This window comes from Mchenga conophoros, linkage group LG16, assembly GCF_057382185.1.
Source record: "Mchenga conophoros isolate Kocher_MC1m ecotype Shallow Benthic linkage group LG16, M_conophoros_male_GT1.1, whole genome shotgun sequence".
Taxonomy (NCBI): domain Eukaryota; kingdom Metazoa; phylum Chordata; class Actinopteri; order Cichliformes; family Cichlidae; genus Mchenga; species Mchenga conophoros.
This window is the reverse complement of record NC_140541.1, coordinates 6,399,283-6,470,470: the sequence shown is the minus strand read 5'-3', so window position 1 is coordinate 6,470,470 and position 71,188 is coordinate 6,399,283. Positions and strand designations below refer to the sequence as shown.

At 41.2% G+C, this 71,188-nt stretch overlaps 5 protein-coding genes and 1 long non-coding RNA gene across 7 annotated transcripts in view; 2 read left to right on the top strand and 4 right to left on the bottom strand.

The window, feature by feature from the left end:
* Positions 1-4,307, top strand: part of LOC146556165 (C-type lectin domain family 4 member E-like) — a 13,766-nt gene extending 9,459 nt beyond the window's left edge. The window contains exons 5-6 of the mRNA XM_085249656.1: positions 3,125-3,228; positions 3,647-4,307. Of these exons, the coding sequence (XP_085105782.1) occupies positions 3,125-3,228; positions 3,647-3,806 (264 nt within the window). The 3' untranslated portion in view covers positions 3,807-4,307. The remainder of the gene's footprint in view (positions 1-3,124; positions 3,229-3,646) is intronic.
* A 170-nt stretch (positions 4,308-4,477) lies between these two features.
* LOC146556164 (uncharacterized) lies at positions 4,478-9,784 on the bottom strand. Of its 2 annotated transcripts, XM_085249311.1 has the most exons (4): positions 9,649-9,784; positions 8,918-8,999; positions 8,550-8,724; positions 4,478-8,057 (listed from the first exon to the last, which is right to left on the bottom strand). In XM_085249311.1, the coding sequence occupies exons 1-4, from the start codon at positions 9,776-9,778 to the stop codon at positions 7,986-7,988; spliced, it is 459 nt and encodes a 152-aa protein (XP_085105437.1). In that variant the 5' UTR covers positions 9,779-9,784; the 3' UTR covers positions 4,478-7,985. The 2 variants fall into 2 exon arrangements, with proteins under 2 accessions (XP_085105437.1, XP_085105436.1); XM_085249310.1 differs by lacking the exon at positions 8,918-8,999.
* Positions 9,785-19,135: 9,351 nt separating this feature from the next.
* On the bottom strand, positions 19,136-20,564 carry LOC146556163 (uncharacterized). Its single transcript, XM_085249655.1, has 2 exons — positions 20,302-20,564; positions 19,136-19,994 (listed from the first exon to the last, which is right to left on the bottom strand). The coding sequence occupies exons 1-2, from the start codon at positions 20,562-20,564 to the stop codon at positions 19,136-19,138; spliced, it is 1,122 nt and encodes a 373-aa protein (XP_085105781.1).
* Positions 20,565-20,867: 303 nt separating this feature from the next.
* On the bottom strand, positions 20,868-21,350 carry LOC146556162 (uncharacterized). The gene is made up of 3 exons (XR_014889032.1): positions 21,299-21,350; positions 21,049-21,182; positions 20,868-20,942 (listed from the first exon to the last, which is right to left on the bottom strand). It is a non-coding gene; the product is annotated as an uncharacterized LOC146556162 (long non-coding RNA).
* Positions 21,351-24,853: 3,503 nt separating this feature from the next.
* LOC146556161 (uncharacterized) lies at positions 24,854-38,822 on the top strand. The gene is made up of 11 exons (XM_085249994.1): positions 24,854-24,975; positions 25,430-25,566; positions 25,796-26,010; positions 33,814-33,872; positions 33,955-34,020; positions 35,223-35,310; positions 35,396-35,610; positions 35,731-35,998; positions 36,141-36,295; positions 36,535-36,767; positions 38,022-38,822. Exons 1-11 carry the CDS (start codon positions 24,854-24,856, stop codon positions 38,270-38,272), a joined length of 1,809 nt encoding a protein of 602 aa, XP_085106120.1. The 3' UTR covers positions 38,273-38,822.
* A 2,500-nt stretch (positions 38,823-41,322) lies between these two features.
* Positions 41,323-65,924, bottom strand: ubxn4 (UBX domain protein 4). Its single transcript, XM_085249126.1, has 13 exons — positions 65,723-65,924; positions 64,645-64,747; positions 63,630-63,658; positions 61,128-61,246; positions 60,131-60,278; positions 59,714-59,792; positions 58,885-58,939; positions 54,812-54,976; positions 52,239-52,366; positions 46,299-46,401; positions 44,568-44,699; positions 42,899-43,116; positions 41,323-42,101 (listed from the first exon to the last, which is right to left on the bottom strand). The coding sequence occupies exons 1-13, from the start codon at positions 65,805-65,807 to the stop codon at positions 41,963-41,965; spliced, it is 1,503 nt and encodes a 500-aa protein (XP_085105252.1). The 5' UTR covers positions 65,808-65,924; the 3' UTR covers positions 41,323-41,962.
* Positions 65,925-71,188: the final 5,264 nt, after the last annotated feature.

Below are 71,188 nucleotides of genomic sequence, written 5' to 3'. Positions count from 1 at the left end.
GACGGCAGCTACTTAGTTTTAATATTACTCTCATTGTTAGGTCTGCACTCGCAGGCCCCCGCTGGTTCAGAGACATATCCACGGTGAACAAAGCAAGACAGAGCTGGATCCATTTTAACTTGCAAGGGGAGCCCGGTCGGAATCTCAGAGCAGCAAGCTCTGCAACCGCACTCAGTTGACTCCAAAAAAACAGTGTCCCCTTGCCACCTTTTATTCAGTGACAAACAGTTACCCAAACACCCATTGTACAACCTTGTGGTGTGTCATGAAAGTTAAATGCACTGTGTGTGTGTGTTCCTTCTTTTTTTTTTGGACCCTACACCACCGGGCAGAACGTGTTCCCTCTAAGCCTGAAGGGAAAAAGAAGGAACACACACATGTAAAGGAAGCACTCAGAACGTGCGGCTATCCTAAATGGGCGTTCTTAAAGTCAGCAAAGAGGCACAGAAAAGAAGACCAGACACCAGCGAGGGAGGATAAGAAGGACAGACGCAACAACATTGTCATCCCCTATGTAGCTGGTGTATCAGAAAAACTCAGGAGAGTTTTCTCCAAGCATGACATCCCAGTGCATTTCAGACCCAGCAACACGCTCAGACAAAAACTGGTTCACCCGAAAGACAAAACTCCAAAACACAAACTTAACAATGTGATGTATGCTGTACAGTGCAGCGAGGAATGCCCAGACCTCTACATTGGAGAGACCAAACAGCCACTTCACAAGTGCATGGCACAACACAGAAGAGCCACCTCCACAGGACAAGACTCAGCTGTCCATCTGCATCTTAAGGATAAAGCACACTCTTTCGAGGATGCCAATGTTCACATTTTGGACAGAGAGATGGTTTGAAAGAGGAGTGAAAGAAGCATCTATGTCCACTGTGAGCGACCATCTTTGAACAGAGGCGGTGGTTTACGACACCAACTGTCTGCCATCTATAATCCAGTTTTGAGATCCCTCCCCAGGCCCCTTAACGCCCACTCACATCCTGGGCCATCTGACCTCAGGAATTCGCATGATAAGGTGGGGCCAGGTTTCACAATGAACACACCCGAAACTCTGGCTGATTGGGACCCACACACAGTTTCACACCTTGGCTCAGGCGATTAGAGGATCATCAGGGGGTCCTTTGGTCCCTCTGTGGGGGGATACTCCCACTAGGTTTAAATCTGGGACTCCCCACCATTTGACCTTAGAACTGAAGAAGCTTCTCGGATGAGAGTTGAAACGTCTTCAAGTAACTTAAAGAAGTCCAGACGCTTTTCTTTGCAAGCTCCTTTGACTAAAGGGCAGGAAGTAAACATTCCTTACCAAATAAGGAAACCCAGGACCTTACACGCAGTGTGCCTGCAGTTAAACACTATAGCAAATAGCATCCCTCACCATCCTAGATGTGTAGGGGAACATGCAGTTCAAGACAATGTTTACAAATTTAAGTACAACAATGACAACTTTTTATAAAACTCCTCCTAACACTCATTACTTTTTCTAGGTCATAAAATAAACTTTTAAGACTCCCGGCACATCGTTTTTAAACTCCCCGTGGTCTTTTGCTACTCAGGTTGAACAAGATATATAAGTCACTTAGATAACTTGAAAATGTTATTGTTTGGCTTCTTCAGTGTTTTATTTGTTCAATAGTTGACCTTAATTTTACAGAGAATGTGATGATTTCATGGATATTTAAAGTAAGCACTGAGAGAAATTTAGTAATTCCAACATATTAAAAGAACAATATTTGTCTCTTACATATAATACATTTATATATACAGTGTCAAAAGAACCTGTCTTTGAGGGAAGATTTAAGGTGACAGGAAATATAAATAAATGCAGCTTGAATCTTTACTGAAGCTCAGTATTTGAAACAGAGTTCATTCACTGCTGTGATAACTAATAATGATTGAAATAATAACTTTAATATTGGCCATATTATATTTACATTACCAAAGTAAGATGACTTTAGTCTCATGAACAACATTAGGTGATTGTTATTTACTAGAGCACATTTCATTTATAATGATGTAAATCCAAGCCCATTATGTATTCATGATCTGAATCCTGGGTTGTGTGAAATCCCAGAAATACACCTTAGACAAAGTGAATCTCTGAACTAAGGTGTCGGTCTATTAGGTTATGTTGTGGTGATCCTCGAGTTGGGGGATTTGTGTTCATACTGGAGTGCAAAATTAAAACCAGTGGAAGATGGACAAGAAAAATTCAAAGCCATCAGGTCCTCAGTTTAGAAAAAAGAGAAAAGAAGAGGAAGAGAAATGAGCAGATGTGTCACTGGATAATGGCAGGTCATCCTGAAACAATCAGAATCAGAATACTTTATTAATCCCTAAGGAAATAATGTGGATTACAGTTGCTCCAAAAAGAAATGGTAAAAATAGTAACAGTAACAGACTAAACTCCAAACAATACATTATGTTACAGATTTTAATATTAATTAGTCATTGTCAATTGTTGATTTGTCCTGTTCTATGACGAATTATGATGGCTGTTTGGTAGCTGTTTGCATACTATGTATACTCTCTCTCTCTCTTCATATGTGTGTGTGTGTGTGTGTGTGTGTTTCTCTGGTGAAATTCAGTATGGTTCCGACAACAGTTTTATGTTAATGTACAATCCTTAATATGTTTTATGTGTGTGTGTGTTCCTCAGAACAGAGGAACTGAAACACTGGAACATGACAAATACACAGCAAGTAGAAAGTACGACAGCAGCAAAGAAAAACACAGGGCGTATACACAGGGGAGTAATCAGGGAATGGGAAACAGGAGGGAGACACAGCTGGGAGAGATTAGGGCTAACGAGACATGAGGAGGTAAAACTGAATACACTGACATAGGACTGGGACTATCAAAATAAAATCGGAAACAAGAAACAAATCACAAAGACGCAAACTTGTCATTGAACTAAACCTACAATATTAATAAAAACAGCACAACTAAAGAATCGGAACATAAATCATAATATAGAAAAATACCAAAACACAAGAAACTGAAAATGCTGGGTCAAAAAGACCCAGAACTGTGACATTTATAAAAGTGGGATAAACTGCATAGACTAAAATTGTCATTTTAAACTATAATAAAATAGGTTTTTTTGTGTGTTAAACAGACTGCCGTCTCAAATATTGCCACAGCAGCAGCTTGGATTGGTTTGAATGATAAAGAACAGGAGGGAACATGGAAATGGGTAGATGGAACTCCACTGACTCTGATGTAAGTTTTCAGCTTGGTTCATTTTTTACTTAACTTTCCAAAAGATATTTGTTAAATCTATAGATCATGCAGCTGTATCCACAGTGGTTAGCTTACATGCCAGTGGGTTAAGCCAAACTGCAAGGCCAAAAGCTTAAAGATGTGTGATGTAAGATGACTTGTTTTGGCCACATTGGGGGAAAACAAGATACTCAAGACATGATATCCATGCAGGTTTGACTGTGTTTGACTAACTGTATACGTTGTGTAGGCTTCTTTAACAACCACCATGCCATGACTATCTAAAATATTCCAATCATAATTTACAGTGTGCTTATAAAAGCTGCTGATGGAAAAGTTAGCTTACTTAGGAGCTTTGACACACCCACAACAAATGTCAAAACGTTTTCTTACTAATAATAGTATAATGTCATCACAGACCTGCTGGGAACTGGGCAGAAGATCAACCTGATAATGGTGGCGGAAGTTCATATTGGGGTGAAGAGGACTGTGTTCATGTCAGAACTGATACGAAGAAGACTTGGAATGATCGCTCGTGTTCAACTTCTTATAAGTGGATCTGTGAAAAAAACCCGTAAAACCTCTGTGCAGTTTCTTAAAGATGATCTAATTATAATTGCTTTGCAGTTTTAGCTTTAAATTGTAACATGGTAGTTTGTTCTATCAGGATGAGGTAATTTTTTTATGTCCATGAAGACTGAGGAAAAGTATTATCAAATGCCTGGAAAGCAAAAAATATGAGTGCTTAAAGTGGTTATTATTATTTTAATGTTTAAGTCATAACTTAGGAAAAGAGAAGTGTGGTGGTCAGAGAATCTGATTACACTTACAGTGTGATGTCTGCCATATTGAAGCAACAGTTTCCAGAAGATAAACTCCTACTGCAGGTCATGTAAATGAGAACCATCAATGATTAACGTAACTTCAATACTATAGTTGAAGGGTTGTTTAGAATTTATGTAAGCAAAGCAAAATTCCATAAAATTCCAAAAATCCATAACTTATAGATGACCCAAAGTAAAAGTTAACTTGTGATAACTCTAAAAGATGGTAATACAACAACAGACTTAATAAAACAAACTGAGCTACTGTAAACCTTGAAGACACTTTGATCTATTAATATAGCTTATAAGCTTAGCTAAGAGAGCGTTCAAGATTTTCTTGTTCTCAAGAAAATGTAACCTATGACAGGTGTCACGGCGAGTGAGAAGAGCCGTGCGGAAAAGGTAAAGGAGGATCCAAACGCAGGCAGTCGTGAAGGTGTGAAGGTGATTTATTGAACACGAAATATAGATAGGCAAACGGCAAAACGGAGAACTAAACTATACTGGGACAACTAAACTACTGAGCATGAACAAGAACACAAACCTGGACATAAAGGAAGGAAGATGATGGTACATGATGATGACGGCAGGGGACACACGAATGAAACATGGTGGATACACAGACGGACCAGCAACTACAATGACAGAAGACACAACTTAAATACACACAGAGAAACACAGGGGGATTACACACAGGTGGTGGACACAGCTGGGAGTAATTAACGAGACAAGACAACAAACAAAAAAAAAAAGAAGCACAAGAGTCCAGAACACAGGAAAAGAGATTAACAAAAAAACCAAACTAGAGCTCAACAAGAGTCCATGAAAAGTTCAGGGGGTCAACCCGGAGGTCGACAGCACAGTGCAAAAAACAGTTCAGGGGGCCGGCTGTGCGGACAGCAACGGCGGCGACGGGCAAACAGTTCTGGGGGCCAACCGTGCACACAGCAACGGCGCAGACAAAACCTATCAGGAGGCCGGCCACTTGGAAGGCAGTGGTGGCCACTGAGCAGGTGCGGAGGCCGGCAGCGAAGCCAGCGGTGGCGACGAACTCTCTCCGGAGGCCGGCCTTGATGGCCATAATGCCCAACTAGAGGCCTGGAAAGCGGCTGGCAGAGGCGAAGTGGAACAGGACGACCTGGGTCCAATGACGGTGTGGCAACCGCAGGAGCAGATGAGGCAGGACCAGACAAGGCAGGGCCAGACGAGGCATAAGCAGACGAGGCTGAAGCAGACGAAGCTGAAGCAGACGAGGCTGAAGCAGACGAGGCAGGACCAGACGAGGCTGAAGCAACCGAGGCAGGACCAGGCGTGGATAAAGACACAGAGGCTGGGCCAGGCGTGGATGAAGCTGACAAGGCAGGACCAGGTGTGGATGAGGCTGACGCTGCAGGCATAGATGAAGACACTGCTGCGAAACCTGACGGCAGCGTGGCGGCTGCGGAACCTGACAGTGGCCATGCTGCAGGCGATGATGCTGCAGGCGACGATGTGGATGCTGCAGGCAATGATGCTGCAGGCAACGATGTGGATGCAGCAGGCGGTGAGGCTGCAGGCGGTGATGTGAATGCTGCAGGTGACGGTGTAGAAGTCGCGGGGGATTATTCAGCAGGTGACGGCTGAACAGACTTCCCCGGACCGTCAGTTGACATGAGGATGTGCTGGCTGGGTCCTCCAGGACCCCCAGCAGATGAGGCGTGGTGCTGGGTGGGCTCCTCGGACCCACCAGCTAACTTGGCTTGAAGCTGGACGGGCGACTCTTAAGTGTGATTTCTCGCCACACATTCTTTCTCTCTCTCCTTCTCTTTATTTATGAACAAGTGATGTATTTTCTCCACCTGTCTAAGCGACGCACACAGCATACACCCCTAGTTATACACAGACATCTATGGGTGCACTAAGGTTCGTTACATGGAATATAAATGGAGCTGGCTCCAGAGAAAAGAGGTTAAAAATATTTTACCAACTCAAAAAACTACAGGCAGATGTTGTCCTTTTACAAGAGACCCACAGACCTCTTACGGTGTGTTCACACCGAACGCGATAGACGCGAGCGAAAACGCCCCAAACGCCCCTAATTTGACGCGTGCATATTCGCACCTCGACGCGTGTCCAAGAAAAATCCATCGCGCCTCAAAATTGCATATTTTGACGCGCGTGAACCGGAAATGTGGAGGGATGTGGGAGGAAGTTGTGCCAGACCGGTATCTTTGCTAGATGGCAGCTGTCGAGCTAGCGTTTGAAGAGAGAGTCTCCCTGCTCTATTTACTGTGGAGAGCAGAGCAGCGGCGTTAAGGACGTCCTCGCCATACCTGGATCCATCAGGTCCTCCTGAAGTGTGAGCAGTTTGGTGAGTTTCACCATGTCAAAGTATTTTTTTTTATATAATTTGATCAGCTTCATGAAATGTGCTTTTTCTGTTTACTAAGTAATCTACATATCTATGTGACTTTTCACCAAATAACTTTTGTGATGAACTTATTCAGCTACTAAACCACTTCCTGTTTTCAGAGAACAGTTAGCTGTAGAGAAGAAAGTGAGTGACGTTGTTATTTTTGTACACACACACACACAGACATACAGACATGTATAAATAAAGTACACAGGCAGACGCAGACACAGATCGCAGAGTGTGCGTCACTGCCCACGCGTGTAAAGACGACTGCAGTGTTTGTGTTTTCTAACTCAGGTGTCTTAGCTGAAGAATTACAGGGTGATTTTAAGAAATCCCTTGTCACACCACTTGCTCCAGGAGCTGCGCCTGGATGACGTTCATTTCAGCGATATTGCCGTCTTTCCCTCGCCCAGTTTGAGGACCTGCTGTCCCGCGTTGATCCAAGCATCGCCCGCTAGACACCAACTACAGGCGCTCAATCCCACCTGCAGAGCGCCTGTCCATCTGCCTGAGGTTAGTAAAAGTGTTTAATACGGTAGTCCTTTATTGATACCTGTGCTAATATATGCTAAACTATCGTTTATAGACTGCTAACATGGATGTGGTATGCTATCAATGAATGCCGTTGGTGTTTACTGATAGCAAACTGTGGTATGGAGACGACTGTTTATAATATTTCTAGTGATACTCGAAAGGTCTCATCAAGTCCCAATTTAATTCAATTTATGCTGTTATCAGTGTTTGCAATGATAGCATGGCTGTGGTGTCATATCAATATATGCTCTCAGTGTTTGCTGATATCAAACTGGTACGAGGACCACTGTGGGTTAATCTTTGTAGTGATACTCACTCCTTTTTATTTAGACCTGATTTAATTCTGGTATAGTTGAATATTTGTATATAATCCCTGCAGCTGTCAGACTCTATAACAGGGGTCACCAGCCTTTCTTTAAACTGAGAGTTTGATAAAACTGTGAACAGTTTGGTTCTATCTAGCATATTCTATCTTGATATGCTGTCTTATCACAGGTTAATTTTTCAAAAATATTAACAATGATATAAGCAAGGAAAGGGCTACATGTCAACATACAACTCTTTATTTCTATTAATGTCTTACTTCATCCCTACCTGATTGACATGTTTAGGAATTATGAGTGATTGGCTCACTGTAGGGGTGAAAGTCAAATCACATTATGATATGTTAAAGTTAAAACAAAACACAACTGACTGTTTTATATCTAATATATATTATGTAATTATCCTTATAATTGCAAAATGTTTTTTTTTTATAAATTTGATGATTTGTAATTTAAATCTGACATCACAAAAGTATTTTGGAATTTGAATAATGTATTTTGTAACTGCAGTACACATAATACTAATTTTAAACAATTTTGTCCAGGTTCCTTGCCACCAGGGACTCCTTCAGGACCATCGCGTTCAGTTTCAGAGTCGGTGTGTCCACGGTGAGCCAGATCACCCCACAGGTAGCGGCGGCCATCTGGGACTGTCTAGTGGACGACTTCATGGCTGTGCCTTCACCTGGAGACTGGCGGTCCATCACAGAGGGATTCCAGGAGCGCTGGAACTTTCCTCTGTGCTGTGCAGCTCTGGATGGGAAGCACGTCCAGACAAAGGCACCCCATATATCATATAGGAGACACACACATTGATATACACTAAATGTTTATTTCAATTCTTTTTTTGTGGTGCCCAAATTTATGCACCTGCTTGATTTTGTTTAAAAAATTATTGCACACTTTTTGTAAATCCAGTAAACTTCTTTTCACTTCTCAAATATCACTGTGTGTGTCTCCTGTATGATATTTAACTGACATTTTTTATTGTAACAACCAACAATAATAGCCATTATAAAGGAAAATAATGGCTATTAACAAGGTTGCCCAAACTTTTGCATCCCACTGTATTAGTGTATTTTGTCATTAGTATAATAAGAAATAAATTGTACATGTGTCAAGTCGTGTGCCAACATTTGCTGTGTAGTAGAACTGAGACATTAGTCATTATAAAAATTTGAAATAATATTAAAATTCTCAAACAGAAAAACATTAAACATAAATATATAAAATATAAGTATTTACAGAGAGACAGGAATAAAAAGGACCCAGCTGCTCTCCAGAGCAGGAACAAGGCTGAGGAGGAAATGCTCCATTGGAGACTGGTGTGGCCTCTTCACCAGGATGGCCAGCTCCACCGCCGATGGACCGTCCTGGGACCCGTCCCTCATCTGTCTCAGAGCCGTCCTCCTCTGTGGGCCTGTAAAACACAGCACAAAACACAAAGAAATGAGAAGGCTGCTACTAGATTTTAATTTCAACATCAAAAAACCAAAAAAAAACAGGATATAATCAGTTTTGTTGTGGATATTTAGTAAAGGTGATCACAAGGGAATCCCACCGAGTACAAAGCTATCAGTGCGTGCTGTACATCTGATGCTACAATTGACTACCTGTGGGTGCAGCAGCAGGAGCTCAGGGACTGGGGAGCCATGAGAAACAACAGGGGATGCTCTGCTGCAGAATCAGTCGGTTCTATCAATACAGTATTAAATGTTAACAGGTTGAATATAATTAGAGAAAGTATATACAGTGGTCCCTCATTTACTGCATCAGGGGTTCTCAGAATAACTAGCCCCTCGCCACACACTTCACTTTATACACTTTTTTCCACACACACACGAACATTAGTCACAGTTCTCACAACTGATTCTCAAAGTGCAAACCTTTGTAGATTGCAAAACGTAAAAGTATTATTATGCCGCGTTTTGTCTTCATCTGCCTGCCACTTTCGTGCGCCGGTGCAGGTGTCTATTTCCGAATGAGGGTCATAGTTATGGGTGTTTTTGTGCTGTTTTTTCTATTGGACATGATGGTTATTAAAACCAAACATGATAAATTGGGCAAGCGCAGGAGACACGACACGGAGGAGATTTGTCAATTAGGCTGCAGAATGCAATGCTGTACGGTGCAATAAAAAATCAGCAAAACAGCGAAGCAGTGGCGGATGAGCGGGACTACTGTGCGCTGTTTATTAATGAACAAAATATATTCCTATATGACAACATGCATAAAAGCAGAACGGTATTTGTACGTCAGTGGGAAAATAGTGGTGGCTTGCTAGCTTTTGTGCGGCTTCCCCGGGTCAGTCAAAAATGTAAAAAAGACAAATGAATGAACTTACCAGGTTGCCCGATCTCTTCACATATCTTCCTCCAAGCTCGGTCCTTTATATTCCTGTCTCGGTACAGAAAGCAGCTGGTGTCGTACAGCTCCGGGTTGTTTGCTACAGCTTTGATTAGCCTTCCCTCCATTGAAGAATGAAGGGCTTTGGCTGGATCTGCCTCTTTGACCTAGGTCACAACCACGTCACCAGGCTGCTGATTGGTTGTCGCGGCGCGATTTGACGCTGGAGTTCAGATTTTTCCAACTCGAGTGGTACTTGCGAAACGCGTTTCACGCGTTTTGACGATGCAAACTATGGCAAGCCATTAGTGCCAAAAATCGCCACTTTTCTAACCCGTTTGGTTAAGAAATGGCGTAAAAAACGCCGTTCAATCATTCAAAACGCCGAAAAAACCGGCGTTCAGTTCCAACAAACGCCGCTTTTTCCGCCACTCGGATGGTGCGTTCAGGGTGCCATCCGAGTGGCGGAAAGGTGACTGGAAAGGAAAAACTCAATGCATCATGGGAATCCCCCGGCAGCCTACGTCTATTGCAGCATAACTAAGGGAGGATTCAGGGTCACCTGGTCCAGCCCTAACTATATGCTTTAGCAAAAAGGAAAGTTTTAAGCCTAATCTTAAAAGTAGAGATAGTGTCTGTCTCCTGAATCCAAACTGGAAGCTGGTTCCACAGAAGAGAGGCCTGAAAACTGAAGGCTCTCCCTCCCATTCTACTTTTAAATACTCTAGAACAACAAGTAGGCCTGCAGAGCGAGAGCGAAGTGCTCTAATAGGGTGATATGGTACTACAAGGTCATTAAGATAAGATGGGGCCTGATTATTTAAGACCTTGTATGTGAGGAGCAGGATTTTGAATTCAATTCTGGATTTAACAGGAAGCCAATGAAGGGAAGCCAAAACAGGAGAAATATGCTCTCTCTTTCTAGTCCCTGTCAGTACTCTTGCTGCAGCATTTTGGATTAGCTGAAGGCTTTTCAGTGAGTTTTTTGGACATCCTGATAATAATGAATTACAGTCGTCCAGCCTGGAAGTAATAAATTCATGAACTAGTTTTTCAGCGTCACTCTGAGACAGGATATTTCTAATTTTAGAGATGTTGCGCAAATGGAAGAACGCAGTCTTACATATTTGTTTAATATGTGCATTGAAGGACATGTCCTGGTCAAAAATGACTCCAAGGTTCCTCACAGCGTTACTGGAGGCCAAGGTAATGCCATCCAGAGTAAGAATCTGGTTAGATACCATTATTCTGCCCCTCGGTTGTTACTTTGTTGGGTTTCTTTGGCTGGCGCATTTCTCAGGTTTCCCAATAGTGGGCAGTATTACCCCTTCATTTTGTGGCTTCTTCTTTGGTTGTTTGGTGTGCGCTACACTGCCCCCTTTGGTGATGTGTTGTAAGCAGCAGGCAAAGTTCACGCGGGCAGTGTGAGAAAATGCATGGAGCAGAAAACAAGCTGCACAACTTTAAGCCCAGTTTACATCGTTGGGGAGTTTGTTGAGCCATAATCTGTAAGTAAGCAATGTCTAACTTCATTTTCTGTAAGATTGTTACTTTCATGTTACTTAAAAGGTTATTTGAACGTATAAGGAAAGATGTTAATGGTGAATGTAAAGCATAAGGAAAGCTATGTTGCTAACTTCTGTCTTGTTTACAAAATATGTTGATACTGATGCTACGTATTATTTTACTGTATGTTCACAGTCTTACAAATTAAAAGAGGAAAAAACGGTCTTCAGTTAAAGACACAAAGACAAAGCGATGTGTCCTGTCGTTCCTGGAACCATCTCCTCTTATGTTAAGCTCGCTGCATAGGGTGAATAGTCATACATTCACCTGAGGGCAGCAGAGTAAGAAGATTATCTACCTATCAAGCACCCAAGATGTCTCAGCCTGAGGCGTCACCGCCTCTCTCCCAGATGGTGGTCCGGTCAGAGTGCCACTCACGCTCTTCACGCTCTTCACGTCGTTCATCCACCAGTCAAGCTGCAGCCCGAGCCAGAGCAGAAGCAGAAGCCGCCCGCACTAGAGCACAGTACGCCAAACGCCAGATCAACATGGAGGTTGAGAAGGCACGCATCGAGGCAACACTAAACGCTCTAAAGAAGGAGGGTGAGGCTGAAGCAGCGCTCGCCGCAGCTCATGTCCTGGAAGCGGCAGCCGATGAGGAGCATGACGCCGTTGACCTCACAGAACAAGGAGTCTCCTCTAAAACACCTCCTTCCATCAGACGCGCTCAAGATTATGTGAACGCTCACTTCGCTAACCGCAGCTTGGTAGTTAATGAAGACGGAAAGCCTGATACAGGACAACTGGTTGGTAATAACGACGCTCAGCATCTACGACAGAGTCAACCACCAGTTGCCTCCTCTCCAGGTGAACGTCTCACTGACTTTGTAAATCAGAAGCAACCAAAGTCCCCTCCTATAAACAGAAAAACTGACATTTCAACCGAGCCTAAATCTTCATTGCCTCCAAAGACTGAACTCTCAGATCTCACAGCCTATCTAGCACGCCGTGATCTGCTGACAGCGGGATTCAAGGTTTTTGACAACCGTCCTGAGTCTTACTTGTCCTGGAAGTCCATTTTCCGCAACGCCATAGAAGGCCTCAACCTCAAGTTCAGCGAAGAGCTTGACCTTCTCACGAAGTGGCTCAGCGGGGAGTCACTACAACATGCGCTGAGGATCAGGGCGGTCCATGTGAACAACCCACACGCAGGTCTTCAACGTTTGTGGCAACGCCTGGACAAAAGTTTTGGTTCTCCAGAGGTAGTCGAAGCGTCACTTTTCCAACGCTTACAGTCTTTTCCAAAAATATCTAATAAGGACACTCACTTATTGCAGGAGCTTGCAGATCTCCTGTTGGAGTTAGAGTATGCACAAAGTGAAAATTATCTACCCGGCCTTAGCTTTCTGGACACCCCAAGGGGGATAAACCCGATAGTGGAAAAGCTCCCCTACGGACTCCAGGAGTCCTGGGTGAAACAGGGGACAAAATACAAAAGGGACAACGGTGCAGTTTACCCACCTTTCTCACATTTTGTTCAGTTTATAAATGATTATGCAGAAATGAAAACAGATCCTAGCTTTATGTTACAAAGTCCAAACATAGTAGCTCCAAAACCTGATAAGCCATTGTTGAAACCAACTAAATACAGAGGTGCGGTTGCAGTGAACAGAACAGATATTAGTCAAACAAATGTCACAACTCGAACGTCAGTTCTCAACCCAGACAGACAATGTCCTATTCACCACAAGCCCCATTCACTTGCCAAATGCAGGGGTTTTAGGTCAAAAACACTAGATGAAAGGAAAAGCATCCTCAAAGAACATGCTATTTGTTATAAGTGTTGTTCTTCCACAGGTCACCGAGCTAACGATTGCAAAGCCATTATCCAATGCTCGGAATGTAATAGTGACGCTCATGTGTCTGCTATGCATGCTGGTCCACCTCTGTGGACAACCAAGGACTCTAACCTCCTGCCTCAAAGCCACGGCGGGGAGTCTGATCCTTCAAGCCCTGTAACCACAACTGCTTGCACAGAGGTGTGTGGCCCAGCTCTGAAAGGCAAATCGTGCTCTAAGATTTGTTTAGTCGACGTGTATCCCCGCACAAATCCTGAAGAGAAAAGGAGGATGTACGCCATGTTGGATGATCAAAGCAACTCATCCTTAGCCAGGTCTGCTTTCTTCGACATGTTTAATGTAAAAAGCGCTATGCTCCCATACACCATGAAAACATGTGCAGGTTTGTCAGAGGCTGGAGGACGCAGAGCAACTAATTTCGTTATTCAGGATGTAAATGGGGAAGTGTCCATGGTGCTGCCCACACTAACAGAATGTGATCACATTCCAGATAATAGAGATGAGATACCCACCAAGGAGGCTGTGTCAGCTCACCCTCATCTACACGCACTCGTTTCACAGATCCCTCCTCTGGACCCAGCCGCGGACATTCTCCTCCTCTTGGGCCGGGACATCATCCAAGCTCACAAGGTTCGCAGTCAGGTAAATGGTCCAAACAGTGCACCTTATGCCCAACGCCTCGATCTGGGATGGGTGGTTGTAGGCGATGTCTGCCTCTCAGGTGCCCACAAACCCACAGTAAACTCTTTCAAGACAGACATTCTGAATAACGGGCGCCCTACCTTCCTTAGCCCCTGTGCAAGCAAAATCTATATAAAAGACAAATACACAGAAAGCTGTCCTAAATTCGAGAAGACACAAGCAGAAGTAGGCAGACACATTTTCCAGCAAACAGCAGATGATGACAAAACGGCTCTGTCAGTAGAAGATGCATTATTCCTGGAAATTATGCACAGAGACTTTACTAAAGATGAGGCGAACAATTGGGTAGCTCCACTCCCATTCCGCTCCCCCAGACAGCGTTTACCCAACAATAGGGACCAAGCCCTCAGTCGCTTAATGACGCTCCGCAAAACACTGAAAAAGAAACCTGAAATGAAAGAACATTACGTTGAGTTTTTAGACAAAACTTTCAGTAAGGGCCACGCTGAACCAGCTCCAGCTTTAGCTCCAGAACAAGAATGCTGGTATCTCCCTAGTTTTGGCATTTATCACCCTCAGAAGCCAGGAAAAATTAGGGTGGTTTTTGATTCAAGTGCGCAATACAACAATGTTTCTCTCAATGATGTGCTACTAAAAGGGCCAGATCTCAATAATACTCTTGTGGGAGTTCTGATGCGTTTCAGGTCCGACCCATATGCAGTCATGGCCGACGTGGAGCAAATGTTTTACAATTTTGTTGTCAGAGAAGACCACCGCAACTACCTTCGCTTCTTGTGGTTCAAAAACCATGATCTGGATGGAGAAGTACAGGAATTCAGGATGAGAGTCCACGTGTTTGGGAACTGCCCCTCCCCATCAGTGGCCATTTACGGACTGAAACGAACAGCGATGGAGGGAGAAAAAGAACACGGCAATGATGTAAGAGAGTTCATTGAACGCCACTTTTATGTGGATGATGGACTAAAATCATTTCCTTCCACTGATGAGGCCATCAACATTCTCTGTGGGGCTCAAAAGATGCTGGCTCAGTGTAACATACGCCTGCATAAAATCTCATCCAACTGTCCTACCATCACAAACGCTTTTCCAAGTGAGGACCTTGCAGCTGACATGCAGGGCCTTGACCTTGGGCAGACACCCATGCAGCGAAGCTTGGGCTTGGGCTGGGACCTGTCTACAGACTTGTTCAGGTTCCAGATAACCGTCAATGAGAAGCCCTTTACCAAGCGTGGAGTATTGTCAGTCGTTAATAGTGTGTACGACCCACTCGGCTTTGCTGTCCCTGTCATTGTAGAGGGCAGGGTCATACTCAGAGACATTTCCACTGACATTCGTGAATGGGACACTGAACTCCCTAAAGACAAATTACAACAGTGGCAACAGTGGAAACACTCTCTCAAACATCTACAACAACTTGAGATTCCCAGAATGTTCACCTCAATACCACTCTCTGCAGCAGTAACTAAGGAAATCCATGTTTTCTGCGATGCCTCTACCAAGGCAGTGGCCGCTGTTGCCTACCTTAAACTCACAGACAGAGATGGTCATAATGAAGTGGGCTTCCTTCTCGGCAAGGCACGGCTTGCCCCAAGACCAGACATCACCATACCCAGACTTGAGCTCTGTGCAGCGGTCCTGGCTGTCGAGGTGGCAGAGTTGGTCGTGGATGAGCTGGACATCGCAGTTGATCAGGTGAGCTTCTATTCAGACTCCAAAGTAGTCCTTGGTTACATCTTCAACACAAAGAGGCGTTTTTACATCTATGTGCACAACAGAGTGGAACGCATCAGGCGATCCACACAAGCTCACCAGTGGCATTATGTGCCCACTCACTTAAATCCTGCTGATCATGCCACGCGCGCATTACCTGCTGAGCACCTTTCTACCTCCACATGGCTCAGTGGACCCGCTTTTCTTACCAAGTCAGAAACAGGTCAGTCTCAGGCAGAGTCATTTGATCTTGTAGACCCAGAGACTGACCACGAACTGCGTCAGGAGGTAACTACTTGTGTTACCACTCTTGCAAAGAATGTTCTCAGTAGTGCCAGATTCGAAAGGTTTTCTAGTTGGAATGTACTACTGAAGGCTATATCTAGACTCCGACACATTGTTCAGTCCTTTAAGCAGAACATAGAAGGCACCTGTCAGGGCTGGCACAGCTGTAGTGAGCATTCAACTGAAAAGCAGCTCGATCAAGCTAAGATCATTATCATTCGCACTGTCCAAAGAGAAGTCTATGCAGAAGACATAAGACAGCTTGAAAAGAGTATGCCCCTCAAAAGTTCAAGCCCACTTAGCAAACTGAACCCATTTCTTGACACAAATGGAATCCTCAGAGTGGGTGGGAGACTAAGACGAGCACAGTTGACTTCAGATGAAACAAATCCGATCCTCATCCCTGCCAAACACCACCTTGCCCAGCTCATTATAAGACACTTCCATGTGAAAGTATGCCATCAGGGCAGACATTTTACTGAAGGAGCAGTCAGAGCTGCAGGCTTTTGGATTGTGGGAGGAAAAAGAGCAATAAACAAAATGATATTCAGCTGCGTGACATGTCGAAAACTAAGAGGCAGACAGCAGGAACAGATTATGGCTGAGCTACCAGAGGATAGGCTGTCCACTGACCCTCCGTTCACACATGTAGGGCTTGATGTATTCGGTCCCTGGTCTGTCACTGTCAGAAAAACGCGTGGTGGGCAAGCGGATGCAAAGCGATGGGCAGTCATATTTACGTGCATGAGTACACGGGCCATTCACATTGAAGTTATAGAATCAATGGACACGTCATCATTCATCAATGCCCTGCGTCGTTTTTTTGCCATCAGAGGTGCAGTCAAACTTCTTAGGTCCGATTGTGGGACAAATTTTGTGGGTGCCTGCAAAGAGCTGCAAATAGACAAACAGGGCTGCTACAACAGCAAACTAAACAGCTTTCTTGAAGACTCTGGCTGCAAATGGCTATTCAACCCCCCACATGCGTCGCATATGGCTGGCTCCTGGGAGCGAATGATTGGGGTCACACGCAAAATCCTTGATGCAATGCTCCTAGAACACAGGAATGCAAAGCTTACCCATGAAATACTAGTGACCTTAATGGCTGAAGTCACTGCAATAGTGAATGCTCGTCCGTTAACAGCAGTTTCTGCAGATCCAGATAACCCAGTCATCCTTACCCCAGCCATGCTGCTCACGCAAAAGGTTACGACCCCACCAATCCCACCAGGTCAGTTTGGAAACAGTGATCTGTTCAAAGCTCAATGGAGGCGCGTACAATATCTCGCTGATGTCTTCTGGAGACGATGGAAAAAGGAATACATCTCAGGACTTCAGGACCGCCGCAAATGGAAAACAGTAAAGCCTAACCTACAAACAGGAGATGTTGTTCTTTTAAGAGAGACACTCGAACATAGGAACAACTGGCCACTTGGACTTATCACCAAAACCTTTCCCAGTGAGGATGGGCTTGTAAGGAAGATAGAGGTGAGGATTTTCCGCAAGGGTGAAAACAAGTGCTACATAAGGCCTATAAGTGAGGTTGTGCTATTGGTGTCTAAGGATTGTACTTAGAAGCAGAAACTTTGTTTCATTGTATGTCACTTGCCTTTTACATGTTAGTTGAGGGTGACATTCCATGGATGTCAGGCGGGGAGTATTCTGCCCCTCGGTTGTTACTTTGTTGGGTTTCTTTGGCTGGCGCATTTCTCAGGTTTCCCAATAGTGGGCAGTATTACCCCTTCATTTTGTGGCTTCTTCTTTGGTTGTTTGGTGTGCGCTACACTGCCCCCTTTGGTGATGTGTTGTAAGCAGCAGGCAAAGTTCACGCGGGCAGTGTGAGAAAATGCATGGAGCAGAAAACAAGCTGCACAACTTTAAGCCCAGTTTACATCGTTGGGGAGTTTGTTGAGCCATAATCTGTAAGTAAGCAATGTCTAACTTCATTTTCTGTAAGATTGTTACTTTCATGTTACTTAAAAGGTTATTTGAACGTATAAGGAAAGATGTTAATGGTGAATGTAAAGCATAAGGAAAGCTATGTTGCTAACTTCTGTCTTGTTTACAAAATATGTTGATACTGATGCTACGTATTATTTTACTGTATGTTCACAGTCTTACAAATTAAAAGAGGAAAAAACGGTCTTCAGTTAAAGACACAAAGACAAAGCGATGTGTCCTGTCGTTCCTGGAACCATCTCCTCTTATGTTAAGCTCGCTGCATAGGGTGAATAGCCATACATTCACCTGAGGGCAGCAGAACCATATTTCTAGGCTTTTCAGGGCCGAGTACAATAACCTCAGTTTTAGCTGAATTAAGAAGCAGAAAGTTAGCGGCCATCCAGGTCTTTATGTCTTTAAGACATTCCTGCAGTTTAACTAATTGGTGTGTGTTATCTGGCTTCATGGACAGATAGAGCTGGGTGTCATCTGCATAGCAGTGAAAATGTATGCTATGTCTTCTAATGATGCTGCCTAAGGGAAGCATGTATAATGTAAACAGAATTGGTCCTAGCACTGAACCCTGTGGAACTCCATAATTAACCTCAGTGTGTGAAGAGGACTCTCCATTTACATGAACAAATTGGAGTCTATTAGATAGATATGATACAAACCACTGCAGTGCACTACCTGTAATACCTACAGCATGTTCTAATCGCTCTAATAGGATATTATGGTCGACAGTATCGAATGCTGCACTAAGGTCTAGCAGGACAAGCACAGAGATGAGTCCACTGTCAGAGGCCACAAGAAGATCATTTGTAACCTTCACTAAAGCTGTTTCTGTGCTGTGATGAGCTCTGAAACCTGACTGAAACTCTTCAAATAAGCCATTCCTCTGCAGATGATCTGTTAGCTGTTTGACAACTACTCTTTCAAGGATTTTTGATATGAAAGGAAGGTTGGAGATTGGCCTATAATTAGCTAAGACTGCTGGGTCTACAGATGGCTTTTTGAGTAAAGGTTTAACTACAGCTAGCTTGAAGGCCTGTGGTACATAGCCGATCATTAGAGATCGAAGAATTAATTAATGGCAGGACTTCTTTGAGCAGTTTTGTAGGAATGGGGTCTAAAAGACACGTTGATGGTTTGGAGGAAGTAATTATTGAAGTTAACTCAGAAAGATCAATTAGAGAAAAAGAGTCTAACTTAACATCAATGGTACTAAGAGTAGCTGTAGATAATATTACATCTGTGGGATGATTACTGGTAATTTTTTCTCTAATGATAAAAATTTTATTTGTGAAGAAGTTCATGTAGTCATTACTAGTTAATGTTAAAGGGATTGTTGGCTCAAAAGAGCTCTGACTTTTTGTCAGCCTGGCTACAGTGCTGAAGAGAAACCTGGGGTTGTTCTTATTTTCTTCAATCAGTGATGAATAGTAAGATGTTCTGGCTTTGCGGAGGGCTTTCTTATAAAGCAGCAAACTATTTCTCCTCTAAATTTGTGACACGCCTGTCTCAGTGATATGTGGAGTCCAGAAAGTATATTAAGCCAGATATGAGTTCAATACCATGACTCCCTCTGGTGCCACTTAGTGGATTAAATAGTTCTACCACTTGCTCCATCACCGTTCTGTCCAGAGTAAATTCAATGTCTGGCGCAGTAATCCTCTCAGGCCAGTCAACCAGCAATCCCAGCTCATCTGTACCATGAGCACCACCACCACCACCACCAGAATCTGCACCTGAGCCCTGAGCAGCAGTCGTCTCACTCTCAGTGGCTGTCACACTACCATCAGCTGTCCCACCAATAGTCCCATCAGCAGCAGCTGCTCTGGTCTGAAAGATGTCCTGCATGGCAGTTGAGGCTCGGCCCTGTTGCTGGAGGCTGCCTCGGACAAAAATCTGTAATGGGCTCAAGTGTCTCTCTGTCCGCAAGCCATGATTGTTCCACTGTTGAGTGAAGTCTTTCAAATCTCTGTTGATCCTTGGGAGATAGATGTAATGGAGAGCCCAAAGGTGCATTTCATTGTCAATGTCAATGATGCCTTCCTCCTCCAGGTGGTGAAATAAATCACAGTACACATTGGTCATTCCTCGCCACAGATCACCCCAGAGCCTCTCAATTCTCTGATTATGGGTACTCCTTCCTCTTAGGGCACTTCCACGATCAAAGCCTCTGAAAATGTTCATCATCAGGCAGACAGCATTGTTTTCCCCTCCTCTGTCTGTCCGGACCCTCGAGGGTACACCATAGGATACCACGGCTCTGATGAAACTTGATAAAACAGTGCTGCTACGGTTGTTGTTTGAGGCATGAAGGAAGACCACAAGACGACTGTATCCATCAATAGCCCCATGAATGACTATCCTCCACCTAAAACCGTGGTCCATAAGAAGAAAAATATTATTTCTGCTTTGTTATTGAAACAATGGAAAACACAGTCTTAATTGATTTACATGGCACTATTGCATGTCAAGTTTGAATTTTTCTCTGTACGTTGCTTGCGCTCTCTGTGTTCTCTGATCTTCCCCTTTAAACATAACCAGTTGTGTTAGAGGACTGCCCATCCCAGGGCCTGGCTCTATTGGACGTGTCTTACTGTTCAACAATTATATTTGATGTAATGCTGAATTTCACTTTGGTCAAAATAGGTGTTCAACAAATCAGTGTGGTTGGTTACCTTATCAGCTTGTGATTTCCATCAATGTGCCACAATAAGTTTGGACCTGCAACCTGATATGTTCTTCGTTCTGGTCTCCGCAAAACTGCTCTTATGGCAGCTGCTCCAGGATTTATCCGTAGCATGCTTGCTCGAACCCTCCTTCGCTGTAGTCCACGTACTCGCAGGGAGGCTCTGACAGCCTCAGGACCAATTTGTTCATTGCCAGCGACAATGTCCTGCACATGTTCATCCAGCGCACTGTCAGTCAGTTCCGCATACATTGATGCACGGGTGAAATGATACTGTCTGAAATCAGACAAAAAAAACATGAGTATTTTATCACTGCCATAACAACATACATCATTACTTGACTAGTTAGTGCACATTCAAATATACTAATTTTTACAATTTCACAATACCATTTAATTTGAATAAACAGTGGGTGTGTGTCACAAAAGAACTGAAAGTCACACTGGTTTCAAAAGTCACTGACCGCAGACGTCTTCGAATTGTACGAAGTGAAACATTCGAAATATCAGCCATCTGAGGTGCAGTGAATCCACATGACTTCAGCAATGAAAGCTGTTCCCGAGTGATAAGGTAAAGGGATCTGCCTCTACCTCTGTTGAAAACCACTGGTGCCTGGTATCCAAAAGAGCCTGAAAATATATAAGCGTTTGGTGTATTTGGAAAATAGGTTAAGACAGAGTCATAATTTATTTCACACTTTTGATGAGTCAAGGAATCGACACAATATGTGCTTACCTTGTTGGCCATGCTGAGTAGACAGTTCGACCTCCTGAATCAATTCAGCCAAGTCACGCAGAAGTTGATCTGCTGCAGTTACACTGATCAGTCTTCCTCTTGCCCACCGAAGGCTTCTCTGCATTGTCTCCAACCTCAAAGATATCAAAAAATTACTTCTTAATTCATGTTATATTTTCAGGCCATATTCCCCTTAAACATTTTATGCAAGTTAAAATGTTAAATGTTTTCCATCATGCTTTGATCATACCTCCTTAACGCTAACTGTAGCACATCTGGCCCAACATCGTCCATCAGCAGCCGCCGTGTACAGTCATTAAGAATGTTCTTGCACCTTGAGATGAAAATCCTCCAGGCCATACTTTGTACTGTGATCCCACAAAGACAAAAAATTAAATTATTACCTTCAACAGGTTTATATATTTAAATAAATCAAAAAATTTCATGTTAGTCTTCTGAAAATTGTGACTGAGCACTTTTGGAAACACTCTGTCATCACTAAGTATTGGGACTGTGAACAGTTACAGAATGCATCTGAAATAAATGTCAGATTCTAACAGGTTATAGTTCTGTTAATAGAGCTTTTGAATCTACGTTTCATACATATTCCTATCTTTAATAACAGTATGTCAATGATGTCAACCAATATTTTCATATTTCAAACACACACCCAAGTTAAAAATTTGAATCTCCGCATCTTCTACTCTGCATATCTGAAAAATCATTTTTGATAATGTTCCAATTCCATTGTCAAATGTTCCCATCTATGTTATTTATCTTTGTTTATTTTAAATGCTGTCATTAGTTTTTTTTTCCAACTTATTAACAAAATGAACATGGTCTACATTGTTTTGTTCACTTAAATAAAACGACATTTTTGTATTGTACCCTGGGTTCATGAAGACCATGCTGTCTTTTAACTTTATTATTTATTTTCTGCATATACTGTTCTTTATTCATTTCTTTACTCGTTGTGGATTTAAGAGTGTAATAATGGACTGAAACAGAAGATGGCAGCACTGCATGTACAAGGATGCCAGCTGCCGTTAAACCCCGAAGAAGTAGTAGCTCTGTCCCAGAATTCATAGCGCAGCCCTGCTCAGTTTCCAACAATGGCGGCAGCTAGTTAGTTTTAATATTACTCTGATTATTCTTTCTGGGTCACAAAATAAACATTTAACATATTTTCAGGATGAAATATAGCTGTATAAACCTCAAATATCACTGCAACAGATACACATGTGGTAAATGCAGACTACAGATACCATGGCAGTGCCAGGATTGTGAGTGATTGCTGAAAATGTTGAAATGTACTCACTCACTTTTTATTATTATTTGTAAATATGTGTAAAAATGGTTGGTTTTTTGTACTGTTTTTATCAATAAATCTCAGCAACAAAGGACATACACCCATGTGTGTTGATTTCTCCCTAAGATGGCAAACTGAAACACTCCAAGTTGGTGACTTTTGGAGATTTATTTCCCTGGATGATTGAGAATGCATCAAGATGAAACACAAAAGGAAGTGCACAGCTTTTAGCAGCTCCCCCACCCCCTCAATCACACACCCCCACTCCCCTCCCTCCAGAATTCCCAGGTAACAACCTAATATACATATGAATGACAAGCCAATTAAGCTTCCACTTGGCTGAAGCTAAAGTTTAGCTAAAAGCCTACCAGCCATTTGGCTGCTCTCCGGGTTTTATAGGTAGAAAGGTAGAAGCCTGGGGATGCGAGTGCTAGAGCCGTGAGAACACCGGACTCCCGGCAAATTGTTTTCAAACCCACCGCCGTCTTTCGCTACTCAGGTTAAATATATATAAGTCACTTAGATAACTTAAAAATGTTATTGTTTGGCTTTTTAAACTATTGTATTTGTTCCTGAGTAAATGGGTTTGGCTGAGATTAAAGTTATAGTTTTTACCTCACATAATTGCGCATTGATTTTTCCGGTGAGCTTGCGAAGTAAAGTCACGTGGGCATGCCGCGTGAGCAATCGAACTGAGTCTAAAGTTTTCGTGTGCGAACTGAAGCGGGTGCTTTCCAATCATCAAAAGTAACAAAGTCATTGAACACATTTATACAGTTACCTTTACGTTTACCTACCATTTATCACAGATTTACATTTTTTTAGTACTATGCAAAAAAAGCAACCACAGAGCTACAGTCTGGGTCAATGGTGGCCGAGGCGACGACAAGGCTAACAAAGGAACCCTCGAAGCCTTAGCTTAGTGGAAAAGTATGAAACGAAAATGTTTTCTTTGTTGATGGACTGCGTTCGCAGTGCAATTTATTTGTTGCCGGACTATAAGATGAAAGTAGACACAATTTCGGGCTTACACATTTTGTCCGAAACTGTATATTAACGAGTTTTTTTTTTTACTGTACTGTAAACAACCTATAAATAAAGAATAGAATATAATTCATTCATTCTTACCTTATACTAATCGTGGTGCAGGCCAGTGGAGTGCATGAACTTATATGCTTTCTCCTCTCTTCTTCTTCAGTGAAGTTTAACGGTAGCTTGCATCCACTTTCTCCTCTCAATTCCGCTGAGAGTAATTCCCGCTCTACTGTACAAGACTTGTGAATGGTTACCTGGAGGGATGTACCACTGTAAGAGGGGTGATACGGAACAGTCCAAGTGATCGCTGCTTTAATTTCCCGGTCAGATATACATAAATTGCACGTCGACATAGCTGGTGAACTGTAACTAGACCATAAATCAGTGATAACAAAAGAACATTCAATCTACTTTCTCCGGTACTTTATAGAATCAACATCAATTCAATGTTGTCTTGCTATCTGGGATGGCAGTGCAGTACCGTTTAGCCTAATCCGGCTAATGTAACAAGTGTTATAAAACCGTCCATCCATCCATTCGCTTCCGCTTATCCTTTTCAGGGTCGCGGGGGGCGCTGGAGCCTATCCCAGCTGTCATAGGGCGAAAGGCGGGGTACACCCTGGACAGGTCGCCAGTCTGTCGCAGGGCCAACACACAGGGACAGACAACCATTCACACTCACACATTCACACCTAGTGACAATTTGGATTAATCAATTAACCTATCCCCACAAGCTGCATGTCTTTGGACGGTGGGAGGAAGCCGGAGTACCCGGAGAGAACCCACGCAAACACGGGGAGAACATGCAAACTCCACACAGAAAGACCCCGGCCTGATGGTGGAATTGAACTCAGGACCTTCTTGTTGTGCGGCAACAGTGCTAACCACTGTGCCACCGTGCTGCCCCGTTATAAAACCGTATTTTAAATAATATAAAGTGGCTAAACGGAGTACCATATTAAAGACCTTATTAACATGCCTCACCTAAAATGGCATGTTGGCAACATTCCTAACGGACCAAGGTTAGCATGACTTTTTTTTTTTCGCTTACTACAAAGCTAACATGTAACATGCGCTTAAAAGGACAAAGCAATGTTTCTGAATCATCGCTTAGCTTTTAGTTAGCAAAGTTGAACAGTAATTGAGATTAACTAGGGTACTTACGGTGTTTTTTGTTGGTGCAGAGATTTCGTATCCATTCACCTGTATGTAGGTTGTTGCACATAGCTTGATTGAGACAACATAAAAATGAGGTTGACTGTGATTGGTTACCACAAATTCTGATCACAGGTTGTGGTAAGGGGTGGATTAAAAAAAACCCACAACTTTCAGTCTTGCTGATCCAATCACAAACAATGTACCTTCTCCCGCCGTACTTTGAATTTTCGGGATGCTATATATATATATATATATATATATATATATATGCCCAGCCTTTTGGCGGACTTTTTGTGGACAGTCATGTCTGAACGGAGCGCTGCATTTCGACGGAGACTCACTGATATCAGAGACAGAATGAATGCCCAATTTAACCGGCTACTGAATCAAGATGACAGTGAAGAGGGGACATCTCTTCTACAAAGGTGAAATGCTTTGGTGGTGGTTACTCTATTGGCAAGCTTTTAGCTTTGCGCCTTCTTTGTTCTTGCAAAACGAAATAACTTTAACATTTTTAAATAATAAATGGCTCGTTTACTAATTATCTGTTACAATTCAATCGACAGCATTTAACAACAAATTCTGTAATCATAAATATCTATCCTAGATCGACGACTTCAAATGACAGTCATTTTAATCCCTGTTATGTGCATTTATGCATAAAGATTTTAGTTTATAAATGTAGCATATCCCATAGTTTCAGGGAGCATTTAATTTGCGAGACAATCGAAAAATGCATGCAATAAACACCGATGTGTTGAACACTCATTCCTTACTCTAAGTGTGTTGGGTGGTTTTTTTTTTCTTTTCGTTTTTTTTCTTGGGGGGGGGTCTCTGTGTCATTAGTTTGACTTAAATTATCTCATGGTCTAATGATAGCTTTGGAGTTTTCCGCCAACAGCACGGAGGTGGACCAGTGCGCAGACCAAGAGGCGGGAGAACCAGACATCGCCAGTTAACGTTTAAGGTGTCAGAACTAAGGAATCCGACACTGACACACTACCGATCCCATAGGGGTAATCAATATTTATATTAATATTAATTATTTGGAGTGATGGGTTTGAAAAAAGAGAATTACATCATGGTGTCAGTTGTTTACAAATTGTAGAATTTGGCATTAGATTTTTAGCACCTTTGTAATCTTTATTTCCTTGCACCAATAAGTTGATGTTGAGACACTACAATGTGACAATTTACCCTTTTCCGTTTTTAGGGAAAGCTAATTTGGTTTAAATTTGATTACAGATGCCACTCCTGCTACTCGAGTGGTCGTTCCTGTAAACCTAAATGCAACTGAATTCAGGCAGGCACTACGGGACAATATTGCAGACATACCTTTGCAGTTCGATCTATGCAAAGTGAATGGACAGCGGCTCATTCTTCCTCTTGAAGAGGAGACGCCCCAAGAAATTAGAGCAAGAAACCTACTGGGTCGCTCCAATCTTTATGTCCGTCCAAAGGTATTCAAATGTTCCACTCGGGTGGCTGATATGGCATAATTGTCACTATTACTGTAACTCAGTGGCGCTCCAGTCAACCTAGTATTGTATAAGACATCTTTAACATGTTACTGCTCAGAATAATAAATGCTGTGATTTTCCCAAAAGGATTTGAGACATTCATCTGATCACTATGCCAGATGGCTATGCTTAAATAATTCCCCCTCAGTTGATTCACTGTTAATAACAGAAATGCAGTAGAGCAAGCTTGAACTGTGGTCTAACAGTATTTTAGGGTGTTACAGGAAAAATGATTCTATGTTTCTTTACCTTCTTTTAAATGTACAAAGATGCCTTTTGTCTGCCCTCTGCCTATGGTTAGATTAGTTTAGAATTATCTTTTTAGACTTTCCCAGCAAACACATCTTGTTTCTGGGACATATTGTTTTAGATTGTTTTATCTTCCCTAGCTCTCTGCTGACGAGCTAGCACCATATATGGAGTTGTTTTATTTTATCTGTTTATTATTTGTTATCCTGTTCTCACTGTCTCTGTGCTCTGTGCCTATAAAAATTACCAAGCCACTGTGCATGGTGTGAGTTGTTCTTTGCAGCTCACCCGTGTACACGTTTGATAAAGAAAGTAACTTTGTCTCATTGTGTCTTTATTTCTCCTGGGTCTTTTACAGAGTTTTCCCCCAACATTTCTTGGTCCTTCGGAGCCGGAGCACCTCCATCGTGTCCCATCTCCGTGACCAGTCCACGTTGTTCGCCTGTCGACAGCCCACACACCAGGTGTGTGGAAAAAGACCAAGAGCGTTAAATTCGGGTCTTGGCCAACGTCTTAGAAAGCGACCCACGGTGGTGGGGCCCGATCGAGGTGGACCAGACCCGGCGACACCGACCAGGTAGATACAGACACACTGACACAATCTTGCGTAAAAGCGTATTTTAAATTCAGGGAATTTAAAATAGCGAAAGTAGCTCGTCGCGACTGGAAGCTCCCCACCTCTGTGGGTTTAAAGTAGCTCGTCGGCTGGTAGCTTGGAGCTCGTCGACTGGAAGCTCCCCACTTCTGTGGGTTAGGTTTGGAGCTCTGGGTAGCTCCCCCAGCTGGGTCTAGACAGGGTCTAGGGAATAAGTAGCTCGTCTATAGAAAGACTGGCAGCTCCCCTTATGATAAGGGTTCCGATCGCGCGAATAGGTGTGAATGTGAATGTGTGTGTGTATTGTTTTAATTAACGGAGCAAGCTGAATTTTCACGGTCCAATAAGAGACTGAGCTGCTCCTACTGTGTTTTTCTTTTACTGCTATTCACTGACGTGCTGGTGAGTTGAGAGAACGGTCGAGTTCCGTCTCGTAAAGTTCACACCGCTTTTGGAAATAGTCCGAAAGTAGAAGGGCGTGTGAGCAACCACTCTCGTCTCTAATACCAGCGAAGGTGATAGCAGCTGTATCGTGTATATATTACTTAATAAACAAAAATAAGTAAATACATAAATAAGATGGGTAATCAAGCAAGTGAAATTAAAACTCATTCCTGCTGACGAGCAGTGGTGAGAAAAGAAAAGTCCAGACGCCGGACAAAAACAGAGAGAGATTTAAGAAAACAAAATATAAACAGTCAGAAGAACAGAATCCAACTGCCAGTTTAGTAAAACCAGAAGACGAGACACTGTGCAGTGTCCACAATCCTTTTAGTAAACCATCACTCATTCCTGCAGCCGCATGTGCAGCAACACCCATATCAGGAAGAACATAATAATCCCTTATTAAGTGAAAACTAGAGATCAAAGTAGTTTGAGGTAGTTTAAAAGGGTTGAAAACAGACCCCACTGAGTAGATATAAATATAAAAAGTACGAAATAAAGATAAACAAAGGGAAAATTACAGTAGAAATTATCTTTAGAGTATTTGAAATTAATAATAGCAAGGATAACAACCTGTAAAGTGATATTAACAATGAAACACAGTTGGCATGATGACCATGCCCACAATGTATAAAATGAATATAAAGCAAATAATTCACACGAAAATATTTTAATAACATAAATAAAGTATATTAAGGCTGTGTCACTGTTCAGCCAAGGACAGTGTGTGAAAAGGTAACTGTCTCCACCTTGGGAAAAGGATGATTCTGCAGGTCATCTGAAGCCCTTGATGGATACAAAATAAAATATAAATAATATATTATAATAGAACTGCCTGGTCCGCCATGCAACAGAGAGAACAAATGTGACCGCAGATTAGATGAATTCTAAATTATCTGTTTGCTGAATAAGATGATCCTAACTAACAAATTGGCTCAGTAGTAGTATAATGGTACACACTGATAAAATATTATAATATGCTACTGCTGTTATATAAGACAAAGAGGATAATATTAACAATGACATAATATTAATATGAAGAGGCACCTTAATCGGTTATGATGTGAGGTGGATAATTGTTAAGCAGTAGTCTGCATCAAGCTTAAGGTTTGCTGAAACTCAGTGTAATGACATGTGAGATGAAGACAATACAGAGAATAACTAAACTAATGAAGTGCATAGAGGCACTTGACCAGCTTGAAACTTATCATCCTAGAATGACACATTGCTGAGATATAGAGCACACCTATAATAACAACCAATAAGCAAAACCCTGTAGACAACAGCTACAACTACAGGATTGAGAAGCTGAATTAAATATGTAGACACTGCTAAGCTGATGAGCATGTTCCACATTTTCTTTTCTTTTTATTTATTTGTTTCTTTTAGAGCAGAAGCTGCTGTAACACACCCAAAGAAAGATTCTAGGTCTGACCAACCGTTTCAGTCATGGGCAAAAAGATGTCAGTCAATAAAATTCTAAAAGATAATTTATTGACAAAAAATATATCAAGAGATAAAAGATAAAACAGTCCAGTGTCCCACTTAAGAATTGTATAAAAACACACAGTCCCAAGGCCAGAGCCAGCTATGCCACACAGCCAAGTTGCACTCCACATGTTGCCTTTAACAGGGTTAGAAGTTGTCCTTGGAGACCCACCACCCTGCAAGCATATAGTCAGTGGTCACTCAAGCCTCTGGAACTCTGCTGCCTTTAGGCTGTGGCATATAATAGGCCCTGGACTGCACAGAGAGACAAAACAACACAGCAGTGTTTGTAGTGTGGGCTATATGTAGACCAATGTATCAGTGCAATCAAGTACACCTGCCTCTAATTAGTCCAACCCCATTCCAGCCATTGGCTCACCAAAAATGTGACACACACACAAAACCACTCCCAACCCAGTGCAACTTCACACAATAATATGGAGCTGAATTAACACAGGCACATTAGTCTACCATGTTACAAGCTGCATGCTATTAAAAGCCAACATATGCAGACTTCTGCCTTGTTCGGGTGGCAGCATTTTTCTTTTTCTTTTGTGTCCTGACACGTTTATGTTTTTTGTTTTTGTTTGATTATTTTGTTGGTTTTGGAAACGAATTTAAACGAACTTGTGACAATACTTGAGAATCACAGTGACACATAGTGATAGGCATATGATTGAAAAATGCCTAGGTTTAGAGCTGTGAGCTATGAGCTGTGAGGAATGCAAAGTTAAATATATATATATTTGTATAAATGGGAAACAACCCTAACTTGAAAGTTTGAAATGTGTGAGATCCATGAATTGTTTGAAAAACTAGAAATTATTTAAAATTGCCTTAAGTGAAAATGTAGTGTTGCATCTATTCTCCCAAACCAAGAAAAAAAAGAAGAAGCATTCTGTAACTTAAAAATAAGGCTGATGTGTTGACAACAGACTAAAACACTAATCCGCAGGTGGCTATCAGGAACAGAGAGGCGAGCAAAGTCACAAACACCAAGGCTGCAGACAGCCACGCAGAAACAGCAGATAACATAGAGACAACGCCTGCTAGAACCGTGGAGAGGAAGGTCACTTCACACGAGATTGTAGGAGTAGGCCACAGAGAAATAATGCAAAACAGTTTTGAGGCAGCCACTTAAACTGACAGTTTTCAAAGGACAAATTAGTTGTAAAGTCAGCTGCAGGCCACACAACTGTACAACAATTAACTGCCCCTTTAGAACTAGTACATACAGCAAGTGGCCGCAGGTGCTTTATTAAATGCATATGACCCGTCGTGTCCAGTAACTTTGCTAGGTAGAGACGCTCTGACAAAACTTAAGATAGCAGTCATGCCATTCTTTTCTGGTATTAGCATTTGACCTTACAGCACAGGCCGAAATTGTGTAGGTTACGCAGTAACCACAGATAGTAAAATAATAGAAGCAAAACCATTTTCTTCTTCATGTTCTGCACAGAGCGCTGAGCTGATAGCTGTGATACGCGAAAGCTAAATACACAAAGACAAACTAATAAACATACATACAGACAGCCAGTATGTTTTCTCTGCTGTGCATCATTTTGCAAAAAATTTGGCATAACAGAGGAATGATTACACCAACTGGAAAACCGGTTCACCATGCCAACCTCTTACAACGCCTACTGACTCTTTCATTACTACAGGCAACAATTTTGCTGACAGAGCAGCAAAATAGGCGGCACAAAAGACAAACATCACATTGATGGCAGTAAACACACATCAGATTACACTGGATGTGTTGAAAAATGAACAAAAAGCAGCAAGCACAGCAGAGCAGGCAAAATGGCTAAAACACGGTGCAGTTCTGACAAACGACTTAATGATGTGTTATGGCAAGCTAGTGTTGCCAAAATTCCTCCACAAAATGGCGGCATTAGTGACTCATGGCTGTACGCATTTGTCAACGGGGGGACTGACCAGTATTGTCAACTCTCATTTCTACACTGTAAATTCTACACTGTAAATTTTGAAACCTCAGCAAAACAATTTGTCAGAACGTGCATGACGTGTCAAAAATATAATGCTCAGGGAAACCTGAGACCACACAATCCATATGGACTTTATTGAGCTAAATGAATGCCAAGGGTAAAAATACACCCTAGTGGTTATAGATGTATTCTCAAAGTGGCCAGAAATCTACCCAGTGAAAAAGGCAGATACAATTTCAGTAGCAAAATGTATGTCTAAGTTGTAGGAAAATAAAGAGATGATTGTAAATGACGAAGAATGTAATGATGTCTATCAAGTGTCTTGCAGATCACAGCCCGGTGACTGGGTTCTGATCAAAGTGCTCCAAAGGAAAAATTGGAGCTTGCAAAATAGCGGAACGACCATCCTGGATCCATCAGAGTCACTGCAGGCGAGTCAGTGAAGCCATCTAAACACAGCTGACGGCAGGCTTGCCCACTTGTTGTGATCTCGCCCGGTGGAGGGGTCAGCTTTCCTGGCCGGGGGGTCTACTCGCGACAGGAGGGTGTGTCCCGTCGTCATGAGGTGGTGGCTCTTAACAACTGCAGCGGCCCTGACCATGGCCGGGCTCCTCACCTTTGCTTCCGTGAGGGACAACAAGTTACGCTATATGGAGAAAAGGCAGACACTGTATGACAAAGGACAGTACACCAAGTTTCCCCATGGCTACGCCACTAACTTTTGGTGGCAGTTTATGAACACTACAGCTCACTGGAATAATAAAACTGACTGCTATGCATGTACCCATATGCCCCTATCCTCGCAGACGTCTGGCCTGTGGCCGTACAGCATACCTGAAGATCGCAGTTGGTGTCTGTTGGGCCTGGCAACACATCCAGGCTACGGTACTCTTTGGTCCAAGGCCAACTACAGCATCCCAGCAAAAGCAACCTGGAGGTCATCATCACCCACAAATGTGAACTGTTCCGGACAGACCTACCTACTGACCTGGCCCCAAGTCTCAGACCCACTGCCTGATGTAATTCTACTGAACAAGCTGAACGCAGCGCAACTGCCAGTATGTGTGATGAACAATGGATCGCGGGCAGTGGGGGAGCTGCCTACTCACCTATCTACCGGATGCCACTACAAACAAAGACTCAGTACCAGACAGGATGTGCACGGACGGCACCAAGCAGTAAAGGAACCAGAGTTTCGCATCTGAGGAGGAGTGAAATTCTTACAGAGCTTGATCCCCGGCATTGGAGCTGCCGAGGTGCGGGATCATGTGGAGATCAACCGATATGCTCTGCTACGACGCATCAACTTTGACAAAGACCCTGGGACCGGCTTTAGCAGGAGAACAGAAGGCCATCAGAACGATGGTGCTGCAGAACAGACTGACACTAGACCTGCTAACAGCATCACAAGGAGGAGTTTGCAAGCTGATCGGGGAAACATGTTGCACTTTTATCCCTGATGGATACGAAACTGGAGGAGACATTTATGAAGCTTTGCAGAATTTGACCGCTCTGCAAAAATATGTCACTGACCACACACCTGGAGCAGCTACAGCACAAGGCTGGCTGGACTGGCTGTTCAGCGGTTCATGGCTGGCTGCTGTAGCAAAGCCATTTTTCCTTCTAGGTCTCATCATGATAGCACTGCTCATATTAGTGTTGTGTGTGTTGCCATGCCTAAGAGTAATGATTTCAAAGATGATAACAACTACAATGACTGCTTATGTTGCCGTGCCTGAAGAAGACCAGCATCCCGTTGCAATTCTGTTAGAGGAGAACTTGTAATAACTGCTAATAAATGACGTGGTGATTAAAAATGACTTGTCAAGTGATCACGCACTGATTAAAACATTAGTAGGTTATGCAGGTTTTTATCCTTTTATTTTTTGAAGTTTTCAGTTTTAAACATAAAGTTTTTCATTTTAAATATGAAGTTTTCATCATTTTACATATAAAGTTTTCAATTTAAGGTTTGCATCATTTTAAATATAAGGTTTTCATCCTTGTATTTTTTGAAGTTTTCATTTTACATATTAGGTTTTCATCATTTTTAAATACAAAGTTTTCATTTTAGTTTTTATCCTTTATTTTTTGTAGTTTTAGTTTTATTATTTTTTCTTGTTTATTCCACTTGTTATTTCATTTACTATGATTTTCATTTACTATGTTTTTCTTTTTATTATTTTCTTTTGTTTTATTCTTTAGACCAAATGACTTCCATTTCTGCTATGCTGACATTTTGAAAATTAAAAAATTGCTTAAGATACTTAATAAATAACCTTCACAGACAATTGTTGTATACATTTAAAATAAGTTAAAACAGGAGGGAATGTTACAGGAAAAATGATTCTATGTTTCTTTACCTTCTTTTAAATGTACAAAGATGCCTTTTGTCTGCCCTCTGCCTATGGTTAGATTAGTTTAGAATTATCTTTTTAGACTTTCCCAGCAAACACATCTTGTTTCTGGGACATATTGTTTTAGATTGTTTTATCTTCCCTAGCTCTCTGCTGACGAGCTAGCACCATATATGGAGTTGTTTTATTTTATCTGTTTATTATTTGTTATCCTGTTCTCACTGTCTCTGTGCTCTGTGCCTATAAAAATTACCAAGCCACTGTGCATGGTGTGAGTTGTTCTTTGCAGCTCACCCGTGTACACGTTTGATAAAGAAAGTAACTTTGTCTCATTGTGTCTTTATTTCTCCTGGGTCTTTTACAGTTTTCCCCCAACATAGGGTTAGGGTCATTTTGTTCTTGTAATCCCAGTTTCCTGGGTTTTGGCTTTTTCATTGTCTTTTGTTAATGTCCTTAACCTTTGCTTTATTTATTTATTTATTTATTTATTTTCCCCCCTCAGTTATCCTAAGTTATACCTACCCAAAGACTGATCTTCTGTGGTTATGCTTTCATTCATTTTAGGTGTGGCTGTTTTGGTTCTTGTCTTTGACTTGTCCTCTGTTCTTGTTTGTCATTTGTTGTTCCATTTCTTTTATATTTTAATACTCTGGTGTTTTAGATTACAGAAGCCAATGAGGACTCAACTGGTGGAGAAGTTGTGCAGTCTGAAATGACAATGTAAGTGTTTGACAACTGCCTTTGGACTGTAGCACTGTAAATGCATTACACCCTCTCATCATCAATATTTACCATATTGCAGTGTGCTGCATGACACCGAGACACCTGACCATGGCAGGCACAATGTACAGGAGCCAGAGGTTATCAGGTAAATGGCACTCTGTTTGTTTATGAGTTGGAATTTTAATCTTAAACTATTGCACGATTTTATTTTATTTTTTGGTAAAACAACTGTTGTACAAACTAATTCTATCATTATTATAACTTGGATCATTTTGTGTAGTCTAGATCAATAAATATCTGCATTGGGGTCCTCTTCCTGCTATGAAATATTTCTGCTATTCCTTTGCAGTGGTCTGCATGAAAACCATACAGCTCATTCTAGTAGGCATGGTCTCCAGGAACCAGAGGTTAACAGGCAAGTGGTAGTTGTTGAATAACATGCCAAAACTTAAGTGTAAACTGGAACTTATAAAGCACACACCATAGGTAAATAGACACTCAATTAGTACAATATACGGGGTGAGACCAGCGAATATTAAAATTTTAAAGGTTGCATGTATTGAACTGATAACATTTATGTGCCCTGAATATAGACCAATGGTTTAATTGCCTCATTCGGTTTCTGTTTTGCTTTTTCATGTTTTTCTGATTTGTTGATGTCATGATATTGGTATTTTTAATTGCTGAAAATGCATCGATAACACTTTAGTCAGCCTGACCATTCAGACACTTGGAACTACAAATCACCCAAACTATTCCCAGTAAATGGGCCCTGTAGTGGCAGTTCCTTATGTTTCACAAAAAAAGGAAAAGAAGACACTGCTGCCCTGTGATAATCTTTTGTGCGCAGGGAAAACTGCACTGTCAAAACTTGAAAGTTGCATTGTATAGTTTATTGATCCATTTTGGCAACCAATAACAAGATCCATTTTTGTTGCTTCATGCTGCTTGTCTCTCGAATTAAAAACAAAACAAAACAAAAGGCCCATCTCAGTGCATGCTGGTCTTATACCAGTCTCTTAAGTTATCAAAAATAGCCCTGAAATTCTTCCTGGCTGACTTGATAAGATAAACAACAAAACAATGGAATGAGCATTAACCTACAAATAAAAAATGATTAGCCCAAAAATAGAAGTAAACTAACAACAAACTTTATATTTTAATATTTTGAAATTTGTTAAAAGACAAAGGGCTCCAACAGATGCAATCAAGGACCACATGGCCATTTTAAGTGCCTGTATCTATACAGTAAAAGAATGTGAAATCAGATTCTTTTATCATATGAGTCATTCCATTTCAGTATGTACACATGATATTAAAAAAATCAAATGCATTTGTTCTGTTTAGGGAAGAGTTTTACATCGACTCTGCAGAGTCAGAAGTATCAGACCTGGATGAGGCTGTCCTGGCTTCCCCTGAACGAAATGATTCACATGTATGTCTCATGAACAACACTGCCAGAACTGCTGTGTATGTGTTTCATGTAGTCATGACCTTTCTCCCCCCCCCCTTTTCTTCAGGACGAGATGGACCTTGCAACTGTGTTGAAAGATTTCCAGGAAACACATCTTGACACCAGCAATTATTGTACAATAATAGCCAGACGAAGGAAAATCCTACATAGTGCCTGCATGGCACTTTCTAAGTCATATTTTGCCTGGCATAAATTGCCAAATATTGAATTTGTTGGTGAAATGGCCGATGATTATGGAGGCCCAAGGCAGGAATTTTTTCGGTAACCCATTCCCATCTCTCCCACACAATAATAGAATGTGTGAATGTGTTTTTTGTTGTTGCAAAGATGAAATCACAATTTGACTCAATTTTTTTTATTTTTTACTATCTTTTCCTGCAGCTTACTTATGGTCGAAACTCAGAATTCCCTAGGGATTTTTGAGGGGAAGCCTGGCAGTCTGTTGTTCAGCTATAGCCAGCAGTTGCTGTCAAGCAACAAGTTTTATACGGCTGGTAAACTGATTGCTTGGTCGATAGCACACAATGGGCCAGGGCCACGGTGTATCAACAGACACCTGTTCTGTATGATGTGTGGCCAGAAGACATCTCTTGATGACTTCGATGTAGAGGTCTTCATGGACGAAGACATCAAACAGAACATAGAAAAGGTAAAGCTGTGTGCATGCTGAGGTGTAATTAAATTCAATGAAACGATGCATAGCTTAACTCATAAGTGGAACGTCTCAAAATGTAAGTGCACTTAGTGAATGCTTTAAACGTATGTATTTATGGAGGTGCCTGATTTTCAAGGTTTCCAACTTCAGCACCCTAGAAGACCGGGCAGACTTGAAAAGTCACCTTGGGGACTGGATTGCAGGCTGTGGTATCCCTGACATCTACACTGCCACACTACTTGATGTTAAGAGGATAAGGGGCAAGATTGTATCTCATTTTGCATTTCACAGGTGAGAATTTGCTAGAAAATTCCAAAGTAGTTTCCTGGTCAGGGCTCGTCTTCCCATTGTGTTCCCCCCTAATAGTTAACACTTAAACAAATCATCAATCTGCTGAGTTGATATCTGTATTGCAGTTAAGGTGGTGTTTAAATTGACAAAACAAAACTTTTTGTTTTGACAAAACTTTTTGTTTTGTTTCACAATTTTGCTATGTTGTATGAATTGAGAGTACAATCTGTGGTCAACAGGGTTGCCAGCATGATTCAGCAGTTTGTTGCCGGTATGGACTCGTGTGGTCGGTTCTGGCAAATGGTGAAGAGATGCTGGAAGCAGTTCCTTCCTGTATTTACAATTGCAGGAAATAAACTTACAAGAAACAGCTTCCAGGATCTCTTCACCATTGGATGGAGTCCAGCTGGAAGTGACAGACGTGAAAAAGCCACCATCTTTCAGTGGGAATGGTGGCTTATGGCCATTCAGGGTGAGTACATAGAATACAACACATGTCTTGTTTCTGTTTGAATTGCTTCAGGCATTTCATGTTAAATACAGTGTCCACAATACAAAATACAGACAACTAAATCGAAACAACACTTGGGTGCAATAAAACCTTAGAACTTTGCAAAATCCACCCCTTCTTAGAGCATATGAGGAAGTTTTTGACTATTTTACCTTTTAGGTGAGGTATTTGAAAGGAAACCACCTACAACAAATATTTTTTGAAGATTATTTCTTTTATCCTCTGTCATCTCTACCAGATCTTGTTTAGACTGATAGGATGTAATTTGATTTTCATTGTGATTTCTGGTAAAACATTATTTTTATTACATGACCGAAAACATCTCCTAACACTAAAATATTAAATAGTTATATTACATACTTGTATTTAAAATATGGTAAAATTTAAGATTCAATTGTATTAGCACATCTGAGAATTAAGTAAATGGTAAATGGCCTGTATTTGTATAGCGCTTTACTAGTCCCTAAGGACTAGAGTCAGTCGTTCTCCCATTCACACAATGGTGATGGCAGCTACATTGTAGCCACAGACACCCTGGGGCGCACTGACAGAGGCGAGGCTGCCGGACACTGGCGCCACCGGGCCCTCTGACCACCACCAGTAGGCAACGGGTGAAGTGTCTTGCCTAAGGACACAACAACCGGGACTGTCTGAGCCGGGGTTCGAACCGGCAACCTTCCGAATACAAGACGAACTCCCAACTCTTGAGCCACGATCGCCCCCAGTATTTTTGCAGTGTTTAAGACAGGTTTCAAATTGTGTTATTTGTGTCATTTGTTAATTAGATGCACTGCCTAACTAGAAGAACCTTCAGGTATTCCATTGACTATAACGAAACCTCCTGTATATTAGTGTCCTAGGGTAATCGAGTGGTGCAATGACAACACCCGCGCAAATGTGACATCACTAGAAAGCCAATGTACTCTTGCAAGGACAGAATGAATAACTTTAAAAAAAAAATACACATTGCATAAACAGTCCTTGACATATAGGTCTGACTTGGAGGACCAAAATTAATTTCCTGTCTTAGGAGGGCAGGATTGCTTTGAGTATTTTTTTTTTTTTAATACAATGCTTTGCAATAATGGTTTTGCCTAAAAACCTGTTTTTGACTCCAAAATAGTCATTAACGCAACTGCTCTACTATGCAGTCAGTGTAACTGATTATAAATCTACACATTGCACCTTATTTAACACTTGTATGTATTTTAACAGAGCAAGAGGTGGACCACACATTTGAAGAGCTGCTGGTCTTTATAACTGGGGCTGACTTACTTCCACCACTGGGGTTCCCACAGTCCTGCAACATAGACTTTTACGATCAGGAGTCAGGGATGCGGCGCTTCCCATACAAATCAATGTGCAGCTTATCCCTGTATCTCCCAAGAGGTGTTGCAGATGAAGATCAATTCAAAGATCTTATGAACGATGCATTAAAAGGATCCCTGGGATTTGGAAAGGTGTAGCTGCATACATGAACTGATGCTGGGAAGCTGTGGTTAAAACCTGTGGCCTTTTGGGATGAAGTTGTTATTGTAAGTGTTCTTAAAGGGGATTGCTCCTGGCACTCAGGCTTCTTAAAGATTTTACATTTTAAAAGTGTTTTTACAAATGACTGTTCATTGTGTATATAGTTATATTTATAGTCCAGTTAAGACAACTAGGGTATTCATGCATCAAGCCATGCAAAATAAGTGGTGTTCAGAAAGTTTCCAGGAAATAGTTCAAATGACAATTCATCTAGAAATAGTCTTTTGGAAAATTGTTGTTTATGTTCAATTATAGTACACTGCATAGAGTGTGGGTTTTTTTATTTATTTATTTTCAAGATGTACAAGAGATGCCAGACAAACTTTGAACTAAAAGACACTGACTTTTGTAAAATAAAATATTGTAATGTCAGTTCTCATGGTGTCTTGTCTATTTAAAAATTAAATTTGAGGCTTACCTGTTACTGTCAAATACTGGTATTGGGTTCCATTGACGAGGGCTATGAAGTACAATTATGTGCTTAAGTCAAGGTAAAAGGTTAAATGAATTTACCCTCATCTGTTCTCAAACCAAGAACTGAAGAATCCATCTCAACTCAGAATTAAAAGTTATGAATTAATTTTACTGCTTTCGAGAACAAAGCAGTTTTAACAAACTGACTTTAAACTCCGGCGTTAACTCTGAGATTGGCACCTGGCCTTTTACTATAACGTGGTTAAAAATCAATTATGTAAATGTGGTAGAATTTGGTAGTATTGTGGTAGAATTATGTAAGAGATGATGGCTGTAAAGCTAGTGTTTTTTGTAAAAAAATAATGTCAAGATAATGAACACTGGTATTAAAATTATATTTTATACATAAGGCAATAACTGTAATTACCAAAGTAAAGAAAATGATTTGTTAGACTCAGTTTGTTGGTGAACGATGCTTAAAAAGTGTGTAGCAATTTGGACAGTCAATCCAGTGATTGCTTTGCTTTTTCTATGGTCACGGCTTACCTTCTTTATTACTGTCATTTGGCTGTACGTGACAATATATTTAGCTAAAGTTCCTTATGCTTGTTTAGGTTTCTTCCTGTGTTCTAGGTTCATTCAGCCCAACCTCAGGAAACTTGTCTGCTTGCCTACTGTCATCTCTACAAGCCTCATCATATTCATGCTGTCTGACTCCGCGGATAAGGAACCAAAATCCCTGAAATGAACAGTCGCTTTCTAGCCTATATTTTTAAGCCTCAGTTCATCCAAAAACAGGATTACACAGTGGTACATGTTTATAGATCAAACACTCTATAAATGAATGTTTTTCATTTTCCCTAATGTGTGTTCACAAAGGACACAGCCACAAGTGCTTCTACAGTGTTTGTTTTTACTTTTAGCTACATGGTGGTTTAAATAAATGTCACACATGAACTTGTAATCTCTGAAAAATAAGGGGAAAAGGTGAGATTTGAAAAATATTCCTGAGATACTGTTAACATTAAATTTGAAGGCTATTATACAGTGGTATTACTTTAAACTGAGTAAAGCGGTATTTTCATAAAAGTTAAGGTCTCCTTTTGTTTGTTTCAGAAAGAGCATACTGTCATTTACTTGCTTTTATTATTTATTTATATGCCCTCCGCGGACCATCTCTGCACTGCGTGGGTGATTAGTGGCTCCCTGCACAGTAAGGGCTGCACACAGGGACAAGACGCACTCGGTTACGATCGGATCTTCCCTGGGCAGGGGGAGGTGATGAACTGTATGCCACTTTTTCATTGGCATACATTAAGTACAATGTTTTATTGCCTACGGTGGGGCAGGTCACATACTGGGTGAAGGTGGGCAGTGTGGAGTCCAGCGAGACATGATTAAAGTCCCCTAATATTAGAGACAGTGTACAAGACAGTGTACATCACTGTCACAACGACATTTGTTTTCATTCAAAGGCTTTATGGTTTTTCCTATAATACCTGGTGGACCAGTCTCTAGTCAAAATGCCCAGGCTGATTTTTTGTCCCAGTCCAGCCCTGGGTCTGGGCATTCCTCGCTGCACTGTACATCATACACTACGTTGTTAAGTTTGTGTTTAGGAGTTTTGTCTTTGGGATGAACCAGTTTTTGTCTGAGTTTGTGGATGGGTCTGAAGTAAGCTGGGATGTCGTGCTTGGAGAAAACTCCTGAGTTTCTCTGATAAACCTGCTACATAGGGGATGACAATTTTGTTCCAATTGTTCTTCTTATCCTTAGTTGGTGCCTGATCTTCTTTTCTGTGCATCTTTGCTGACTTGATAAAAGCCCAGTTAAGATAACCACGTTTTAAGCGCTTTCTTTACAGGTGTGCGTTACCTCTTTTCCCCTTCAGGCTTAGAGGGAATATTTTTGCCTGGTGTTGTAGGGTCCGGATTACTCCACGTTTGTGTTCCAGAGGGTGGTGGGAGTAAAAGAGGAGGTACTAGTCCGTATGTGTGGGCTTCTAGTAAACTTTAATGTTGAGGTTTCCATTCCCTTCAATGTGCACGGCACAGTCCAGGATTGGCAAACAGTTATTCTTTGTGTCTTCCCTGGCGAACTTTATGTTTTTATCCACAGCGTTGATGTTTGCAGTGAAGGATACTTCTTGAGTTTTGATTTTGACCCAGGTGTCGTCCGCATATCTGTAGCAGTGGCTGGGCCAATTTGTTTCCCCTCTCTGATATGTTTTTATATACATATTAAGCTGACTTTTTAACTCTCTCATGCCCTTCTTCATATTTTAATGTGAATGGAAGAGTGAAACTTGAAAATGACTGAATTTTAAACAAAGAGGGGCACAAGAAGTCAGCTTCAAAGACTGCAGCTCCTGCAAAGTTAAGTTTGCAAGGGTCCCAAAATTTATCCACTTAAATTGGGTAAATTGCCGACAAATGCTAAACTACGTACAGGCAAATATTCATTCTGTGGTCTCTGGTCACCAGGTCGCTTCCAGTTTTAAAAGCAACCACAGTACAGTGAGTCTGTTGAACCAGTTTGTCTGAATTCAGATGACATAACTAAAGCAGTCAGACACAGTTTAAGTGATTTTATTAAAAAAAAAAACCCCAAAACAAAACAAAAACAAGCTGCTTTGATTTTTAATGTTGAATTAGAAGAACTACAACAGTCACCCACTGCCAACTAATCCCAACAGTCCTGTGAAGGTGTGCTGCGTCTCACTTGGTAGAACTCTGACTGCAGCAGCAGACATACCAGTGCGCGCTTTTCAAAACGCAGTGACTCCAAAACATAAAGCTGGACTCAGATTACAAGACCTGTAGGTCAACTCTTTTCTGTCATTTTCTCCACAAAGTCAGTTTGGTTTAACAGTCTCATGTACTTAACAGTAATCACATAGGAGCTGTAAGGGAAAGAGGTGGTGCTGGTGTAGTCTTTTATGGTCGCAGGGGTTTCAACCTGCTAAAATCGGAGCCTAATTAAGTGTCAGAATCATGTCAAAATTAACACAAAGCACTGAGATTAAGCCCAAAGGAGGCTCTGTGGATTATTATAACCGAGCTACCCATGGTGCAGAGCATAGGGCTGGAACACAGTAAGAGAAAACGAAAAAGAGATCAGGTCTACGTGCAGCAGAAATCTGGAACTGGTCAGACTGAACTAATTCACAGCAACAGAGTGAGAGGAAGGAGAAGCTGCTGTTACTGAATGTACTACATCTGCTGGGTGGAGTTTCCATTCCAAGTGTTGTTGTCATCCTCACTGTCCTCCTGAGTCCTGAGCCTACAGACTTTACCATCTTTCTTGAATTCCTTGGGACGGTTCTCCAACGTGTGTTTGGAGAGATTTCCCCTGAAATGGAAAATAACAGGACAGTAAGCCAGTTACCACATTCAGAACATAAACTCTCCAAATCAAGAAAAAGAAACAATACATCTGATGTCTAAAAATGTCATTATATTAAGGCCATCACACGTTGTGAAAAAACAACAACATTTAGAATTTTCCCGATCCAAACTTGAAAATGAAGAAAGAAAAAGGAAGTCGACATCAAGCGATAATGAGTTGGTCTTGATGTTTTTAGACAAGAAAAGAAAAAACTGAGATTCTGGGTCATCCGATTCCCAACAGGAGGCTTCAGCAGGAACATCATGGAAGCTTTTGTACATATTTCAGTGCACATCTGAGGAGGCAGAGAAGTAATTTCACGAAGCTGAGTGACCCGGAGCAGCATGTAACTGTGTGTCTGACTTAAAACTATTTGTATATTCAGTAGCAGCGCATGTTTTGTGCTACCTGCACACTTGTTGTCAAATACAGTGGTCTGATTGGTCAGATCAGAAATACTGTGGAAAAAAGCTTGGGTCAAAAAAAGAAATGCTGCAAATATGTCTAATGACACTAAGCGCTGGATATGAAAGACTGCGTTAAGAACAATTAAGTACAAAAAATATTTTTAAAAATAGGAAATATCTGCACAAATGTTACACACAGGTGTAAAGGCCTTTAATGTGAATTTCTGCAAGAAAAAAAATACAGAAAATCAGGGATTCAATGTTAGCCCTAAGAAGAACCTCATTAAAGTCGCATTATATGCGCATTAATGATGTGTGCTTCTACATGTGTGGAGACTGCAAAATGGCACTCACCTCTTTGCCTTGTTTGAGGCTGATGAGCTGTTGTAAGAGCTGGACTGTTGAGCGGGACCCCTGGGCTGGACAGATGCTGCAGAGGGGGGTGGTGTTGCAAACACAAAGGAACTGAGAAATCTCCATACAGCCAGCAGAGGGTAGAGGAGTGTACCCAGAACTGCCCAAATGCCACCACCAGAGGACTGGACCACTGTGTTTGCAGGCCTGCCTGATTGCTGAGAAGAAGAGTTCATACACTGTCACAGGAGGCGCATTTAAAAAGGATTCACCTTTTCAAACATGCACACGTGTGTGTGTGTGTGTGTGTGTGTGTGTGTGTGTCCACACTTTTCTATGTTAAACTGAGTTTGTGCATAAGTCAAAGAAAATTTCAGAGAATTTCATGGCTCCCTCTACATGTTAATCTGCGTTTCTCTTCACCAGCATGTCTTTATCCTGTCTTTCTTCTCTCATCCCAACCGTCACAGCAGATGGCCCCGCCCCTCCCTGAGCCTGGTTCTGCTGGAGGTTATTTTCTGTTAGAAGCGAGTTTTTCCTTCCCACTGATGCCAAAGTGCTTGCTCATAGGGGGTCATGATTGTTTGCTTTTTCTCTGTGCGTATTATTTAGGGTCTACCTTGCAACATAAAGTGCCTTGAGGCGAGAGTGGTTCAGGGTCAGCTTACCTGCCCAGATCCACTCACTGTACTGGAAAGCCCCCCGTATAATAGAATACTTAACATAAAAATACCACCACAGCAAACCCTGAAAAAACGGGACTTTGATATCTTTTTGATTCTGTCTATTTGGTCTCTTATCTTATTGGATGGTGTTGTATGTGTATATACGTTATGTTCACATATGTGTGCTTGTGTGTGAATGTGTACAGTTTTGTATATGTATGTGCATATATGCATGTACATTATATGCTATATACTCTTACATGTCTTACAATTATTTTTTTAAAATGTTTTCTTTCTATTTTAATTATTTTATTATATTATCCCTCTGTTCAGCACTTTGGCCGACACTTGATGTCTTTTAAATGTGCTATATAAATAAAGATGACTTGACTTGAAAGTAATTTCTTAAGCCTGGAGAACTACTGTTCAAGACCACTTTAAAAATACTGCCAATGGTCCCATTGTTCTCAAGTTATGACATTTACAAGACTTGCAGAAAATTTGAGCTCTAACCTTGGCCTGAGATTTAAACTTATCTGAGATTTTTCACCTATAGTATCAATTCGAAACTACTAAATCACTTTGTTCTTAGTTATCACATTCACAAACTTGGACGTCCAAGTTTGTGTCCGTCCAGGATGACAATACAAGCCTTTTATGGCTGAGGGGTAAAAAGTTACAAGGTAATACAGTACATTCCTTCAGAAAAGCAATGACAAGTGACTTAAGACATTTGAGTATTGTAAATGTTTGCCAACCATAAACCATAAACCTTCACAGACATATTGCCAACCATAAAAGAAATCTGCAGTTTTTAATTTAGTCAAGGTTTGTAGAAAGAAACTTTTTTTTTTTAGGTTTCGCAGGGATTTCCACGTTCTGCTAAACCCGCTGAGGTGAAACTTCAATTGTTGCCAAGGAAACCTGTTAAGGCCAAGGCCTGGGCTGAATATGAAACTCTCTGAGTAACTTAGTAACTAACTACTAAAAAGTAGACTACTCACTGGCAAAAGAACAACAGAAGCACTTGGAGCCAGGTCCAGTTCTAGCAGAGTCTTGTTTAGGTCTTCACTGGTGAACTCGCGCCGAGGGAACATGGTTGCGAGAGAAAAGTTTCCATAGCGGTTGCCAACTTCCTGAGGACACCAGGACAAACATTTTACAGTGACTTAGCATGAAGTGATACAGTGCTGGGTGACATGCTTTAACATACTCTGAATAATGAAGAGCTTTGTTTAACACACAGGCTACAAAAATCAGCAAGCAGAAAATCATCCTGATGCTTGAATTAGCAAAAATGCAGCGCAACCACACATACATTACACACTACAGCTGAAAGCGATACATTTAGTACCACAGTGTACATTCACCAGAAGGCCTGCCTCTGTCTCTAGTTGTTAACACTGTGCAAACACTATCCCTGGTGCCCCGAATTTTTATTTTGGATGATTATAATCATGTATGTCTTAAAAAACACCCAAAAACATTAACCTTTATCAGCATGTCTTTCTTAAATCCCTCAGATTCCCACCTCTGGGATCGACACATCATAACTGTGTACATCTGCCTAGCTATAAAACTGTTGTCAGGAGGGAAAAAGTCCAAATCATGTACATTAAGAACTGGAATGAGGAAGCAGTGCTCTGCCTGTGGGGCTGTTTCCAATGCACTGAATGGGATGTCTTCAAGCAATCTGGGCAGTTTTGTCCACAATTTAAAGAATGAGGCATCAGAGCTGCAGACAGCTACCAAAGAGCTGAAAGGAGAAATCCTAAAGGCTAAACAAGCCGACAAGCCTTTCATCGATCCGCAGAAATTTGAGGAGGAGAAATCCAGCTGGCTGTGAACAAAGACTTTTTTTTTCCTCTTCAAAAATAAAATGTCTGCAATAACCTGGACTTGGCTTGGTATTGCAAAAGAAAAGAAAAAAAAAACACTGTAGGAATCCAGGATGCAAAGACCAGTGCTCAGGATATTTTAGAGGGTATTAATTCACACAGAATTTGTCAATGCTCTAAACTGCTTTTATAACAGTTGTGAGAAATTTCTTCACATTCAGGTAAAAAGTGCCGTGGACCAGACAATATAAGTGGACAGCTCCTTAAACAGTGTGCGAAGGAGCCGAGTCCAGTGTTTCACAACATCTTTAATCAGTCCTTAAAATGACAACATCTCCTTAGTGTCTGGGAGGATGCTGTAATTGTCCCACAGTCATCCAGGTAAGAGACTCTATGTTGGATCCTCTACGGTTTGCTTACAAGCCCCACAGAGGAGTGGAAGATGCTACATATCTTAACTTGCTCCTTAAACACTTGGAAAGAGAGAGGTGTCCTGCCAGACCTATTGATTTGTCTTCTGCTTTTAGTAGTTCAACCGCATGTTTTAAGTCTCAGGAGCTGACCCAATTACAGATGCAGCACACCAGAGAAATCCAGTCATGGTGCATTATAAAGCCACTTTGACTGAACCTTTGTCTCTCCCCGTCTGTGGCTCATTATGCTCCCTTGGTTATGTTCTGTTATGGCCTTTGTAACATTTAAACTGTGTTTGAGTTTCTTTACTTTATTTCATTAATATATCTTACAGCCTTTAAAAGCCTGTGTGTGGTCTCCCAGTTGTCATATCCTTTGAGCCGATTGTGACAAAGATAACCTGATCCCAATATCTATATATTAGGATATCTGGACTGCTCAACAAGAGCAGAGAGGATGTGAAATTCAAGAATCAAGACAGACCTGAGCAGCGAAGTTTCGAGCCTCCTGCAGTCTACTCTGTGAGGGGAACTGGTTGGTGAAGGAGGAGCCGTCTGGGAGGCGGAACTGGATCCTTGCTATGGTACTGAAGAAGAGCGAGGAGAGGATAAAATTTGAGCAGCATATGCATATACACATGCACATCAGACTGTTCACAGAACTGCTGGAAGCTACAGTCAAGCAAAGGTTAGTCCTGCTGAAGGGGAAACCACTTTTTAGGGCCAGAGCCTGGGAACTTTGTATTGTACACGTATGAATTAGTCATGTTTTCGATATGCATTATATTGACTTTTAACAATTCAAGTTAGCAAATTGCTATAATAGTAGTTTATCTATTGAAATAATGCAAGCTGTGGAAACTCCACGTGGTTACCTAAAGTAAACTCAACTTGATACATTTTCATACTAATTTATAGTTGCACTAAAAACAAAAACACATAATTTCTCCACTTTCACATTAGTTTTTTGGATTCAGTCTTAACATTTTTTTTAAATCTTCTGTAATTGCCTCGTGTCTCATTCACTTTTGTTGTGTAATACGTGCAACATCCATCCATTGGTGACATCACTTATAGAAGGCTTTCAGCGGTGGCGGTGGTGTGACGAGGCGAGACCTTCACATTTACACAAACTGAAATGCGTGAGTTGTTATCTAACTACTCTTCACATTTTCAGACACATAAAGTACACTCTCCCTCCCTCACAGTGATTAAAAAGCAGCAATTATTCCTAACACAATCAGGTAATGTTTACAGTTTGAAATTCACATCATTTAGTCCCAACAGGATACAAATGTCATGAGCACCAAACTCTGTTTTACATGAAGAGGGTGATCATCCTCGCTTTCATTGTGGCCAAACTTAGCCAAGTCAAAGATTTCCAAACCAAGTCATCTAAAGAATCAGTGGATATTTTAGATTTTGTTTCACTGCACACTACTGCATGACATTTGTGCTGTTTCACAGTGCATTTTACAGGAGAAAGCGGCATCAACAGAAAAGAATTAGATAAAATATTAAAAGAATGACAACTCAAGTGGGAAACACCACTGGGTTTCAGCCATCACACTTATTAGTGGAAAATTTCCTTTTCAACTAATTTCCTACAGAAGGCTATAAGAAAAGAGCTTTCATCATTATTTTAACATTTATGTGTCAGCTATTCTGCAGCTTTAATTTTTCTCAAAACATACTTGTATCAGACACAAGCCCATTTAGATTAGCAACTTTTCGGCTTGTAACAGTGGATTTTTTTTGTTAAACACCAAATCACAGTTTATACTCCTAAAATACAAAAGTAGGAGAAGCAGAGTACGTGTGGATATATAATGATGATATTAACATATTTAATCCCTATTGAATTTTTTCTCTTTTATTTTGTTGGTGAAACTACAGTTTCTACTGACAGCTCATAACGTGCTTTTGTCATGACTTATATTTAAGGTATCACTTAATTTTAATTTATACATACATTACATACATTTGATGTATTTGGTAATTAGATTTATTTACAATATAAAAACAAGTGTGTTCAGTATAAGAACTAGACACGTAGAATGATTTGCCCATGTCGTCTCTGTGTGCTGCTGGGCTCTGAATCGGAGGGCAGCTCCTGAAATCACAAAGAGAAAACAATGATCACAAATAGTTAACTGTTCAGTTTGTCCCTCAAAGCTGAAATAAAGTCCATCCCTGTCCTGAAACAGGTCCTGATTTTCTCAGCTCTTAGATTTTTACTAATGCAGACTATTTTACCTATTTTGAGCAAAGATCAGGCCAGTCAAGCATTGTCAACATTAAAAAAAAAACAAAAAAAACAGAGCAAAACATACAGAGGTATTAACACAATTATATTAATCTGCTGCCCTAGAAGTTGACAACATGCACTACCAGTCAGAAGTTTGGACATACTTTCTCATTTATCCATTTTTCTTTATTTTCGTGACTATTTACATTGTAGATTCTCACTGAAGACATTAAAACTATGAATGGACACAGTAGTAAACAAAAAAAGTAAGAAATACCTCAAAACGTTTTATATTTTAGACTCTTCAAACAGCCACCCTCTGCTTTGCACACTCTTGGCATTCTCTCAATGAGCTTTATGAAGTAGTTACCTGAAATGGTTTTCCAACAGTCTTGAAGGAGTTCCCAGAGATTTTTAATTTCAAACCCCTCCTCTACATTAACCCATTCACTCAGCAAAGCAGTGGGCAGCTACCAGTCCAGCGCCAGGGGGAGCAATGTGTAGAGACAAAACCTTGCACAAGGATGCCTCAGGGTAGCCTTGCATTCAGTGCATTAGAACCCACGACCTTCCAATCATGGGGCGACCACTCTACCTACAGAGCTATCCCTGCTCGATGCTAAGCACTTGTTGGCCTTCTTGCCTACACTGTGCAGTCCGCCTCATCAAAAAACCATCTCGATTGGGTTTACGTCACTGTGGAGGCCAGGCTGTATGGCACAGCACTCCATCACTCTTCTTTTTTGTCAAATAGCCCTTACACAGCTTGGTCACAAAAGGTTGATTCTGTTCTTCGGGACGTAGTGTTTTCAGGGGGAGAAACGTTTGGTCACTCATCCAAGTCACTTCTTCAGTCTCAGCTCAGGCCAGTGGACACTCTTTCAACGATGAGGAAGTACACATCCTGGACAGGAGAGAATACTGGTTTGTGCGGGGAGTCAAGGAGCCATTTACGTGAAAAGGGAAATACCCTCTCTGAATCAATTAGGGGGCCTAAGGGTACATCTTTAACCATCTTACAATGCTGTGATTGCAGCCATTCCCCAACTCTCTGTGAATGGTACTCATGGCCATTGATCAGTGGTCTGTGATCAGTAGTTGTTAATCAATGGTCATGACAATTTGCATATTTATGATGAAGGAACTGACCTCACAGCCCGTTGTTCATTAAGTGGTGCTAGTTTCAGTCATTGTGGTAATGTTCTGTTTATAAAGTTGGAAACCTGCAGTCATCTGAGACTGAAGAAGTCACTTGGATGAGTGACGAAACGTTTCTCCCACTGAAAACGTCCAGATGAACAGAATCAACTTTTGGAAAGTAAAGGGTGGTTACTTTCAGGAATCTAAAATATCAGACTTTTTTTTTTAAATCAATTTCTTCTTTAATACATAATTCCATATATCTTGCTTCATATATTTGATGTGTTCAGTATGTATCTACATTTTTGTAATAAAAATATTAAAATGTGGTGCTGAAAAATTTCTCAAAATTTTGTCCTTTTAAAAGACTGATTAAGCACTGTACCGATTAACTTTTTTTGAGCAGAGTAAAGACCCTTTCACACCGGATGTGTAAAATTCATGTGAATATTTCAAGGGTAAAAATATTTTGGGATCCGAATAAACGGATCCGACAATCAGATCACTGCATTTGGCAACAATTGCACTCATGGCTCAAATTGCGCAATTGTACTGAATATGCAATGATATAAAAATAATAAAATAAATACAGTTTTACCTCAGACACACAGCTGAACAATACTCCAGCTCACTTGGCTCTCTGAAATGATTTCTCTACCTCCTCATATGTGGTTCGAACTCTGCTAAGAAGAGTTCAAAGTGCCTCACTAACATCCTAAATCATGCAGCCTACACAATGGCACCCTGACTGCCATTAGGTAACAGAATGAAATTCTTAGACCCATCGTCAGACCCCTGCACTGCTACAGTGGGTCCTGGGTTCCTCCTGGTGCCTCGTGTGGTGAGAGTATACAGGCAGTTCCTGAAGAATTAAGGAATTGATGCCATTGAGTGGCCACCAAGCTCGCTTGATTTAAATCTAATTGAAGAGCTCTGGGAAATGATGCTTTGCTGACACTGCCAGGTTGCACCTGACTGTCCAGGAGCTCAGTGATGCCCTGGTCCAGAATTAGGAGGAGATCCCCAGGACACAATCTCTTATACTCTGATCTAATACAATGACAAATTACTGAACTTGGTTACACGGTAATGCTTGCTGTGCTTCCACAGAACACAGCTTTCCACAGAAATGATCTCAGACCAGCAAAAGTCTCTGATCAGTTTACTGTCAAAGGCCAAAAATGTATCCACAATGTGTAAACCATGAGAAAATAGCTGCTGGCTTCTCAGCTTGCCTATCTCAAGTTATTATAAATGGGAGACAGAAACACCTGTAAAACGGAGACAGCATCAATCTCCTATAAGTGCGAAACAAGCGCAGCTTGTGGTGAAAATAGCCTCACTGCGGTAAGTAATGTAAATGATCAATGCAAACGGATGAGGAGCTTTATGATAGTGCTCTATGAAATGAAAGGAGAGGTCAATTTGCTTTGTTAAAGTTTAATTTTGTATATAGTTTTAGATGTGATAAGGCCTTGATGTAACGCCAGTAGTCACAGATTGAGTTTACCAGGCTCTAACTAGTTTTAATGTGAATTACAAACTGAGCTGTAACAGCTCAGCCACACATAGACAGCTTTAGTTAAACCCTGTTTATTTTATGGTTATCAGCTGTGTTTTCAGTATTTAATCCATATTTCAGTTAATATCAACAACAGTGTGTGAATTCAGCCCAAAAATACTGTGGGAAAGTGTTCAGATTTCTCAGTAATTTATCTTTGGTTAATGCTGTGTTTTCCCTGTCATTAGTAGCAAATTCATAATTACATTTAATAGCAAGTTCCGCTTGCTATCACTTACAATAAACGCACAGTAATGGTTACTGACTGGGGCAAGCTTAATAACTTCTCAGTTTCTCATGTCAACAGTTTCAACACCTGCTGCAGATCTTCACATCCTTCAGTCGACTACAGTATGACCAGCAAAGCTAATAGCTAAACAACAGCACTGACATTTAATTAACATTTAAGCACAACAGAGTGATTTCCTTAGTTGGGGTAAGGAACTTCATTTTTGTGCATGCATTATCTACCCTGGCTTTCCTCTGATAGCTGACTGTGCGCTAGCTAGCTGAGACTCATTACTGAACAGATAACAAATTACACATTAAACTTACCAAAATCGATGATGATGCCTCGGGTCCCTTTTGTCATAAGTCCAGTTTGAAACAAACAGGAAATCAAATGTAAATGTGGGGTGGCTGTCGCTCAGGAAGATGAGCAGGTCATCCACCAATCAGAAGGCTGGTACTCCAGTCTGCATGCCTAATCCCAAGTTGCTCTCTGATGCATCCATTAGAGTATAAACCACTATGAATGTGTGTGACTGTTAGAGAACACTTACACAGAAAAGTATAGAAAAAAAGTGCTTATTTGAATGGGTGAACAAGGCGATTTGAGTGCTCAGGTAGAGCAGAAAAAGTGCTATATAAGAAGTCAATTTACCATATAATGCTGGATCTCCTCTCAGTGCCCTTACTTAACCTGCAATTCTCAAACTGGCAGTGGATCTTTTGGGTTCTGTGTGGGTTTTGTGGATGCTCATTCAGATTGTGATTAGAGCTCAAGGCCAATATTGGCTATTTGAAAATATATTGGTATGAGAAAATTAAAGTAAAAAAAAGGACTGGATAAACACCCTTCAACCATATTATACTGTATAGTTTGTCAACCAGAGGGCACTTTGCAACTTCCATGTTGGTTTTGAACGCCACAATCGCAAAAAGCAGCTGATCCAAGCACAGTCAGTCAAGTAACTTGTGACAATAAAAGAAACGTATTTTTAAATACCATTGTCATCTTATTAAGGACTCATATGTAACTACACAACAAATGTTGAGGAGATATTTAGGTTTTATTAGTTTGAAAGGAAAAATATTGGCTCACATATCAAATTTTAACTGACCAAATATCTACATCAGTCTTAAAAATCAGTCGGACTCTAAATGTGAAGAGATTGTTCGCTTCACCTATCAGTTGACTCAATAATGCATGTGATTGCTGTACATTACTTCTTAAATTTAAATGGTCCACTCACCTCCTCTCCCTAACTAATGCCTCCTTCCTGGCCTCCTCTTCTGCCTGCCTGGCCTGCAGCAGCGCCAGCTTAGCAGCCTTTTCGTCCTCTCGTGTTTTGGTGTAGCGCGCTGCTCTGTCAGCTCGGTCCTGCAAAACACAAAGACAGGAAGCAGATACAGCCAGAGTTGGGCACAACACATTCCAAAGTAATGCAATACTGTAGTAACAATTACTTTTTGCAATAAATAAAAAACAGGATAAAATAAAAATGCTATTTTCTCTCCAAACTGGGAAATCACTCTGTTACAGCCACCAATTAAATAAAACCAATAGTACAAAAATACAGGCAGTCACCAGTCCTACCCCTCAGCCCCTAGTACACACACCTATGGTATTAATTTCAAAATCCTATGTAACCTTGTTCTCAAGTTATCAAATTCACAAGATCTTTGGAAAACTTACTCTGACGTTGAGGTCAAAATTCAAACTCGTCCAAGATTTTTAGTAGATGTACCTATTGTATTCATTTGAAGTTCCTAGATCGCATCATTCTCGACTTACTGCATCTAAAAACTTGGGTGTCTACATTGCTCACTCAGCAGGGTGACAACAACACCCCACCAGGTTTTTACAGCTGAGGGGTAGAAAGTGAAGAACGCAAAACAGAATGTCTGTGAATGTCCTCAGTGATCCAGGTCATCGTAGTCTAAGAAGCTTGGAAAGAAAAGCGTCTGGAATTTCTTTAAGTTTCCTTGAAGACGATTCACCTCACATTCGAGAAGCTTCTTTGGTTCTAAGAGCAACTGGTGGAGAGTCACAGATTTTAAGCCCTATGGGAGCGTCCCAAGAGGGTCATGGACCTGGCGGTCCATCTGCATCTAAAGGACAAAGGTCACTCTTTCGAGGATGCCAGTGTTCACATTTTGGACAGAGAAGATGGAAAGAGGAGTGAAAGAAGCCATCTATGTCCACTGTGAACGACCATCTTTGAACGGAGGGCGGGGCTTACGACACCAACTGTCTGCCATCTATAATCCAGTTTTTAGATCCTTTCCCAGACGCCTTTACACCCAGGATGTGAGTGGGGCAAATTTCAAATATCAGATTATAAGATGTTTACAACAACTGAAATAAAATTTACTGTCAAAACCTTTGGTCTTTCACAGTAAACTCTACAACTGTCCTTAGCATGGGAATTCAAACAGACGTTAGAAAATCTGTTAAGATGTCTGTAATCCAGTAATCTAACACATGACTACACTTAATCACCTCTACCAGGTTATGTTTTTGGTTGCATCTACGCTTGTGTCATTCTGTCTGTAAACAAGACAGCTGAAAAAGTTTTGAATGAATTTGAAAAAAATTCTGTAGGGGTGAACAATGGGGTCATGTAAACGATCCATTAAAATGTGCCTTACATCCACCGAAGTCTTCACGCTCAACTTACTGATACATTTTTTTCAGCAGTGACACAAACTGCTATAACTGAAGAGACTAGGATTCCTACAAGTGTGCTTTGTGTGTAGTCAACATGTTGAAAATACTGTATAAAGACTTTAAATATGTCACATTTGAGCTCTGATGCCTTTCTTTCAAGTTTCACCCAAAACAAAATGAAAACACATCCATCCATTTTCTTTCCTGTCACAGAGCTGACACAGCAGGGGTGTTTCAGGACTTTCTGTGTTAGCCCTTCCACAGACTTCCAGCCTGTACAAGTGTGTACTGACCTCTCGCTCCATTACAGCTGGGACCACAATGGGATAAACAGATATATACTGCAAGTAGTGTAGAAATGTTTAGCTGATTTAGAGTTTAGAAATGTGTAAACATAGAATCTAGAATTATTGTAGAGACACTGACACTGCCCTCAATGTAATAAAGGCCTGACTGTGTCATGAACTTAGGAGTATAGTATAGGAGACCCTCCCCAGTTGAACTGTGAAAGTAAAACAGAGAGGAGTTAATGCTGAGTGGAAATTCCCCAGAGAATGTTTGGGTGGGGGTCTCAACATTTGTAACTGGATAACTGTGGTCTGGAAGGGAGATGGGTTTTATGACCTCTAGGGAGTCACCTACACCCACAGTGTTTTAACTGTCACGCACACACATCCACACGCACACTCACTCACAAGCACTCACATAGACATGCGGGAACGCGCACATGTAGGCATTCATGTGCTCGTGCACATAGACACACAGACAGCCCACCGTGGGGGTTTTATGATAGGGTCGCCCCTACAAAACTGTGTTTCACAGACAAAGGGGGGAAGATTTTGCAGGGGGGCACCGGCCTGGCAAGTCTTCCCTTCTAGAAGATGCATGCTTAAATGAAGATGAATAAAGATGAATAAAGGTTTTGTGAAATAACTACTGAGTTCCGGTGCCGTCTCTGGATGCCTCGACGAATAAAAGAACCGGGGTAAAACTGATTTCGCAACAGTAGCTCAACACATGCTAAATAGAGCATAAGTTAATATATAACTTAACAACTATCTAAAGGTCTGATGATGTAAAACACAAAGGACAGATTTCTCTGAGGGGGACATGATTGTTTTTGGTATTCCTTCCAAACGGAGCAGATAAGGTTACCATAGCAATTTGCTGTTTGACCCGTTCCCTGGCAGCCTTCTCCTCTGCCTTCTCTCTATTCCTTTCCTCTAAGAGTCGCTTGGTTTTCTCCTCTTCTTGTTTCCTCTTGAAGTCCTGCATGTCTTTCCCCACTTTCCGTCTCTCCATTTCCTTTCTGATTTCATTCTGAATCAGAGACAAAACACAGGTAGGTTAAGCGTGGAGTGGCTCATATTCTAAAAAGACATCATCCAACACACTACTAACAGGTCAGAGCTGTAACAACATGTTTAAGAGGAACACTACAAAACAAATTAGTCACCAAATGAAAACAAAGCACTACTGACAATACCCATGATATGAAAAGTGCCGCTGTCTATAAAAACAAGGATTAAACACAGTTTAAAGCTGTTCTGCACCAATGGGGGTTGATCGAGCTTTGAAAGCTTGTGTTACTAATTCCTACAGGTGTTCAAACTTTTCCGGGTCACTTACAGCCCCCTCTGTCTGCAGTGTTTGAACACACTGTGGTACCAAACGCTCGTGAGCATCAGTTAGAACATGTAAAATGTCAGGTTTGAGTTTGATATTTTGGTCTCATCCGTCTCATAGGCACTTATTTACATTGGAAGACGAGTAAATTTCCTTTTTCAGGTTGCACAAAAAGTGTTCTACTGATGGACATTGCAGGGCTGTACTTTATTGTAATAGCACATATTGTTTGTCAGTATTTACTTGGTTAATTTTTCAGGCAGTTTCATTTTTGATTTATATTCGTGTATCTTAAAGTAACATAAAAGTGCTTTGTTTTGATGTTGCTGAGAGCATTTTTTGGGTTAGTATTTTAAAATCAAAGTACTTAATAAGAAAGACTTCAATGTTACCTTGTTCACATATTTTTTCATGTTATTCAAAAGAGTTGATATTTGATGAAAGTAGTTGTGTTTGTGTTGCTACTGTTACGGCCCTATCGGGGCCTCCTCCTGAAGTTGCCTGTGTGGTCCTACCAGCTCTCCTGCCTTAGGTGCCACCTTTTTCTTTTGTACAGCTGCCTTCCATCAGCAAGTAAAAGTATTTCAGCCAAGAGAAAGGTGAGCTCCGGTGCCAGAGTGCCATGTGAGTGGCTGCAGCTGGTTGTTTGGTCCTGCTTGGTGGCTTGGCTTAGTTACTAACCCTTTTCTGACTTACTTTTCAGTTTACTGACCAACGCTTCAGTTTTGTTTTGTTTCTTTAAATGGTGATAGCGGCTTGTCAGTCTCTGTTAGTTGAGTTATTAATAGAACCTTTAATAAAACTCTTTAATTTAACCATTTTGTTTCTCTGTCTCCTTTTTTTGTTACTTTCTCTCATCGCCTGGACCCTTTTAGGGGAACGTAACACTACAGTGACAGCCTTTTTTTATTTATTTGAAATGACTTTGATAAAGATGTTAATTTCTCCATTTCTTTTGAACTTAAAGAGCAAGTGTTTTTGTTTCCTCTAGTGAAATTTATTTTGGTTGAGATGTTAAGCATTTAACAGTTTGGACTGTTTACTGTTAGTTCCTACAATTAAATTCAGTCTTAAAATATCACAAATATAGTCTGGTTTTTAGTATCACAATATATCGTATCGTCTCCCCTGTACTGTGATATATATCACATCGCCAGATTCTTGCCCCTAGTAATAAGTAATCCATTTCCTGTATTGGAGTCGGGGGGTGGGCAGGTCACTCTTTCACTGTTTGTCAGTGACAGAAAAAGCTGTTCAGGTTGTTGGTGATCTGTTGGTGGACTGGGTGGCATTAGGCTTGTAATTGGTTAACTTCTCGAGCCCTTTCCAGACAGAAGGAGAGTCATAAGCTGACGGCCACTGTATTTTCTTCTGTCTGTTTAGCCTCTCATACTGCCTTGCTAAACCTTTACTTTGATGACTTGAAACAGTCGCTGTCTCAACTCTGAAACACTTCCTCTTTTCTTGCTTTGGCCTCCTTAGCTGGGAACCAGGACTTATCATTATAACTCACCCTGGTGCATGATGGTATACAGCTGTAGGCATTGTTTACTATGACGTAACAAAATGTTGTCTTCTCTGGTCAGACATTTAATAACTTGTCTGTATTTGGGGAGTTCCTGTCTGAGGTTTGCTTTGTTAAAATCACCAAGAACAATACCTGAGGATTCTGGGTTTGTTCACTCCACACACTGGGCCTCCTGTACGCTGGCCTTTGGAAGAATAATCACGCTGAGCAAAATAATTGAAGTATACTCAAAACGGGGAAAAAGGTTTGCAGTGGATGAAACAAGTTTCTAGGTAAGGATAGCGATGTTATTAAATAACAGTCACATGGTTAAACCAACCACTGCCTATATAAACACAGATTCCTCCAGCTTTTGTCTTGCTGCAGATCTCCGTGTGCCAATCTGCTCTGAAGAAGTGGAATCCTGCCAGCTGCATCGCAGAGCCCAATATTGATCCGCACAGCTACATTTCCACAAAACAGCCGATGAAGAGGGGTCTCTGTTTTTCCCTCTCAATCGCTGGAGTTCATCTGTTTTATTGTGAGGACCAGAGATGGGCAGTAACGCGTTACTGTAATCCGATTACTTTTTTCAAGTAACGAGTAAAGTAAGGGATTACTATTGCAAAAACGGTAATAAGATTACCGTTACTTTCCCGTAGGAACGCTGCGTTACTGCGTTACTAAAACCGTGATTTTTTGGCGAGACTGTCTCATGACAGTGACGTAAGTGAGTGCGAGGTTCGTGACAACAGCTGTGTGCAGATCAACAATGGATCATATATCGAGTGCGGGAGAGAGTATGAGCGTGCAGCGTTTAAAGTGTGGAAGTACTGATCTTACTTTGAGTTTGATTACATAAAACGTGGCAAAAACATTAGCGTCCATTGTGCGTGGGAAGAAAACTTCTTTTTACAGCGAAAAAAAACCCTAAACTTCCAAGCAAGCACCGAGTGCGCTACGACGTAATGGGAAATTCACAGAGAAACTCGCGGATTCTTCCACTGCCCGCTGCGGCACACCTGCACCAGGGTAAACCTCCGCCTTCCCTACTCCTGCTTTACAGGTGAAAATAGAGCAAAAGGACCGCTAGTCTTTGATTTTATTTATTTTCTGCTGTGTTTTACTTGCATCTAGTGAGTGTAAACACACAAAAAAAATATTTTATTTTATGTGCTGGAATGTGCAGAAAATAGGTTTAAATATTAAACAAATTTCTTCCAGTCAGAGAATGTTGCATGTAATTAAATTTTTGCTTGATGCATAAAGTTAAAAGATTAAAACTAATAAAACAAGTTTTAAAAAGGGACTTTTCCATTTGATTACATTTTGTATGATGGATTATGTAGAAAAAGTAGAATTGGGCTGAAAGATCTATCACTTTATCACCTATTCAGGTTGTAAATCGTGTTTTAAAAAAGTAACTAAGTAATTAATTACTTTTGAAAATAAGTAATCAGTAAAGTAATGGGATTACTTTTTGGGGGAAGCAATCAGTAATTAGTTACTGATTACTTTTTTCAAGTAACTTGACCAACACTGGTGAGGACACACTGGAGAGGAAAGAGACACACGAGCACACTGTCTGGCTTTCCTCTCCTACGGTGTCTCACGTTGTGAATAAGAACGGTCCAAATGTTGGCAGTTGAGGTGATGAATGATAGAAATAAGTCTTAATGGGTTGCAGCCCTTATGTTCATCAGCTTATCTCTGGTGTAAGAAGTTCTGGTTGAATGCAAAGCAGAGTTTACGAATAAACAGAGCGCATCAAAACACCACGCCACCTTCACAGAAGAGCCCACTTTGCCCTCGTGTGACCTCAGCTCAAAGGTAATTAACTCATATCTGTTGAAACAACACATTGCTGTTGTAGATGCCCCAGTGGATCACATGGTGAAAATCCTTCAAGTGTGGTCTGACTGTTCCCTTAGCGTAAACAAAGATAAATGGGCTATGCTATGGCCAGGCATCGGATTTGTTATGTTTCTCTGATATTACACTTTTCACTTTATGTAAGCATCATTGCAAAAAACCAGGGCCTACAAACACTGTGCTCTTTCTGGTTAAACAGTTTTCAGTGTTCAAAATGTCTTACCTCTTCTTCTCCTTTCTTTCTTTGCTCTCGTCTCTCCTCCAGCTTCTTGGTCAATCTGACAAAGTAAGAAAATGATCCAATCAAACATCGAGCTGGTATTTTATCTTTCCAGTCTCATGTCAATCGTAACCCAGTCCCGAAATGCCAAAATTAATTATGATTAAACTTGGCAGTCTGAGTCTTTGTTGTTCTTTGCTGGTTACGTGTAATGCTTTAATCGAGCTATGGCACAGAAGGTTTGGTTGACATCCATCACGCCACACCTTAATACGCTGCCAATATTTCTCCAGGGTTCTAAGCTTGTGTCTTAGAACCCTGGAGAATACTGGCAGCCACCAGTGCTACCCCTGGGCCTCCCAATAGACCCATCTATGATGAAAATGTGAACATTTACAGAAAAGTCGACCTGACTTTGAGGTTAAGGTCACTGGAAGGCAAACTCATCAGAGATTTTTTAGTAGCTCCACCTTTGCTATCAATTTAATAAAAAAAATAAAAAAAAAATAAAAAAAAAAAATCACATGTTGCCTTGTTCTCGAGTTATCGTATTTTCAAACTGTCCACGTTGCCCACCCGCCCAGTAGGGTTTTGGCAATATCAGCCTTCTATAGCTGAGGGGTCAAAAAAGCAGCGTCTCAGACGTTAAGCTTACAAACACAAAGATCAAAGCACAGCTTCACAAAGCTACTCTCACATTTTTATTAATACTGCAGTGAAACATTAGACTTGATTGTTATTCTGCTGTAAAAGTTGCCATTTTTTGCAATTTAACACAAAGAACATCCTCTGTTTAGATCACACTCAGCCTGACATGCATTTGTGTACCCACCGTTCCACCTTAGCATCCAAGTTTTCTTCACCCTGAGTCGGATGATCTAAAGATGCATTCTCTGGACTTGAGGGAGACACTATGTAGAACAGGGACGCAGAAGAAAAGCACAGAGTTAAGACCTTGTCAGCATGAACACAGTCTGAGCATAATCTTTTCCCTACATCCACACAACCTCGTTAAATTCCTGATCCATCAAAAAATGGAAATGGATCAAAATCTCCACAGCTAGTGGTCTGAACAAGTGACCGTTTCAGATCTTCAGTTAACAACGATTGTTTGCTGTATAGCTTCATTAACAGCAGGTATTGCTATCTGAACAGCGATCACACATGATCCCCAAATCTAGGGTGGACTTTTTTTTCTGACATGTTTTTTTTTTTTTTTTTTTAAAGTATGTGGCGCAGGCTCAATCACCTCCTGCTGCTTCTGCTACAGGCTCTGTGGTTTCTGTAGATGATAGAGGCACTGCTGAAGCTGAGGCAGGTTCTGTGGCTGAGCTGGTCGCTACAGGATCATCTGCCTCTGATGACACTGTCCCACTTCCACTCTCCTGAGTGTGCATCTACCAGAAAGCAGGGAGAAAAATCATAACACAAAAAAATAATTTGAATTAAATATCTCGTGTTAACCAAGAAACATTACATGTATTTGGTTATTACCAATACTGATAATTTAGAGCAGCTGTGGCATTCTTCAGGAAATTCATGTCCCAGCTTACATAGTAACTGGTATCCTTACAGCACAACCTTCCAAGTCGTTGTGCTATCTGTCAACGCTACGTGTAGTTACATTTCTCAGGAGGTACACACCAGGTTATGTACAAGGCTGCTGCGTTTGGTGGGGCTCTCCTTGTGGTGTAAATTACGACGTAGATCTGACACAGAAGTATAATTCATGTGTAACATTGGGTGGTGGTCTAATACATTTGATGAGCACTATATATTATGAAACTCACTACTGGAAGGGCTATAAAATCATACGTGCTCAACCTCACAACATATGGAACTTTAACGTCATGAGCAGATAAAAGAACCTCAATTCCACTGCAAAAGCAGCAAGTTTTAACTAACATCAATATAATGTTGCACTGATACAGTGTGCAGCATGACTGTGCAAACAAAAATGACCTGTCACCTCATTACAAAGGCCAGAGTGTGAGTCTTTAAAGGGTCTCTGGCACAATCTCTCTACCAACGGGATACCAAGTACTGACAAAGTATGGTTGATTTCTGCTGCCATCTTCATTTAAAAGAATTTGTCATGTGCACACAGACACACACAAACATCACATTGCTGAGCTGCAAAATAGAATCACGACTCCAGGAACAGTTATTTCAAAAAAAATAATTAACAGTAGGGTTGCCCGTAGCTGTAAAAGTAACTGTACATAATTCACACATTGCATCAGTACCTGATCAACTCTGTTGATTCTCTTTATCAGTTCTTCAGCAGACACACTTCCAGCGATGACCTCCAAAGGAATCCCGTTCTCTCCAATGAAGAAGCTCGATGGTACGCACACCACTGGATCTTAAGGGTGGTTTTGTTAAGGCCCAAGTTTCAAGCAACTCACATGAGTGATGTGAACTGACTGAGTCTTTAAATAGCACACATCATTTACATTAAAAGGGTTTCTAGTGGATTCTAGTCCACAGGCATACAGAGCAGAAAGGGTTGCCAATAAACACAATACACCAAAACAACACCAAACATTTGAGTACGCCTGCTGACCTACGAGACTTTGTGAGGGTAGCATGAATGTGCACAATCTTTACTGCATTTCCTTCTAAAAATGACAATACGATAACTGACATTAAGAACTGCAAAAAAAATGTGCTCATTCATTCAAGCCCGACGTTACTTATTCCTGTCATTAGTTACAAGCAGATGGATCTTGGTAGCAGGTTCTCATCATTACTCTCATTATTTTCTTTGAAGGCTTTAAACCTTACCATCTCAGTTCATATCACACACGTCATTAACATTTCAATTGTCTGACTGATTCTTGAGTGTATCTGAGGAGGAGTTATAATCACGGCTTCAGTCTTGTTGGAGTTTAAAATGAGGGAATTATCGGTGAGCCGGTCACTAATGCGGGATTAACAGTCAACTAGGGTGGACAGCCAATCCAGCTGGTGAGGCTTAAAAGACACTTACAATTAGGGCTGGGCTATATCATACCGTTCACGGTAATACCGGTGTAATTTTGGGCAACGATAGGAAAATGAAATATCGCGATAAAATATGGGTAAAACGCGCATGCGCAGTGCCTATATTTACATACGCACATGGCGGCGACGCAGAATGAGAAGAGCGAAAGCAGATCGTTAAATGAAACGGATGAACCAGAACTGGTTTGTAAAAATGCTGCAGCTTCAGTGGTGTGGAAGTGGTTTAGCTTTCGTCCCTCAGATACACAACAAAGCACATTTTTGGTAGCGCATGCTAGCGGGCCGTCGTTATTACCGTGTTGCTTGGAAAATACGGCACACTTAAAATCAATCCTTTGATTTTTCTGAAAGTCGACAGTGCCTCTTATAATCCCGTGTGCCTTATGTATGAACTCTGGTTGTGTTTACTGACCTCGAAACGAGTTTATGTACACGGCGCTCGAAAATCTCTCAAATGTTTCAGTACGACTTTGCTAAGCTACGAACCCGCACCGCTTGATGGATTGTTGGAGCATTAAGGCTATCGTAGGCAGGAGCCTCGTGGAGTGATACGTAATGTGCTTCAACATCTTGTGTGTGTATAAGCTCTTTTTAAGTTTTGTGGATATTATACATGGTTATGCTGAGGATACGTCGGCCAATTTCCACTGGAAATGCCTTTTGGTTAAACTGTCAGCAAGTAATTTGCCTTTGCACTGTTACATTTTTATATAACTTTAATGCACTTAAAAAACAGCTGCTTGTTTAAGTGAAAATACATTAATGGGGTTTTTTGCACTAATAAAGTTGTGGAGTTGTAAAGTATTTTGTCTAGTGTCAGTTATATCGTCAGTTATATCGTTATCGCAAATTTTCAAATGTATATCGTGATAAATATTTTTGATCATATCGCCCTGCTCTACTTACAATCGAATGTCATTGGCTTAAAAATGGTAAAAAACAAAACACCAGAGAAAGATTGAATGATACCGGCTAAAGCAAGCATGTAAAAGGAGAATAACAACAGACCCAGGATGGAACCCTGAGAGACACCGCAGGTCAAACAAGCAGTGTAGGAGGAGAAGCTGCCCTAAAGGAGAACGTCCTTCCAGATAAACAGGGGGGAAATCAGTCAAGTGCTGAGACAGAAACACCAGCCAAAGCCTTCAGCCTATTAGGTAAAATTAAAGCAATTACTTTATATATTTGTAAGGAGCAACCTGATCATAATGGCAAGGCAATGTTCATTAAAAGAGTTTACTAGGTGCCCAACATTATCATCAGCAGAGGCTGAGAAATTAAAAAGAGACGAGAACTTAGAAATAATAGTATAAATATAACAATGCTAAGAGTTAAAAGTTAAGAAAAATATCTAAACAGAGGCAACATGTACTGTGACCTCAGTTTCAAGCTAAGAAATATGGGCTAACATCAGCATCTGTTGTCTCAATTTACAGTACTTTGCAAGCATCTCAAGCCTGCCTTCATTTCCTTGGATTTTGCTTCTATGAAGGCAGACTTCTGTGTAAAGTTTTTAAGTTGTCTTGAGCAACAATTCTAAAAACTCCTTTGTTGAACTGTGAGGATAAGCCACAGCAGCCTGGAGAAAAGCCACACAAGCAAAACGTGCTCACAGAAAGCTCTAAAATCAGATCAAGTCAGAACTTTCTTACTGTGAGGCTCCGGCAAGACACCCAGTTCCCAAAGACAAGTCAGTAATAAGTTTAGTTAATAAGTTCAAACCTCGCACAACAGAAGGATACAAATCTGGGAGAACTGTGCACACGTGTCACTGTGGGGAAAGAAGAAAAAATTGAAACATTTCATGGTTTAACTCCATGTACATTAACATCTGTTTAGAGGTATTACATCAAATGCTTGTTAGACTGACAGAGTGATCGAGATCTACATCAAAAGGCAAAAACCCACAATGATCAATACTTTTCTAAATTCTTCATTCGACATTTAGTGGCGACTCACACAAAATTCCACAGCACATACAATTTTTGGTGACTGTTAAGCTACGAACAGGTAACAGAAGACTTTATAACACATCTTTTTAAAAACAATAAGTTTATGCATAAGTTTAATAAGGTCTGGTTTTCTGTTCTTCTACTTTCTCACACTGTCAAGCTTAATACTTGCATCATTACTCTAGTCCAATCATCTTCCTGTCCACCTTCTTTGAGCCAATTAGCCTCTGGTTTAAAAAGACTCTCGTCCATGCAACCAACCTCCTCCCCATCTCCACCTCAGACACCTCAGTCATAGCTCCATCCAAGCCTCAGTCTTCATCTTCATCGCCACCAGAGTCTAGACTCCAGGGCGTCCTGTCTCAAATCCCATCACTGCTGTGATTCATCCTGCTATGATGGATCATCGGGGTCTAATCGCCAAATACAATAACTTTTTTATGTCAATAAATCATGCTGTGACATGCGATGTCAATCAATATTCATAATCGCCGTACCTATGACAATGTTTATGCAGAGTTTCATTCAGATTGGCCGACACGGTGAGTAGGAGACAGGGTACACACAGACTTAGGTCATGTTCAACTGATTCAATATTGAGAAGCTGAAACAAAATGATGTGTAACAGATCATATCTACAAACATCCATGAAGCACCCTGTCATATGATTTTAAAGTCGCCACAGCAAGTTTTGCTAGTACACCTCAATCTATTGTTGATTTTATGTACAGTTAATTCCACACAGGTAACTTTAAATCCTGGTTCATCATTTAGCAGTTTACTTTCAACTAAAATGACTCTTTACCTCTTGGCCTCCACTTTGATGGCCACGCAACATTTCTGGGCTGCCTCTGAGACCCTGTCATCCTCCCAGCTGGACATCAGCTGTGCTGACTGTTCATCTTCTCCTAAGGACAGAGTGACAGAAAACTGATGAGACATGTGGTCAAAACTATGGGTCCAGCTTCACAGATGGAACTGCAGAAGAGTGCAAGTCTCATCTTTTCCAACTCTTACAGTAACGTCCCTCTGCGTAATCTGGGATCCACTTTTCTCTCTTCTGTTCTCAGTGTTTCTGTGATGCACTGATGTATTACAGAAACACAACTGTGCCAGGACGGAGACACAAAACCTTTTTTTACCCCACAGAAAACAGAAGCTGCTTTTCACTTTGTGTCAGCTTTGTGCTTGACAACATCTGTTCAGATCAAAAGTCACATTAAAATCAATAAACTGTTGTATACTACTAACACAGGCTGTTTATACCTGGTCCAGTGTGATGCTGAGACTTATTGTAGAGAGCTGTTTAAAGGAGACCATGCCATGGGTCTAGTTCTTTATAATTCGTTATTTATTATACATATGATCGTAGGCCTTTCCATAAATGTGTTTCTTTTTACATTTCGCTTTCTGATTAATTACAAAACACAGAGATATATGCGGCATATCGTGAACCATGCTGACTATGTGGAGCTCCTTTTGCTCCAGAGTGCCCTGTCATACTGTGATGTAACGACGAAGGCGCCGCGGCTGGCCACACGAGTGTACTCGGCTACTGTTCTGGAAGTGGACGGACGGTCCGTCATTTATGAAATCCTCGGACTGGCCTGCGGAATGCAAACAACTAACGCTAGCGTTACGTCAGCCCGGTTCAGCTGTGAGGACAGCAGGTGCTGTTGCACAGGACGTTACACCGACACACCGTGTACACCATAGATACGTTACTAGACTTCTGTATTCTTGCTGTCGATGGGTATTCATCAAATACATATGACGACTTCTTTCATACCACACTGACTATGCTAATTAGCTAATGGCTACAATGGCTTCCAACGCTAACTGGCTAGCACCATGTAGAGTTTTCGCATGTTTTCCACTGTTACCTGTGATGACAACGACAAAGACCAAACTCCGTTGTTTAGCCGATTTAATGGCATCGGGAATTGAACCCTGAAACCAAAGCATCATTGCAAGCTGAGTTCTGTGTTTCTGCTTTGGAGACACGGATGAGCAGCTAGGCTTACCAAACCTAAAGCCCAGTCAGCCTGTCACTTTCTACTTCCGCTCACAGCGCACATCAGCTGGCTGCAGCGTCAGCTTCTCTTCTTCTCTCCAGTTTAACGACAATCAGCATCCTAAGTGTTGCATTACTGCCTCCTTCAGGTTCACTAGTTAATTACAATCGGTTCAACTCTATGCTAAAGAGTCTCCTTCTGTTCTTCCCTGGGCCTAAACTTTACAGATCTCTAATCACCTCTCCTCTTGTTCATTGCATCCATGTGTCAAATCAACACAGTTACATTCTAAAGAATTATGGGGAGTAATGAAGCGCCCATGACTGTAGAAAAGAGTGTTTATTTAATAAGAAATGGGATAATGGGCAGATCCACTGCGGAGTCCAGGCCCACCCACTGCCATAGTGACGGGCAAACTTAGCACGGCTTCGTGAGTAACATGATTAAAAGAGACATAAATACTAACAGCATTTTATGTAGGGATCATCCATAAACTATGACACATCTTTTTTGGTACTGTTCTTCTCAGTGGCGGTCCTAGCCTGTTTGGCGCCCTGGGCGAACACTCCCTCCCTGTATCTTTTGCTCGTTTCTCTTCCTCTTCTTTTCTCTTTTTTCTAAACTGAGGACCTGATGGCTTTGAACTTTTCTTGTCCATCTTCCATTGGTTTTAATTTTGCACTCCAGTATGAACACCCATCCCTCAACCCAACATGATCTAACACACCTACATCTTAGTTCACAGATTCACTTTGTCTAGGGTGCATTTCTGAGATTTTCGATTTTCTCCCTGTGAGGCTTGGATTTACAACATTATAAATGAAATGCGCTCTATTTGGAAGCCCCTCTCCCCTTTCGACGGCTTGTGTGTGAGACTTTAAATCATCAAACTGTAAATTTTAAATTGTTATTGATCCCTTTATCCCTAGTCCTAAAGTGTATTTTTATTTTCTTACTCTTCTTATATATATTGTTTGTTTACTTGCACTGCTGTAACTGGAGCCTCGTCGTCTCGTCTCTCTATATACTGGACTGTAGCGGAGATGACAATAAAGTTTATTTTGACTTCAGCAGCAAGCAGGTGCACCGAGGGCTCTCGCGTTCACTTTTCATGTATAGAATTTCGAAAAAACACCGGTGCAAATTATAAGTCTGTATTATAATGTCTGGTGTTTTCGTGTTTGTTGTTTTGTTTTTATTTTGTTTTATTTTGCGAGTTGGTTATTAGATGCTGCTCCAGCCGGTCAGAGAATCCCCCGCCGCCCCGCCCTCTCCTCTCTGCGCCGCAAGCAGCAGGCGCACTTCGCAAACGAAGGGCGCCCTATACTCCCAGGAAATGGGCGATAGAAAACCGATCGGTGCCTATGCCATTCCCAATATGCGCTGGCTGACGTCAGAGCAGCACGAGTACAAGCATTTTTTTAAAAAAAATTTTTGCCGATGCCCGTGATGCCGCCCCCCACCACGATGCCGCCCCGGGCAACCGCCAGTGTCGCCCGTATCTATAACCGCTACTGTGTATTGTAATTGGTCCAGCCCAGAGTTGCTCATGACAAATTGGCTAATCCACCTCCTTTCATTGTTTATACCATTACAAAAACAAACAAACATAAAAATGCGGTAAGCTGGTGGGTAACAGGCAACGACAGTGCGTTTCTCACTGTAACATGCATTTGAATGGACTTCTCGCCAGACACAAAGTGTAGGTTTTCATCTTGTGAATAACTTGGAAATCTTAGCTCAAACAGCTGCAAAACCTGTTTGCCCAACACCATGATGCTGAATTCTATAAGATAAAGCCATAAATATGTGTCTTCTATCAAAAGTTACAGCTATCTCTATGAAATTGATGAAAAACGCTTTATTTCGCCAAGATAGTGCGTTTCTCACTGTTACATGCATTTGAATGGAGTTCTCGCCAGACACAAAGTATAGGTTTTCATCTTGGGGCCAGTGTTGTTGGCTGAGGACATTCACATTACACCAGGGCTTGTGATTCCTGTGAGGCCATCTTCACCACACCAGGGCCTGTGCTGTTGGCTGAGGCCATCCGCATTACACCAGGTTCTATGGTTCTGGCTAATACCATCCACATTACAACAGGGCCTGTGATGCCGGCTTCTACCATCCGCACTACACCAGGGACAGTGCTTCCTGTGAGGCCATCTTCACCCCACTGGGGCCTCTGCTGCTTGTTGATGCCATCCAAATTAGGGCCTGTGGTGCTGACCGATATCATGCACATTTCACCAGGGCCAGTGTTGTTAGATGAGACATTACAACAGGGCCTGTGCTACTGGCTGAGGCCAACTACATTTCACAAGGGCCTGTGTTGGTGGCTGTTGCCATCCACAATACACAAGGGCCAGTGTTGCTGGCTGAGGACATTCACATTGCACCAGGGCCACTGGTCTCTGTGAGGCCATATTCACCACACCAGGGCCTGTGCTGCTCGCTGATACCATTCACATTTCACCAGGGCCTGTGTTGCTGGCTGATTCCATCAACATTACACCGTGGCCAGTGCTTTTCTCGCACAAAAAAAAGTTTTTCATTATGTGAATAACTTTAACATCTTAGCTCAAACAGCTGCAAAACCTGTTTGCTCAGCACGGGGATATTGAAGTCTATAAGATAAAACCATGAATGCGTATATCTGAGTCTTTTGATCAAAAGGTACAGTTAACTTCATGAAGTTGTACAAAAAGGCTTTATTTCGCCAAGACAGTGCGTTTCTGACTATTACATGCATTTGAATGGAGTTCTCGACCGAAACAAAGTATAGGTTTTCATCTTGTGAATAACTTGAAAATCTTAGCTCAAACAGCTGCAAAACCTGTTTTCCCAACACGTGGATTTTGAATTATTTAAGATAAAGCCATAAATATGTGTGTCTGAGTCTTCTATCAAAAGTTACAGCTATTTATATGAAGTTGTAGAAAAACGCTTTATTGCATGTAATGCTTACTGTTACATGCATTTGGCATTCTCAAACAAAACAAATTATAGTTTTTTATTTTGTGAGTAACTTGAAAATCTTAAATCAAACAGCTGCAAAAAACATTTGCACAACATGGGGATGTTGAATTCTATAAGATTCAGCCATAAATATTGTTAAGTATCAACACTTCGTGTTTCGTTTAATTCCTCATAGGCATCTGATGGAAGACAGCACATGGTCTACTGAGCCACTCAGTAGACCATTTTACACTTTTATTTTACACTTTTATTTCTTACAAAAGGGAGATGTGTCCTGCATGGCACTCTGCTGCCAATCTCGAAATGACGGTGTGTGCTTAACAGTTTTCCCACTCTAGTCTAAACAACAGTGTTACACAAGCATTCGGTAGGCACGTTGCATAGCGTACTCATAGGTTGTTGTCTATTAGCTGCTAAACGTCTTTACTCAGCTCCAGCAAGGCTACGACCTTGCCCTACTTCTCCTCTGGTTGTTTAAGTTATCTCTACCTTTTGCAGTCAAGCGTGGGTGAGAGTCTCCTACATTTTTATCTTGTACTTGTTTTTACACCTTTTAATGTCAAAGTTGGTCTCTGTGATTTTTCAGTGTTGGAAAGACTCTTTCTTGCACTGAGGTCTGCTTGTTAAATAAAAAAGTGTAAAATTAAATTTCAATAAACTAACCATAATGCCAGCTCATATGCTCTTAACGCTGCATCTTTAACTCTTTTACAGGATTTGCAGTCTTCTGATTCCTGATGAGTTCCGTAAGTGACAAGCTTACTGACTGTGTTTACTCTTCTGTGTATTAGGTATTAGGAGTAGGTATGGGTGCAGGGGAAGGCTGTGTCCTGGCTGACTCTATTCATGAAAAATATAATCTGTGTTACAACAAGATTGAAATTGAAACTCAGCATTGTTTCCCAATTTTCCAAACCCATATGAACTGTAGCCTCAGCTTTCTGTGCTTAGCTGACAGGAGGGATAGCAGAACAGATGTGTTATAAAATTTTGAGCAATGTCCTTGTACAATATTTAAGCTGCTTGTAAAGTGAAGAAAGTAGACACTTTAATCAGCCCACTCCTACAACCTGAAATGTGTGAAAGTCTAAATATTTATCAGAGGGGCTCACTAAAGATGATTTCAACAGGACAAAACTGCTTAAACTACTTCAATCTCCCACTGTGACCACTGGTGCAGGGCAGGATGAGGGTTTGTAGGTCAGTTCCTGCTATTGCAGCATCACTGAGTGTCTATCTTAAGATAAACATCATTTATTTTTGAGGTCGGTTTTGATCAAGAACATAAGTATAGCCTGCATGAAACAACCAGAGCAGGAGGTTCAATCAAGAACACATATGACATATGACACATATCTGCTTGACACGAAAGCAGTGCACACTGAACTCAGGTAACATTTGTTATTAGAGGAGGTCAAAAAGTGTGTCAGTGAGAAATATCCATCAAAAGCATGATTTACACTAGCTGCAGCTCACAGTCAGCAACTCATCAGTTTTGTTGTTCAAACCAAACAAGAATTTTTCACATCATGTTGTCCTGCAGGAACTCACCGGATCACCTCTCCAGCACGTTGATCCCAAGACAGGAATACAATATGCAGAGTTAGTTTAATTGATTGGAATTCAGCTGTCATCTTCAGAGTGTTTCATTTGATAAAGTTAAGAACGAGAAATCAAGTGGTCAGAGCTATCATGGTGATATTCAGGGTCAGATTCTGTGCTAGTGCAAAACCTTCTTTTGGCCTGAAAAAGCTACTGTGGGGTTTACAACAGAGGAGCAATTGAAAGCCTGCAGGTCAAATTAGCGTCAGGATGCATTTGCAAAAATGTTTCGTGTGAGTAGAAAGTTCTCTGGGTGATCCAACCGTGCGTTAGTTGATATACAAACATGCAATGAGAACATTTCAGTAATTAGCTGTTAAGTGTCACCCAAACATGAGGAGGCCAGTGAAGGAGCCAGTGACGGTTTAACAAAAAGAATACAGTGTGAGTGCAGGTTTACATGTTTCTCTCTGAGAAAAAGAGACGTCGATGTGTTTCTATTAGTGTGAAATCCTTTTTAGAAATTAGGCACTGTGTGAGGTCATTTAGTAAGAGTCAGTGAATCTTTCACAGTTGTAAAACACATAAAAAGAAACAACATAAGTAACGTATGTTTTTTCCCGAGGGTGGTGGGGTAGGACTTCATGTGTGGGTGACTGAGAATGTCCATTTTATTAGATATGTTGTTGTAACTGTTTCAAAGTGAGTAATGCATGAATCTGCAATGATTTTTCTTCCTTAAAAGAGGACTGTGTACAGTGTCCATTTGTGTCTGTCTCCACGTTGGGTGATTGTGGAGTATGAATATGTGTG

Coding starts and splice junctions, on each gene's coding strand:
- LOC146556164 (XM_085249310.1), bottom strand. CDS start 9,778: ATGGAGGGAAGGCTAATCAAAGCTGTAGCAAACAACCCGGAGCTGTAC. Junction 8,725..9,648: donor TGAAGAGATCGGGCAACCTG/GTAAGTTCATTC, acceptor TGTGTTTTACAG/GCCCACAGAGGAGGACGGCT. Junction 8,058..8,549: donor CTTTTTATTCCTGTCTCTCT/GTAAATACTTAT, acceptor CTTCCCATCCAG/AGCTGCACAGCACAGAGGAA.
- LOC146556163 (XM_085249655.1), bottom strand. CDS start 20,564: ATGTATGCGGAACTGACTGACAGTGCGCTGGATGAACATGTGCAGGAC. Junction 19,995..20,301: donor GGAAATCACAAGCTGATAAG/GTAACCAACCAC, acceptor CCACGGTTTTAG/GTGGAGGATAGTCATTCATG.
- LOC146556161 (XM_085249994.1), top strand. CDS start 24,854: ATGTCTGAACGGAGCGCTGCATTTCGACGGAGACTCACTGATATCAGA. Junction 34,021..35,222: donor CAGGAGCCAGAGGTTATCAG/GTAAATGGCACT, acceptor TGTTCTGTTTAG/GGAAGAGTTTTACATCGACT. Junction 35,611..35,730: donor CCAAGGCAGGAATTTTTTCG/GTAACCCATTCC, acceptor CTTTTCCTGCAG/CTTACTTATGGTCGAAACTC.
- ubxn4 (XM_085249126.1), bottom strand. CDS start 65,807: ATGATGCTTTGGTTTCAGGGTTCAATTCCCGATGCCATTAAATCGGCT. Junction 63,659..64,644: donor ATCAAAGTGGAGGCCAAGAG/GTAAAGAGTCAT, acceptor CTTTCCCCACAG/TGACACGTGTGCACAGTTCT. Junction 52,367..54,811: donor TCAAACAGCAAATTGCTATG/GTAACCTTATCT, acceptor TGTGTTTTGCAG/GACCGAGCTGACAGAGCAGC.